This window comes from Thamnophis sirtalis, unplaced genomic scaffold, assembly GCF_051295495.1.
Source record: "Thamnophis sirtalis isolate CommonGarterSnake01/CBP01778 unplaced genomic scaffold, rThaSir2_p1.2 scaffold_2, whole genome shotgun sequence".
Lineage (NCBI taxonomy): Eukaryota > Metazoa > Chordata > Lepidosauria > Squamata > Natricidae > Thamnophis > Thamnophis sirtalis.
The window spans coordinates 58,393,940-58,466,028 of NW_028261382.1; the positions used below are offsets into that span (position 1 = coordinate 58,393,940).

The 72,089-nt window shown below is 43.6% G+C and overlaps 2 pseudogenes and 1 gene segment (V, D, J or C); all 3 read left to right on the forward strand.

The window, feature by feature from the left end:
• Nucleotides 1-10,479: 10,479 nt before the first annotated feature.
• On the forward strand, nt 10,480-11,944 carry LOC106552317 (immunoglobulin lambda variable 6-57 pseudogene; annotated as a pseudogene).
• A 10,574-nt stretch (nt 11,945-22,518) lies between these two features.
• Nucleotides 22,519-23,793, forward strand: LOC148048857 (immunoglobulin lambda variable 6-57 pseudogene; annotated as a pseudogene).
• A 19,543-nt stretch (nt 23,794-43,336) lies between these two features.
• LOC148048858 (immunoglobulin lambda variable 8-61-like) lies at nt 43,337-44,667 on the forward strand. The segment is given in 2 exon segments: nt 43,337-43,382; nt 44,351-44,667. Coding segments are annotated over 2 exon segments (363 nt in total).
• The last annotated feature ends 27,422 nt before the right edge of the window (nt 44,668-72,089 follow it).

The following is a 72,089-nucleotide window of genomic DNA, read 5'->3' on the forward strand; positions in this document are numbered from 1 at the left end:
TAACCTTTCTCTCCCCTTTGCAATTACACCTCTTTTACTGAAACTTTATCTCAGCTTCCTTTCATATCTTTTGGTCCAGGTTGTCCTTAATCATCCCTCTCCTCCTTCTGCATCCTACGGAGAAACAGTCAGGATTTGTTCTAACAAAATGAGTGGAAATATTTGAGATTGATAGAGCTCATGGGATCAGCCGGGTCCTCACCCGGAATATCAGCAAAATAAGACTCTTTAAAACCTCCACTCATTTTTCTGGTTCTGTCAATAGTTCGTCCAATTCTGTCTCCTTGAGCAAATTGCCTACAACTGGACTCTCCTTTCTTGATTTTTTTGGTCGTAACGTTGGGTGTAAAAAAATTATATTGTTTTATAGGGTTGTATAGGTGAGGTGGGTAAAATGAGGACCCGGATTGTTGTTGGGGGCAATATGCTGACTCTGTAAACCGCTTAGAGAGGGCTGAAAGCCCTATGAAGCGGTATATAAGTCTAACTGCTATTGCTATTTGTAGTTAGGGTTAAGTTCATAACTATGTTCTGCTCTATTCCCATTCTTCCTTCTCATCCACCTCCTTTAGGGTCATGAAAAATAGATTTGAACAAGCTATTTACTTTTGATGTAGGTCACCATGCAATGAATCTTGGCATCTGCTTTGCCCAACCCCCCCAAAAGTATCTTGAGGCCTGGGTGACCTAAGCAGTAGAGGTCAGGATTGCCATATTTTTGAAACTTAGTCTAAAATTTTAGTCCCCAGAGTTCTAGTTTAAAGCGGCTTCTAATTCAGGCTCTCAGTAGCAATGGGAAAATGTGTTAATTCCCTTCTCAAGGGGCACAAAGGGCAGAGAATGAATAAAAATCAAAGTATAACAGAATGCACGGGAAAGAGTTGGAATATTAATCAATTTAATGAAATAAATAAGTGAATCGAGCTTCCTTTTTATATTATGGTGGGACACCAGCTCCCATCTTAGCAGTTCATGTGGGTTCTAGACTTTTGTCTACTCTTGGAGATCCCTTTGGATGAGCACAACAGTTTTTCAGGAAAACATGAACTTGTGACCCAGCAAAGACTGTTTTCATTCCTAACATCCCCAGAAATAGGTAATAATGTCCCTGAAAGCTGAGAGGGATCTGTCCCAGCCCGAAAAAGGATGAAGGACATAAAATGAGGACAATTCTCATGCATGCTTTCTACCTCTCAGGTGAGCTGAAGACCTTCCCAAATGTTCTCCCTAAACCAAAAAAGCTGGAAAGCTGCATCAGGAAATCATGATTCTCAAAGAGAATAACAGAATGACAGAGTTGGAAGGGACCTTGGAGGTCTTCTAGTACAACCCCTGCTCAGGCAGGAAGGACCTGTCAGAACTGATGAAGCTTTCTGTCTACTGTTTTGTCTACTCTTGGAGATCCCCTCTGATAAACACAACAACCTTTCAGGAAAATATGAAGTTGTGACCCAACATATATGGTTTTCATTCCCAAGATCCCTGAAATACTTCATAATTTCCCTGAAAAACTGAGAGGGATCTGCCACAGGCTAAGCAAGGAATGATGTAGGAGATAAAAGGAGGACAATTCTCATGCATGCTTTCTACACCGCAGGTGAGCTGAGGTCCTTCACTAATGTTCTCGCTCAGCTAAACAGGATGGTCTCCTCAAAAGCTACATCAGCAAATCATGATCCTCAAAGAGGAGGAACCTTCAAAGGGTGGTTTTTCCTTTTATCTGAAACAGGTTGTCATATCTGAGGAAGTTTTGACGAGCAGTCAGAAGATTTGCATGAATTTGAATTCCCCACTTGCAAAAGACTTAAGAGCAGAGAGGACAGATAGATCTGCAGACAATTCAACCCTGACTCCATCTTCCACCATGGCATGGTTGCCTCTTCTCATCCTCTCAGCTTCCTTTTGGGGTAATTTATGTCTTGGGACTCTATTAAAAATTGCTGTGACTTTAGCCTTCCTCTGTCTACTGATAATTCAGGCATCCATCTCCTAATTTCTGTTCCTACCACACATTTCTTCTGATTGAAAGGTCTCCATTGCTTAAGTGGACATTGTTCTTATAGTCTTTTCTGTCTTCTTTATGATCTTTCAGGAACTTTTTCCCAAGTCGTCGTCACTCAACCAGAATCTGTGTCTGGATCTCCTGGAGGAACAATCCGAATCACTTGTATTAAAGACAGAGGAGTACTTGGTGAAAGAGGAGGATACTCCTGGTATCAACAGAAGCCTGGAAATGCCCCCAAACTCATTATATATCAAGATAGCAGCAGAGCCGATGGAATACCAGAACGATTCTCCGGGTCCCTTGCAAATTTTCAAACATCTGCCCTTTTAACTATCTCCAATCTTCAGGCAGAGGATGAAGCTGGTTATTATTGTCTGTGTTATGAAGTTGGAGGGAAGTGCACAGTGCTACAATCCCATTGAAGAGCTGAACAAAAACCTTGTAGCTGCTGATGTCTGATATGCATGACTTGCAAATGTGTGACATCTTGTTCTTGGTTCCTCAAAGTCTTCCCCAGCTGTCAGATGTTTCCTCACGCCTGTCAGTCCATTTTAGACTCTTGGGGAATATGATGGTATCTGAGTTTTAGGAGGATGCTCCAGCTGGACTGGGACTTTATAGTGAGTGGATGGAATGGGATCAGTTGACTTATACCTACATGATTTAGCATAGAGATTCACTCAGAACACTTCGCTTAATGGTCTATTTGGAGATATGAGACATATTATCCACCTTTATCCCATTTTCCAGCGTTGAGCTGGCTAAATCTCCTCTTGTTCTTATCAACCTTCTGATCTGGACACCCACTTTTCAGTTCTTATTGATTGTTTCTGTTCAGGGGATGTTTTTCTGAGTCTGTCATTCTCCCCTTTCCGATCTAGCGTTTCTCTCCCCTTTGAAATTGTACGTCCTTGGTGGAAAAAGTTCTTTACTCTTTGCTTTCTTTCAAGATTTTGGCCCTGGTAGTCTTGAATCAACCCCTTTCTCATTCAGCATCATTTGGAGAAATGGTGAGAATCTTTTATGACAAAAGAAGCAGAGAAAAACAAAAGTAATACGATGCCTTAGATATGATATACAAGCAAGCTAAGAGACCCTTTAGAATCTCACCTCAATTTCTGGCTCTGTAAACAGTTCTTCCAATTTTGTCCCCTTGAGATCCCCCAAACATTGTCACATTGCTTACAAGAGGACCAGTGGTGGGTTTCAAAATTGTTTGGAACCTACTCTGTGGGTGTGGTCTCCTTTGTGGGAGTGACTTGCCGGCCATGTGACCAGGTGGGAGTGGCTTGCCAGCCATGTGAAGGTAAGTAGCTTACTACTTACTACTTGTATTTCAAAGGGAATAAATGCATATTTAATTTTACACATGTTAACAGCTGTTGGAATTGTGTTTGCACAACAGTGGAAAAAACAAAGATATGAAAATGAATAAATATTAGAATGTGCAGGAATGAATAAATTGACTATTAAAATCACAAAGGCTTCGAATACTTTTTCACGTGGGCTTTGTTTTATCAATTGCTAACTAACAGAAACAGCAATTAGAAATCTAAAAGTATGAAAGAAAACACCAATTATGTAAGGAAAGGTCACTAAAATGTATAAGGAAATATTATTAGTACTTGATCATTATTAATGTGTAGATAACTGTGAGACATTACACACCCCTACACACCAACTATGACAGTGCCAGGAAAACACCAAAAAATAACAATTTCCCCCCAAAAGACTGCAGATGAAACCAGTTTTTTCCCCTAACCCTAAGAACAGGAAAGACAAAGCCACTGGAATAAAAACCATCAAGGCATTGTGGGAAATTATAAAGGACAGTGCCAGGAAGCTCACAGAACCAGCAACCACCTCACAATTACCTAAACTACCAGGTATCACACAGAAACACACAAAATCTGGCAAAGCTGCCTTGCACCAACCTGGCCTGCCCATAGAAAAGCAGCCACCTTGAGACACATAAACCATGCACTAACCTGTGCACTTAAAAGCAACATATTGCATCACAAATAAAACATTTGCAAAAAGGAATAACATTTCTTGTAACAAACATTCTATAAACAATAAATAAATAAAAATTCCTTAAAAATAATTAATAGCCACCAAGTTCAGCGAACACCAAAGGACCCCACAGTCCTCTCCCTCCTTATCTTTTCCCTTTTTGTCCTATCTTTCTCCTCCTTCTCCCCCCAACCCCACTCCCTTCTAGCACTGATGATGTTACCTAGTTTGGTAATGAAATGTCTGTAAGAAAACCACCGAGCTCAGAAAGCACCCACGATCCCTCATTACAACCTGGAGCTATCAAGAGTCTCTTCTGTTGGAGAGCCTTGATGCAAGGGAAAACTGAAAGATTTAATTTTAATTCAGTTTTAGCATTTTAATCATCTTTGCCTCTTTCGAATTTTATATGCTTTTTTTTAGGTTTTAATATTTTATTTGTACACTGCCCGGAGTCCCTTTGTGAGGGAGATGGTTGCTTTCAAAATTTGATCAAATAAATAAATCAAAGCAGGGGCTGAGAGAAAATATGGAGGGGTGGTGCTGTCCCTAAGAGACAAACATAAAAAGACCATCCCTGCAGTGTTTCATCCTCGTGGATTTTTAGCCTTCATTTAATTGTTAATTTTAATGCTTGTCTATTAGCTTTTATGGCATTGTAAGCTGTCCCGAATCAGTTAAGCTAGTGAGATGGGAGGTATATAAATTTAATAAATAGACAAACTCAGTTATGGACATGCAGAACAAATTGGAAGTCTCTCAATGATGGATTACAATTGGTGATTCTCACACAAGTCTTTACCCTTTCAAAAATATTTATTCTTAAAAAAAACTTTGGTGGGGATGTTGTCTTTGCATATAATCTGGCTTTTATTTTACTTGCAAGTACATCTAGGTTCCTTCTGATAAAGACCCTTTTAACATTCTGAATTTGCAAAAGACGCCGATCTCTTGCAGGAGCCCGAGTCACGCAAGAGCTAAACAATCTTGGCATTAGTCCTGGTTTTCCTGTGTCCCACTAAACCACAATAGGGTTGATTGGATTTCGGTTGAGTCATATAAACCCCAATTTGGGGTACCTGAAACACGATTTGCAATCTGTGGATTGACCTCAGGATCCCAAGTCCTGTAGCCCCCAAAGTTTATTTTTTAATTATTTACCTATTTGAATTTATTAGCCCGCCAACTCCAATGGACTTTCCTGTCCAGCATCCCTCCCCCTTACTCCTTTCACCCACTGCGTGTGCACTACAGGCCCCGATCAAGGCAAGGAGCGAACCGGCGAATCCATCCAGATAGAGAACGTGGGAACACGGTGGAGCCTTAAGGGGAAACTCCCTGTTTTGAAAAACCCTCTTTCCGTGATATTTTCCGCCAAACCCTGTGGGGAAAATCCTCTCAAGCCGCTTCCCCCTCCGCGTTAGTCCCGTGGAAACCAGTCAACTCTGCAGCCTTGAAAAGAGAAGGAGGGAGGCGGATTTATCGCCAAAAAGGAGCCTGGCGAAAGCCTAACGGGCGGGAAACGGTAGCACTGACTGCAGCCAAACTGACCTGGAACAAGGAGCAATTGCTTCATCCGCCCGCTTCTTTGAACGGCAGGCCTCGGTGGCGGTTAAGGCTCCTGTCTTTAAACGCGGCTCTTTCCTCGCCACTTTAAGAGGTTGGGCCCGGACTTGCTTTCTGAGCACGGGGCGACGGGCGGTAGTTTGCGTGGAAACCCGGGTAAGTCCTTTGCTAGCAGGCAGGTTCTAGGGCACCTGCCGCCACCAAAGGACCTTCCCAAAGTTGCTTTTCTGAGCACGGGGAACAGAAGGGACAAAATACCATCCGGCCGGGTATACAGGGCCGGGGGCGGGGCAGGCTTACTTCCCGGTCCGGTGACCAACCGGTTCGCGACCGGCAACAACCAACCACTGTGCCAAACCGTCCCAAATATCTTCTGTATTATAAATGTGGATCCAATCAAAGAAGGAAAACCGGAGTCTCGGATAGATTTGCGGCTAACAAAGATGCCAGCCTTAACGCCTGCTATCTAACCATCTCTGAGGTCCAAGCAGAATCCCACTGTGCTACACATTATGGAGTAATGAACACAAAAGCCCTACCCCTTGGGGAATTCATTCACGACAGCTGGTAAGAGAGGGCCACCTGGCTGAAGGATTCAACTTAAGATCTGAAGATGTTCTCTAGGTCTGATCAATCATGGAGTTCAATTGGGAAGACAGTTGGCAGAACTTGGGATTCAGGTGTGACATTTGCATTCTGAATCCTCCCCCTTCTTCTGTGAATGGACATTTAAAATGCGCAACCAAGAATGTTCTTTTTGCGCCAAATCAGAAAGCTCAAAGTATCCAAAGAGCTGCTGATTCTGTTCTATAGATGAATGATTGAGTCTGTCATCTGCACCTTTATAACTGTCTGTTTTGGCTCTGCAACCCAACAAGACAGACACAGACTTCAGAGGATAATCAGAACTTCAGAAAGAAACAATGGCTGTCAACCTGCCTTCCATTGAGGACCTGGGCACTGCACGAGTCAAAAAGAGGGCCATGAAAATATCTACAAACCCCTCGCACCCTGGACACAAATTGTTTCAACTTCTACCCTCAAAACGATGCTATAGGGCACTGCACACCAGAACGACTAGACACAAGGACAGTTTTCCCCCCGAACGCCATCACTCTGCTAAACAACTAATTCCCACAACATTGTCAATAATTTACTAAGACTGTAGTTATTCTTCTCTTCCTTCCTAATATCTATCTCTCCCACTTATGATTATAACCATGTTGCTTGTATCTTTCAATTTCTATTGTTTTTATTTGTTTCCTAGTACAATTTGATAGTCTATTAGTAAACTTGATTATCACTAAGTGTTGTATCGTTTTATTCTTGATGAATGCATTTTATTCTCCTTATGTACACTAAGAGCATATGCCCCAAAAACATTCCTTGTGTTTCCAATCACACTTGGCCAATAAAGAATTCTGTTCTGTTCTGTTCTGTTCTGTTCTATTCTAGTCTATTCTCCCCTCCCCTCCCCTCCCCTCCCCTTCCCTTCCCTTAATTCTATTCTATTCTATTCCATTCCAATGTTGTTCCTATGGAATTCTCGGTCTGTATCCAAACTAGGTTTAATTAAACAGGGTCCCTTTTGAAACGCACAGGGGTGGGTTGAGTTGATCAATTAGACCATCAATTTCCAGGGAGAGGAGCCTGAAAGAGAAAGTCATGTGGCCACTTTGAAGATGAGGATACATGCAAAAAGATAACTGCAAGTATCTCGACCAACTTCATCCAACAGGAAACTATTTGTGTGTGAGGGTTGCGTCTATCTCACCATACTTCTTATTTGTGGTTAACGGTCATTCAGATTCCGGAAACCACAGATATTTTTGCTGCATTTGTCACCACTTTCCATGGGAGGAAACTTTTTTGTTGGTCTGAACGTCTGTTTGATTCATTCAAGCTGAAGAACCTTCTCACCCAACTGAATCCAAGGTAGTGATTCAAAATCCTTGCCACCAGGAGGAGCTCTAAGATCAAAAAACAAATCCCTGCTCTTGAGGTTCTTAAGCTTTGAAAAGATCTCCAGGAAGGGTAGAAATGGATCCATTGTCCTTTTCCTGCTGGGGTAGGTGGTATCTGCTGAATATCATGGAACTATTATTAACATATCTATATCTATAAAAATGGCTGTATGTCAGCATAAGTCTGAAACGCCTCGAGCAATTTCAACCAAACTTGGTACACAGATGACTTACTCTCTGGAGACAAATACTGTGGGGGAAAGATACCCGTAATACCCCTCAGAGTGTGTGGTCTGTTAAGATACAGCCTGTTGTGCTTTAAAATGGCTTCTACTGTACTTCCCTAAAATGGCTTCTACTGTACAGCGCAATGGAGTTGCCATGCTAACGGCTTCACAGTACTCCACAAGGGGGCTCCCTCTGATAAGGGGGAAAATCCAACATTAGAAATTACATTTGGTCCCTATAAATTTTCCCCCTATAAATAAATACCCAGGCAACGCTGGATTATCTGCTTGTAAGATATAAAATATAACATATGATACTCTAAGTGGACTTTGGCTGCCTAATTATATTAGCAGCATCATGGAGATCTCAATAGGATTGGTTTCAACAGTCATGTGAAACCAGAACTTTCCCTTTTAGGACTGATAACGTTAGAAAAAAAATCCATGGGAGATTCATTTCAATCAATCTACGATTGCTGCAGTGAGATTTTTATATGCACTGAGATGGGAAAATTGGACACTAAACCCCTTGGAGGAATACTTGGTAAAATGGAGAGATCTTGCTGAGATGGTTAAACTCAAAGTCCTGGACAACCATTGAAATAGGAGCCAGCCGTGTGCAGCAGCTGCCAAAAAATCCAACACAGTTCTAGAGGGATAGAATCAAGATCACGTGAAGTGTTAATACCGCTTTATAAGGCCTAGGTAAGGCCACACTTGGGATATGGCATCCAGTTTTGGTCGCCATGATTTAAAAAAAGATGTGGAGACTCTAGAAAGAGTGCAGAGAAGAGCAACAAAGATGATTAGTGGACTGGAAGCTAAAACATGAAGAATGGTTACAGGAACTGAGTATGTCTAGTTTGATGAAAAGAAGGACTAGGGGAGACATGATAGCAGCCTTCCAATATCTCAGGATCTGCCACAAAGAAGAGGGAGTCAAGCTATTCTCCAAAGCCCCTGAAGGCAGGACAAGAAGCAATGATGGAAACTAATCAAGGAGAGAAGCAACTTAGAACTAAGGAGAAATTTCCTGATAATGAGAATAATTAATCAGTGGAACAACTTGCCTCCAGAAGTTGTGAATGCCCCAACACTGGAAGTTTTTAAGAAGATGTTGGATAACCATTCATCTGAAGTAGTGTAGGGTTTCCTGCCTAAGAGGGGGTTGGACTAGAAGACCTCCAAGATCCCTTCTGACTCTGTTATTCTATGTTCACTTCTTTGATTAGACAGTCTACATTTTCAGTACATGAAAAGATCAAGGAATATATCATTTCCATCGCAAATGGAGCTTGAGGGGAAGGGATTTACGTCCTGCAGTTTGTGCAATGGGGAGATTATAAAATGCTACGGAGACCAGAGATGATTTCCATTATTCGTGTACAATTTCAAATTAAATCCTCTCTTAAGATCCCCAAATATTTCTCCAGAGATCCGTATAATAATAAAATGAAGCCCACAAACCTGCAAACACTAGCTAATTACAAAAGGGATCATTGCCCAATGTTATTTCTTTTTATTGTTTACGTTTATTGATTATGTTTATCTGCCAATCACCTGTCCCATCAGAATGCAGGCAGGTGTACTTTTGAAAGTGAAACACGTTCGCTAAGAGAGAAAGGGAATGGAACTGAAGACTGAACTCAACTGAAAACAACAACAGTTAAATGCATTTCAATTACGTGTTGAGCAAAAATTGAGCCAAAATGGTTGGACCCGCAATCATTCCTCTCCAGGAAGGAAGCATATAGGACATCTGACCTCCCAAGACTTTAAATGAGAAGACGGGGAGAACTTTGCTAAGCTGCTCTGGCCTCCCTGCAGGCTCCTGGGAACAAAAACGGGCTGCGAGGGGGAGGGGAGACTCCCCTGTGCCCCATTTTGGGCCTAGAAGGCCTCCCTGAAGCCGCCTGGGAGCAAAAATGGGCCAATGGACGGGCAGACTCCCCTGTGCCCCGTTCTGGGCCTAATAGGCCTCCCTGAAGCCTCCTGGGAGCAAAAATGGGCCAATGGGCGGGCAGACTCCCCTGTGCCCCGTTCTGGGCCTAGTAGGCCTCCCTGAAGCCTCCTGGGAGCAAAAATGGGCCAAAGGGGGGGGCAGACTCCCTGTGCCCCATTTTGGGCCTAGTAGGCCTCCCTGAAGCCTCCTGGGAGCAAAAATGGGCCAATGGGCGGACAGACTCCCCTGTGCCCCGTTCTGGGCCTAGAAGGCCTCCCTGAAGCCTCCTGGGAGCAAAAATGGGCCAAAGGGGGGGCAGACTCCCTGTTCCCCATTTTGGGCCTAGTAGGCCTCCCTGAAGCCTCCTGGGAGCAAAAATGGGCCACAAAGGGGAGGGTGGGTGAGTCACCCTTCTGCCCCATTTTGGGCCTAGTAGTCCTCCCTGAAGCTGCCTGGGAGCAAAAAATGGGTCACAAGGAGGGGAGACAATCACATTCAGAAAGCACAGTAACTGATTCAGTAGGATTCAAAATAATAATAATGTACAATACAATACCAAAAGCAGGTTTTCCAAGGCAGCCGTAAATACAAGCAAAACACAAGCAGTTTCATTTTCAGTTCTCGGCTAAGCCAGGCTCCTTCCTGTCTCCTTGTTGCTCACACGGCAAGGACTGTTTCAGAGTCAAAATAGCTCTCCTTGGCTGACTTGGTTGCTATGCCTATTCACCTACTGACCTTGTTACCATGTGTCATGTGAATACCATGGATGCTAGTAAGCACAGGTAGAATTTTTCTTCTTATTATTTCCCTCCCCAAAAACCAAGCTGCGTCTTATACTCTGGAGTGTCTTATACTTCGAAAAATATGGTAGTTGAAAAGGTATCAGTAGCCCAGGTCACACCTTTGCCTCCTGAGCTACCCTAACTCCCAATATGCTTTTGGTGATGCTTTAATAGCTTTCATGGCATGGGGGCACCTTAACAGTGAGACCAGCTCTTTCCAGGGGTCTACCTGTCCATCCGCTCCTTTGCTTAGGTTCCAGCAACACTGAAATGTGAGAATACAAAAGGCAGATCAATTCCGGATGTTCTGGAAAGAGAAGTGGAGTTGGATCTTCAATCCATTCCCCAAGGAGGGAATGAAATCTCCTGCCAGCCACTTTAGTTGAAAAGTTGTCTGTTAATCCAGTTATACCTGTACTTCTGGAGCTGCACTGACTCCCAATACACTTCTGGGTGTCATTTAAGTTTCTAGTCCTCCTCCTAAAGCTTTTGTGGCATGGGGTGGGGTGGGGGCAACAGACTTTCCAATGGTCCACCTGCCCATCAGATCCTTTGCTTAGGTTCCCATGCTGAAATCTGGGAATCCTAAAGACAGATCAGTTCAGGAAGTTATGGGAAGAGAGATGGAGTTGGAATCTCTACCCTTCCTCCTTCCTCTTTCCTCCTTCAGTGAGACTCACCAATGAAATCTCTTGCCAATCACCTCCTGCCCTTGTCCTGGAAATAGATCTAGAGGGTTTAAAAGGGAGAAAAAGGAAGGGTATTTGCATGTCTTTGCAGCCTCTCTTCCTTGCAGCTCAACTTAAGCGTGAGGAGAAGAGGTCCACCTAGAAGGAACTTTGGTTTCAGAAGATCAGTCCTTGCCCATTTCTCTGCCATGGCCCAACCGTTTCTCTTCCTCCTCTTCCTCCTCACCTTCTTCACTGGTAAAGTATCCTGTTGGCTGGAAAAGATCAAACATCTTCTCCTCTTCCTTGGAACAGTTCTCCATTTCTGGAATTATTCCCTTCTCCTCGTCCCTTTTTTCCTTCCTTTCAGTTGAATTAAAACTTTTTCCTCTGGTTGTATGTCAGCTTCATTTTATCCCTTTTCTTCCCCATGCAGGTTCCTTGGCCCAGTTCACTCTGACTCAACCACCTTCTGTGTCGGTATCCTCAGGAGGAACAGTCAGGATCACCTGTACCAGGACAGGGGGTAGCTTTTCTGACCGCTATGTGAGCTGGTATCAGCAGAAACCTGGCACTAAACCCCTAGCAGTGATCTATAAAGATAGTGAGAGGCCGTCTGGAATCCCTGAGCGATTTTCGGGTTCTGTTGATGTTTCCTCTAACACAGCCACCTTGTCCATTTCCAACGTTCAACCAGAAGATGAGGCTGACTATTACTGTTTATCTAATGATGCCAATTCTCAGTGCACAGTGATTCCACCTTATGGGGAACTGTGACAAAAACCAGAAGGTGCCTCAGCCTTCCTTGAAGGCTTCGCCCAACACAGGTTGCAGGTGGTTTGACAGAAGAATTGCACACCGCAAGGGAATATATTTTCAACATTTTTGGCATCCTCTTTTCAAGTGGCCCCCCTCTATGACCTTCCCAGCCAGTTTCTGAGAAGCAAATTCAATAAGAGAAGTCGGATTGGCTTCAGAACTTGTTTCACAAAAGAATTGCACACAGCCACGGAATTCTAGTAGTCTAGCCTTTATTATCATTGAACAAAATAAATACAATGAAATTGGTTCGAATATATTTTTGATGGTTTGAGCATCCTCTTCTCACGTGACCCCCTTCTATGACCTTCACAGCTTGCAATCTACACACACAGACAATGTGGGGAATCAGATTCCCTTAACGACTGCATGATTCACTTAACAACTGTGGTGCTTTTCTTAATAACCGTGACGAAGACGTTGTAAAAGTGAATGTGACTCATGGAGGAACCTCCTTGCTTAGCCACAGAAAGTATGGCGTCAATGGTGGTCGTAAATTGAGGAGCCGCTGTACAGAAGGTGTATGTTCAGCTACCTGATTCATTTCCCTTAATGGCAATGACAATAGGCTGAACTGCATTTGGGGAGGGGTTAGTGTGTTTTGGGTGAAGCCCACCCCTTTGCTTTTAGCACACCCCACACCAAACTCAAAATCAGGCCACTTACCCTGCATTGGGAAAGTAAACTTTGGGTGGCCTCCCAAATGGACCACTGCAATGTTCATCCAATGGGGTTGCCCTTGAAGAGTATCCATAAGCTGGAAATAATCGAAAAGGTGCCTGTTAATCCAGGCCACCCCTCTGTTTCCTGAATTGCACTGGCTCCCAATACACTTGTGGGCATCATTTAAGTTTCTAGTCCTCCTTCTAAAGCTTCCATGTCATGGGAGTAGCTTACTGCATGGACGACCTCTTTGCCATGATCCATCTGCCCAGGAGATCCTTTGCTTAGGTTCTAGTAAACTGAAATCTGGGAATCCCAAAGACAGATCAATTCTGGATACTAAGGGAAGAGAGATGGAGTTGGATTCTCTACCCTTCCTTTTTCCTCCTTCAGTGGAGACTCATCAATGAAATCTCCTGCCAATCACTTCCTGCCCTTGTCCTGGAAATAGATCTAGAGGGTTTAAAAGGGAGAAAGAGGAAGGGTATTTGCATGCCTTTGCAGCCTCTCTTTCTTGCAGCTCAATTTAAGCATGACTAGAAGAGGTCCACCTAGGAGGAACGTTGGCTTCAGAAGATCAGTGCTTGCTCATTTCTCTGCCATGGCCCAACCTTTTTTCTTCCTCCTCTTCCTCCCCACCTGCTTCATTGGTAAAGTATCCTGTTGACTGGCAAAGATCAAGCATCTTCTCCTCTTCCTTGGAAGATTTCTACATTCCTGGAATTATTCCCTTCTCCTCACCCCTTTTCTCCTTTTTCTTTCATCTGAATTAAGACATTTCCCTTTGATTGCATTTCATCCCCTTTCTTCTCCCTGCAGGCACCTTGGCCCAGTTCACTATGACTCAACCAGCTTCTCTGTCGGTATCCTATGGAGGAACAGTCAGGATCCCCTGCACCAGGGCAGGTGGTAGTATTACCAGCTACACTTTGTGCTGGTATCAACAGAAACCTGGCTCTCAACCCTTACCAATAATCTATAAACATTCCATGAGACCTTCTGGAATCCCTCAGTGATTTTCGGGTTCTTATGATTCTCCCTCCAATTCGGCCACGTTGACCATCTCCAATGTTCCAGCAGAAGATGAGGCTGTTTATTACTCTACAACTCACGATGACAATGCTCAGTGCACAGTGACTGCATGTTATGGGGAACTGTGACAAAAAACAGAAGGTGTCTCAGCATTCCTTGAATGCTTCGCTCAACATTGGTAGCAGATGGTTTGACCAAAGAATGGCACACAGCCAAGGAAAGTATTTTTGACAGTTTCAACACTGTCTTTTCACGTGATACCCTTCTATGACTTTCCCAGCTAGCATTCTACAAATGAAGTCTATGGGGGAATCTGGATTCTCTTAACGACCGTGTCAGGCCTGCAGTTATATCCCTTTTAGGATCTTTGGCCTGCCACACTCTCTCTTATTTCATTATGCTGTTTCATTAGTGTAGTAGTCGGGAGGGGGGAATAGAAAGGAGTAGAATGGTGGAATGTGTTGTTGTCATTCTTTTCTAGTAGCCAAGGTCATCTTTTGTCTCTGCACCTCTGCTCCTGACCTGAACCAGCTGGGTAGAGATGCCAGCGTGGAAGAAGAAGATTGGACCATGTGATGGATTTGTGGGTTGGGGACAAGATTATGAACTTTCAACTGGGTGGGAATCCAATGTAACTTCCAGAATTGGTAGGATGCCAACATGTCTGTCTTATTAAATTGGAACTTTAAGGATAGCGCTGCCTTGGACTCTGATTTAATTCTGCATGATATTTGGAACGCTGACAGACTGCATGATTCACTTAACAACTGCAGTAATTTGCTTAACAACCGTGGCAAAGACCATCATAAAATTGAGTGTGCCTCATGTAAGAACCTCCTTGCTGGTTTCAGTTGTGTTGTCAAATGAGGACTACCTGAAGAGAAGGGGTACATTCAACACAAGGATTCCGGTCCCTCAATGCAGATGACCACAAGCTGAGCTGAATGTGGGGAGGGGTTAGTGTGTTTAGGGGAAGCCCACCCCTCTGCTTTCAGCAAACCCCGGACAACCTCAAAGTCAGGTCACTTCCTTGAATTGTGGGGAGCAGCTGTCACATTTCAACCCCCTACCCCACCCCATAGGGGAGTCTTAAAAATGTGATTCTATATGGAGCCCCTTTTCAGTTGGTGAGGGAAGGAATGAAGGGGACCCGAAAGAAACGGATGGATGGAGAATATATTTGCATTATTTTGCAACAACTCTTCTTGAAACTTAACATAAAAGGAGAGAAAGGGACAATTGAAATGAAATGTTGCTTTCAGAAATACCACAATTGCCCACTTCTCTGCCATGGCCCAAATGTTTCTCTTTGGGTTCTTACTCCTGCCCTACTCCACTAGTAAGATATTGCTTTCTATGAGGAGCTCAACGTTTACTTCTCCTCCTGGGAACATTTCTAGTTTTGTGGCAGTTTGGACCTCTCCTCTCCTCCTTTCTCCTCTCCTAACCTTCATAAACTGCATTTCTGTCTGATGGCATCTCGGTGTCTCTTTGTCGTCATATTCCAGACATACAATCCTCTACTGGAAAATATTCCTTTAATTTGCAAAGGTATTTTTCTCATCTGGAATCCCTGAGTGATTTTTCCTGTTCAGCTGACCCTTCGTCCAATTCAGCCCCTCGTTCGTCTCCATCTTCCGTGCAAAAGACGAGGCTGATTATTGCCCTTCATGTCCTGATGGGGGCCTCCAAATCACAGTGAAAAGAGAAATTGGTGATGAGCTGAGAAAGCATCCTATCCCTTCTCTGTAGTTTCACTTTGCATTGGGGCAGGTGACTACGACTGCTGATTTTTAGTAAAGAATAAAAATAACAGGTTTGATGTCAGTCTGTAAAAACGGCATTGAACCAGACTTGGAGAAAGGAAATGGAGAGTATATAAGTAGAGTAACGTGTGTTTTGTGTGATCGTGTGTGGCTGCCTGTTGTTTGATCCACCCTTTCATTGCCTTACAGTTCCCCTTTCTATCTTTCCTTCAGAGGAGAATTAATCCCCTACAAGACTTTAGTGCTTCCTTTCCCATCATTTCTCTTAGGATACTGGAAAAAGTCCAATTTCTTGGTTGTTTCTGTACTGCCCTTCATGCATCTATGCTGGGAAAGGGGCTGCTGAAGGCCCCTTTCAAGTCATCACTTGGTTGCTGGGGAGGTTCTGTCTGGAGGAAGTAGGGATGAATGCGATAGAACAAACTTCAATCCTCTTCCTTGGAATTGAAAGTGTTTGGAATTTTGCAATCTCTGAGTCTTGTGATTTTCCAGTAGAGGCAACATTACTGAAATGATGTCTGCTGTTTGAGGAGCAGCTAAACGGTCAGGACCAGAAGGAATTTTGCACAACTTTGTGTTGTGTACCAGTTGTGTGCCTTCCCAGATCAGATGTGGTGCTTATGGTCAAAAATATTTGAATTACCTCCCAAATGAAGAACTGCAATGTGCAGTCAACAGGGTTGCGGTTGAAGAGTCTCTAAAAGATGAAAATAGTTGAAACTGTGTCTATTAATCCAGGCATATCTGTACTTCTTGAGTTGCACTAGCTGAAGATACTCTTCTGGGTGCCATTCACGATTCTGGTCCTCCTCCTAAAGCTTTTGTGGCATGGGGGCAGCTTAATGCAGGGACCACCTCTTTCCAATGCTTTACCTGCCAATCAGATCCTTTGCTTAGGTTCCAACATGCTGAAATCTGGAAATCCCAAAGACAGATCAATTTGGGATGTTATAGGAAGAGAGATGGAGTTGGACTCTCTACCCTTCCTCCTTCCCTCTTCCTCCTTCAGTGGAGACTCACCAATGAAATCTCCTGCCAATCACCGCCTGCCCTTGTCCTGGAAATAGATGTAGAGGCTTTAAAAGGGAGAAAGAGGAAGGGTATTTGCATGCCTTTGCAGCCTCTCTTTCTTGCAGCTCAACTTAAGCGTGAGGAGAAGAGGTCCACCTAGAAGGAACTTTGGTTTCAGAAGATCAGTCCTTGCCTATTTCTCTGCCATGGCCCAATCGTTTTTCTTCCTCCTCTTCCTCCTTACCTGCTTCACTGGTAAAGTATCCTGTTGACAGCCAAAGATCAAGCATCTTCTCCTCTTCCTTGGAAGATTTCTACATTTCTGGAATTCCCTTTTTCTAGTTTCATTTTTTCCCACTTGAATTAAAAGGTTGCTCTCTGACTGAATCTCAGTTGCATTTCATTCCTTTTTCTGTCTCCTTCAGGTTCTTTGGCCGAGTTCACCATGACTCAACCAGCTTCTCTATCGGCATCCCCTGGAGGAACAGTCAGGATCACCTGTACCAGGGCTGGTGGTAACATTAATAGCTACTACGTGAGCTGGTATCAGCAGACACCTGGCACTAAACCAGTACTAGTGATTTATGAATTTTCTAAAAGACCTTCTGGAATCCCTCAGCGATTTTCAGGTTCTTATGATTCTCCCTCCAATTTGGCCACGTTGACCATCTCCAACATTCTACCAGAAGATGAGGCTGTTTATTACTGTACAACTTACGATGACAATGCTCAGTGCACAGTTACTGCATTTTATGGGGAACTGTGACAAAAACCAGAAGGTGTCTCAGCCTTCCTTGAATGCTTCGCTCAACATTGGTAGCAGATGGTTTGACCAAAGAATGGCACACAGCCAAGGAAAGTATTTTTGACAGTTTTAACACTGTCTTTTCATATGATACCCTTCTATCACTTTCCCAGCTAGCATACTACAAATGAAGTCTATGGGGGAATCTGGATTCTCTTAACGACCGTGTCAGGCCTGCAGTTATATCCCTTTTAGGATCTTTGGCCTGCCACACTCTCTCTTATTTCATTATGCTGTTTCATTAGTGTAGTAGTTGGGAGGGGGGAATAGAAAGGAGTAGAGTGGTGGAATGTGTTGTTGTCATTCTTTTCTAGTAGCCAAGGTCATCTTTTGTCTCCACACCTCTGCTCCTGACCGGAACCAGCTGGGTGGAGATGCCAGCGTGGAAGAAGAAGATTGGACCATGTGATGGATTTGTGGGTGTGGGGACACAATTATGAACTTTCAACTGGGTGGGAATCCGATGAAAATTCCAGAATTGGTAGGATGCCAACATGTCTGTCTTATTAAACTGGAACTTTAAGGATATCTCTGCCTTGGACTCTGATTTAATTCTGCATGATATTTGGAACGCTGACAGACTGCATGATTCACTTAACAACTGCAGTAATTTGCTTAACAACCGTGGTAAAGACCATCATAAAATTGGATGTGCCTCATGTAAGAACCTCCTTTCTGGTTTCAGTTGTGTTGTCAATTGAGGACTACCTGAAGAGAAAGTGTACATTCAACACAAGGATTCCTGTCTCTCAATGTAGGTGACCACAAGCTGAGCTGAATGTGGGGAGGGGTTAGTGTGTTTAGGGGAAGCCCACCCCTCTGCTTTCAGCAAACCCCGGACACCCTCAAAGTCAGGTCACTTCCTTGAATTGTGGGGAGCAGCTGACACATTTCAACCCCCTACCCCACCCCATAGGGGAGTCTTACAAATGAGGTTCTTTGTGGACCCCCTTTTCAGTTGGTGAAGGAAGGAATGAAGGGGACCTGAAAGAAACGGATAGACGGAGAAAATCTTAGCATTATTTTGCAACAATTTAAGAGGAGAGAAAAGGGACAATTGAAATGAAATGTTGCTTTCAGAAATACCACTATTGCTCACTTCTCTGCCATGGGCCAAATGTTTCTCTTTGGGTTCTTACTCTTCCCCTACTCCAGTAGTAAGATATTGCTTTCTATGAGGAGCTCAATGTTTACTTCTCCTCCTTGGAACATTTCTAGTTTCATGGCAGTTTGGACCTCTCCTCTCCTCCTTTTTCCTTTCCTAACCTTCCTAAACTGCATTTCTGTCTGATGGCATCTCGGTGTCTCTTTGTTGTCATATTCCAGACATGCAATCCTCTACTGGTAAATATCCCTTTAATTTGCAAATGTGTTTTTCTCATCTGGAATCCCTGAGTGATTTTTCCGGTTCAGCTGACCCTTCGTCCAATTCGGCCCCTCGTCCATCTCCAACTTCTGTGCAAGAGACGAGGCTGATTATTGCCCTTCATGTCCTGATGGGGGCCTCCAAATCACAGTGAAAAGAGAAATTGGTGATGAGCTGAGAAAGCATCGTAACCCTTCTCTGTAGTTTCACTTCGCATTGAGGCAGGTGGCTATGACTGCCGATTTTTAGTAAAGAATAAAATAACAGGTTTGATGTCGGTCTGTAAAAAAGGCATTGAACCAGACTTGGAGAACGGGAAATGGAGAGTATATAAGTAGAGTAACATGTGTGTTTTGTGTGATTGTGTGTGGTTGCCTGTTGTTTGATCCACCCTTTCATTGCCTTACAGTTCCCCTTTCTATCTTTCCTTCAGAGGAGAATTAATCCCCTACAAGACCTTAGTGCTTCCTTTCCCATCATTTCTCTTAGGATACTGGAAAAAGTCCAATTTCCAGGTTGTTTCTGCACTGCCCTTCATGCATCGATGCTGGGAAAGGGGCTGCTGAAGGCCCCATTCAAGTCATCACTTGGTTGCTGGGGAGGTTCTGTCTGGAGGAAGCAGGGATGAATGGGATAGAACAAACTTCAATTCTCTTTTTGGAATTGAAAGTGTTTGGAATTTTGCAATCTTTGAGTCTTGTAACTTTCCAGTACTGGCAACATTCCTGAAATGATGTCTGCTGTTTGAGGTGCAGTTAAACAGTCAGGAGCAGAAGGAATTTTGCACAACTTTGCATTGTATAGCAGTTGTGTGCCTTCCCAGATCCCATCTGATGCTTATGGTCACAAATATTGGATTTCCTCCCAAATGAAGTTCTGCAATGTGCAGTCAACAGGGTTGCGGTTGAAGAGTCTCTATAAGATGAAAATAGTTGAAACTTTTTCTATTAATCCAGGCATATCTGTACTTCCTGAGCTGAACTAGCTCCAGATACTCTTCTGGGTGCCATTCAAGATTCTAGTCCTCCTCCTAAAGCTTTCGTGGTATGGGGGCAGCTTAATGCAGGGACCACCTCTTTCCAATGCTCTACCTGCCAATCAGATCCTTTGCTTAGGTTCCAACATGCTGAAATCTGGAAATCCCAGACAGATCAATTTGGGATGTTATAGGAAGAGAGATGGAGTTGGACTCTCTACTCTTCCTCCTTCTCTCTTCCTCCTTCAGTGGAGACTCACCAATGAAATCTCCTGCCAATCACTGCCTGTCCTTGTCCTGGAAATAGATCTAGAGGCTTTAAAAGGGAGAAAGAGGAAGGGTATTTGCATGCCTCTGCAGCCTCTCTTTCTTGCAGCTCAACTTAAGCGTGAGGAGAAGAGGTCCACCTAGAAAGAACATTGGTTTCAGAAGATCAGTCCTTGCCCATTTCTCTGCCATGGCCCAATCGTTTTTCTTCCTCCTCTTCCTCCTTACCTGCTTCACTGGTAAAGTATCCTGTTGACAGCCAAAGATTAAGCATCTTCTCCTCTTCCTTGGAACAGTTCTTCATTTCTGGAATTTCCTTTTTCTAGTTTCATTTTTTTCCACTTGAATTAAAAGGTTGCTCTCTGACTGAATCTCAGTTGCATTTCATTCCTTTTTCTGTCTCCTTCAGGTTCTTTGGCCCAGTTCACCATGACTCAACCAGCTTCTCTATCGGCATCCCCTGGAGGAACAGTCAGGATCACCTGTACCAGGGCTGGTGGTAACATTAATAGCTACTATGTGAGCTGGTATCAGCAGACACCTGGCACTAAACCAGTACTAGTGATTTATGAATTTTCTAAAAGACCTTCTGGAATCCCCGAGCGATTTTCTGGTTCTTATGATTCTTCCGCCAATTCGGCCACTTTGACCATCACCAACGTTCAACCAGAAGATGAGGCTGACTATTACTGTTTGTCTTATGATAGCAGTAATCAGTGCACAGTGATTCCACCTTATGGGGAACTGTGACAAAAACCAGAAGGTGCCTCCGTCTTCCTTGAAGGCTTCTTGAAATAGGTTGCAGATGTTTTTACAAAAGAAGTCCATTCAACCGGGACATGCATCTTCTATTGTTTCAGTATCTTCTTTTCAAGTGATTCCCCCTCTTTGACCTTCTTAGCCGGCTTCTGAGAAGCAAATTCAATAAGAGAAGTCAGATTGGTTCCATAACTGTAATTCACTTTAAAAAAACAGTCATTGTTTAACAATCTTGGCAAAAAGATTGCAAAATGTGACTCATGTGAGGACAGCATTGCTAAGCAATGACAATTCTGGTTATAACTGTGGTCATAAATTGAGGACTACCTACCCAGATAGTTTTCATACGATCCACTGATTCAGGTCCTTGAACAGATATGACCAGATGCTGGATTGAGTTTGGTTTGGAAATTTGGGAAGGGATTAGTGATTTTTATTGGAAGAGCCATTTCTTTGTTTTTAGCAAATCTTACACAAACCTCGAAGTCTCTTCATTGAATTGTGGGGGATCAGCTTTGGATTACCCCCCCCAAATAGACTACTGCAATGCGCAGCTAATGGGGTTGCCTTTGAAAATAGTTGAAAAATGTGTTTTTAAATAAAAGTTACACCACTGTTTCCTGAGTTTCACTAGCTCCCAATACGTTTCTGGGTGTCATTTAAGTTTCTAGCCCTCTTTCTGAAGCTTTCATGGCATGGGAGCAGCTAAATGCAGGGATCACCTCTTTCCAATGGTCCACCTGCCCATCAGATCCTTTGCTTAGGTTCCAACATGCTGAAATCTGGGAATCCTAAAATCGAGATTCATTCTGGATGTTATGGGAAGAGAGATGGAGTTGGAGTCTCTACCCTTCCTCCTTCCTCCTTCCTCCTTCAGTGGAGACTCACCAATGAAATCTCCTGCCAATCACCTCTTGCTCTTGTTCTGGAAATAGATGTAGAGGTTTTAAAAGGGAGAAAGAGGAAGGGTATTTGCATGTCTTTGCAGCCTCTCTTTCTTCCAGCTCAACTTAAGCGTAAGGAGAAGAGGTCCACCTAGAAGGAACTTTGGTTTCAGAAGATCAGTCCTTGCCCATCTCTCTGCCATGGCCCAACCGTTTCTCTTCCTGCCCTTCCTCCTGACCTTCTTCACTGGTAAAGTATCCTGTTTACAGCCAAAGATGAAGCATCTTCTGATCCTTGGAAGATTTCTACATTTCTGGAATTATTCCCTTCTCTTAGTCCCTTTTTTCCTTTCGTTCATTTTATTTAAAATATTTCCCACCGGTTTCATCTAGCTGCATTTCATCCCTTTTCTCCCCCCTGCAGGTGCCTTGGCCCAGTTCACCATGACTCAACCAGCTTCTGAGTCGGTATCCCCTGGAGGAAAAGTCAGGATCACCTGTACCAGGGCAGGTGGTAGCATTACTAGCTACTATGTGAGCTGGTATCAACAGAAACCTGGCACTAAACCGGTACTAGTGATCTATAGTTATTCTAGCAGACCTTCTGGAATCCCCGAGCGATTTTCTGGTTCTTATGATTCTTCCGCCAATTCAGCCACTTTGACCATCTCCAACGTTCAACCAGAAGATGAGGCTGACTATTACTGTTTGTCTTATGATGGCAATTATCAGTGCACAGTGATTCCACCTTATGGGGAACTGTGACAAAAACCAGAAGGTGCCTCTGTCTTCCTTGAAGGCTTCGCTCAACACTGGTTGCAGGTGGTTTGACAGAAGAATTTCACGCATCAAGGAAATGTATTTTTGACAGTTTCAGCATCCTCTTTTCATGTCGTCATCACCTTCCATCACCTCCCCAGCTGGCATTCTACAAAGAATATCAATGGGGGGGACACAGATTCCCTTAACAACTGCAGGGATTTGCTTAACAACTGTGGGAAGGATGGTCATAGAATTGGATGTGACTCATGTAATGACCTCCTTGATGGTTTCAGGTGTGTCATAAATTGAGGACTACCTGTAGAGGTGGTGTACATTCAAGAAAAGGAATGACGTCCCTGGATGGAGATGGCCACATGCTTTGTTGAATTTGGGGAGGGGTTAATGTGTTTGGGCGGAGAAGCCCACCCCTTTGCTTTTAGCACACCCTGCATTAACCTCAAAGTTAGGTCACTTCCCTGAATTGAGGGGAGCAACTGCACTAGTTCCCCATATTCTTCTGAGTGACGTTTAAGTTTCTAGTCCTCTTTCTAAAGCTTTTATGGCATGGGGGGGCCAGCTTAATGCAGGGACCACCTCTTTCCAATGGTCCACCTGCCTATCTGACCCTTTGCTTAGTTTCTCAGGCTGAAATCTGGGAATCCTAAAGACAGATCAGTTCGGGATGTTATGGGAAGAGAGATGGAGTTGGACTCTCTACCCTTCCTCCTTCCTCTTTCAGTGGAGATTCACCAATGAAATCTCCTGCCAATCACCTCCTGCCCTTGTCCTAGAAATAGATGTAGAGGCTTTAAAAGGGAGAAAGAGGAAGGGTATTTGCATACCTTTGCAGCCTCTCTTTCTTGCAGCTCAACTTAAGGGTGAGGAGAAGAGGTCCACCTAGAAGGAACTTTGGTTTCAGAAGATCAGTCCTTGCCCATTTCTCTGCCATGGGTCAACCGTTTCTCTTCCTCCCCTTCCTCCTCACCTGCTTCACTGGTAAAGGATCCTGTTGCCAGGCAAAGATCAAGCATCTTCTCCTCTTCCTTGGAAGATTTCTACATTTCTAGAATTATTCCCTTCTCCTAGTCCTGTTTCTCTTTTCTTTCAGTTGAATTAAAAATGTTTCTCTCTTATGGCATCTTACATGCATTTCATCTCTTTTCTTCCCCCTGCAGGTGCCTTGGCCCAGTTCACCATGACTCAACCAGCTTCTCTGTCGGTGTCCCCAGGAGGAACAGTCAGGATCACCTGTACCAGGGAAGGGGGTAGCATTAGTGGTTACTATGTGCACTGGTATCAGCAGAAACCTGGCACTAAACCCCTAGCAGTGATCTATAAATATAGTGAGAGGCCGTCTGGAATCCCTGAACGGTTTTCGGGTTCTTACGATTCTTCCTCCAATTCGGCCTCTTTGACCATCTCCAACGTTCAACCAGAAGACGAGGCTGACTATTACTGTTTGACTAGTGGTGAAACTTCTCAGTGCACAGTGATTGCACTTGATGGGGAACTGTGACAAAAACCAGAAGGTGTCTCAGCCTTCCTTGAAGTCTTCACTCAACACAGGTTGCAGATGGTTTTACAAAAGAATTGCACAAAGTCAGACACTTATTTTGGATGGTTCTAGCATTCTGGAGTCATGTGATCAGCCCCTGGGTCCTTCCCCACTGTCTTCCAACAAACCAAGTCAATGGGGGGAAACTAGCTTCATTCTCACAACCATGAGATTAAAGCAACATCTGCAGAAATTCGTTTAACAACTATGGCACAGAAGGCCCAAAGATTCAGGGCAACCCACTTATCAATTCGCCTCTTAACAATTGCAATTGTTAAATGAGTTGCATTGGAACCACTAAGGCTGAGAAGGACAAGCGCACAGAAGCAGATTATTCCAGATGTGTAGATAATTCCTACCTAAACTTCTTTTTTTCAAACCGAAGTATTAAAATCAGCAGGCGATTCTTGGTGTCATCCTCTGTAGGAGAAGTAATAAAGAAGGCACATTTGTCCCCTCCTTGTCCTTTTTTTCATCTCATTCTTTTCTTTTTTTAAAAATAGAATTTATTTTTATTTTCAAAACAAACACAACACATAAAATCTTCCTTCTTTACATACGGTAGAAAGTCTATAAGTTGGTTACAAAAGGTTTTTGTACATCTCTTCCATAGTCATAAAACATAATTCATATTAACTCAAGTATTTTAACTCAAATATTTATACATGTTACCCTTATACCTCCATTTATATTTGACTATAATTATTTAAACATCCTTCATCATAAAATATACCAAAGTTTAATACATAACCACATACTGGCATTTCATTTAATATTTCTAAAATCCTCAAATAACACTGAATCCTTATGTCCTATTCTAGCTAAACATCCTTAATGTTTAATAACAAACTTTTCTAATCCTCCTTTCCAAATCACTGTTGGCAATTTTCATCTAGTTTCCTTATATTATACTCATACATATATATAGGTTGTCATCATTATCCCTCCTTTATTTGACTATATCCTGTATCATAACATTTCCCCCCTAATAATCAAAACTTAACTGTATCTAACTTAATTCTTTTTTATTAACCTTTGTATATAATCCAAAAGGATTTCTAATCTTCCTTTCATGGGTACCATTCAATATTCATATCCAACTATTATTTATCACAACACTACATCATTCTTTTCTTTTGTCTGCCCTACCTCTGATGTTTGAAGAGGATGACATGATGGTTCTTGAAGGACCATAAATGCTGCATTTCTTCAGCCCAGATGGGGATATTGCAGATGTTGCAACATCAGTGGCCAGTAGGGGCTGCTGGTGCCCTTTCATGTTTTTTCCAAAACAACAACAATAACTTAAGCAAAAGGATAACAGATGTGGCTCCTTCAAAGTCCAGACTTTTCCTCTAGAGTAAGGGAGGGAGGAGGGCATGATCGGTCACAGAATTGGAGCTGGCAACAAAGTTGGACAGTGAGGAGGTTGGGGAGGAACATGGGCCAGTCGGGGAGTCTGGGGAAGGCTTGGATGAGGGCTCTGTGTGAGAGGCAGAGAGGGGGCTGGGGAAGAGAGGGGGCTGGGGCCATCTGTGAGTTATGTGCCTCCAGAGCTCCAAGTCAGACAGCAACAAGGCAGAGGAACAGGGGGAACCTGTTCCCAGTGCATACATGCACAGAGCTGCCAGAAGGCAAGAACAGTTAAAACAAAAGGGACGACTTGGGAGTAAGGCTTGGAGGTGATTGGCCCCTCCCATAGGACATAAAGGAGGAGCAAAGGCACATGAGCCTTTGCAGGAAGCAACTTTGTTCATGCTGGTTTAATTCTGAAGCTCTGTTTTGACTCTTTGCTCCGTGTGGCCTCGCCAAGCAAATTGCCAGTTAGGTCTTTGGCAGCGTTTCAAGGAAGATAAAGGTTGGTGCTTATCAGCCTCGTCCTCCGCTCCTTACTACCAGAAATATTGCTTTTCAACAAGTCATATCTTAGCAGCTTCTTCCTTTACTCTCTAATCAGCCTCCCAAAGGGTTGGGTTGGTAGTTGAAGAGCAAAGAGATTTGCATGAGGAGGTCTTATCTTGTCCTTTGGGGATTTAGGAGAGGTGGAGAGGAGGGGAGTGGGAAATCCACTTGGTTTAGAGAAGGGCTTTGTCCATTGAGTTCTCCCACCATGATCCAGGCACTTCTCTCCATCGTCCTAATCTCTGTTGGTAAGAGAAATCCTTTTGGAAGTAGGATCAACCTTTTCTAGAACTAAACTTGGAAGAACCTCCTTGCTGGACAGTTGAGTTGGCCATTCTTGACCTTCCATTGAACAAGCAACATCTTGCTCTCTTTCAGGTCCTAGCCTTCAACAACTGCAGACCCTGAAGGACGCAGAATTTGGTGCAGCTGGGGGCACAGTCACCATATCTTGTCGATACGATGGTGGGAATCTTGGAGATGGCCACTACCCTTTGTGGACCCAGGAGATAGCTGGGCACCAACATCGAGGAGTGATCTCTTATACCACTTCCAGACCACCAGGAGTTCCAGAACGTTTCTCCGGGTCCAGATCAAGAAACATGATGTCCTTGACTATCACTGGAGCTCAAGTTGAAGATGAAGCCACCTATTATTGTTGTGTCTGGTCAGGCGATCAGTTCCACAGTGGTTTGTTCAGAAGAGGAAGTGAGACAAAAACCCTTCACCCTCCCCCCCTTTTTTTTGTTCTGCCTGCCTCAGTGACATGTAGAATTGTGGTGGATATAAGGCAAGAGGAGAAGACCATCCTATCCAAACGATCTTCCCTCAGAAAGTCCCGCTCCACTTACATTTTGGCTTTTATTCTTTGCTTGTTCGTTACTGAAATCTTAGGGCAGTTTGATAATGACAGTGTGCGCACAGTGTGACTATATGAGACAACCCAGGATCAAATACAGTAACCAGAGGTTTGTATTTAAATAATGGTTTTATCAAAGAATATATACATACATATACTGGGCAAAGTTCAAACAATCAATCAGCAGCTACAGCAGGGAAGAATACATGAAGAGAGAGATATGCCCCAATAGGGCCTTTCTTATAATACAGACTCTTACAGTGGTAAGAGTCAAATAACCCTGCTGTTTTATTCCTACCATTGCATCATCATTACAGCATCTGGTCAGCTATTAAATCATAATTACCCTGACATTCCTCCCATTTAAAGCTGAACAGCTGTTAATCCTCTCCAATATTCATGATGCTTTCTATCTCTATTGTGTCCTCACCTCCTGCTTCGGCTTCTACTCTCACTGCTACAAACGCTACTAGTACTGTTACTACTACTACTGCTGGAACTGCTCCTAATTTCATTTTATAATAACTCTGCACACTGTCTCCTTCTCCTCCTCCTCCTCCTCCTTCTCTTTCTTCTTGGAAAAACAGTCCAGTTGCCTTTTGAAAAAACACCTTTGAGACAACTGACCCAGATGACTTAGAATCCCCACAGACATTTTCCCCCTCCCTGGCTCCAAATCTGACATATGCAAATCTCTCTGTTGTTCATTGACTTAACTACAAAACAACACCATGCTTTTGGGGAATAACTAATGAATGAAAATTTCATTTGCATGAAAGGCGAAAGCAAGGGGCATTTAAGGAAAGGAAAGGAGAAGCTCTGAAGAAGGTTATACTTTTCTTTCCTAAAAGGACATTCCTTGCCAACTGTTGACCATCAGTTGGGCTGTGGTCTTCCTTGCATTCCTCACTTACAGCACAGGTAAAGTTTTCCTGGTCTGAGAGAGAATTTGGTTGTAATTTTCAGGACTTGGTCCTTTGGAAATGATCAAGGCAAAGGAAGATGCATCAGTTTAGCAGTAGCCCTTCCTTGTTCTCCCCTCTCTCTCCCCCTTTAAAGGCATTAATGGTCAAATAGGTTGGACTCAACCTCTGACAACTTCCGTATCTCCAGGTGAAACGGTTACACTCTCCTGCACAGCTGAGCAGAGTTCTTACTGCATTGGCTGCTACCAACAGAAACCAGGAGAAGCACCTCGCTATTTCCAATGTAGTGGAAGCAGCAGCAATAGCAATAGCAATAGCAGTGGACTTATATACCGCTTCATAGGCCTTTCAGGCCTCTCTAAGCGGTTTACAGAGAGTCAGCATATTGCCCCCAATAATCTGGGTCCTCATTTTACCCACCTCGGAAGGATGGAAGGCTGAGTCAACCCTGAGCCGGTGAGATTTGAACCGCTGACCTGCTGATCTAGCAGTAGCCTGCAGTGCTGCATTTAACCACTGCGCCACCTTGGCTCCTCTTAGCAGGGGAGAAGGGATCCCAGATCGGTTCACTGCCACCAAATCTGGGACTACAGGAACTTTGACCATCACCAATGCGCAGGCTGGAGACAAGGCAGATTATTTCTGTGGTCGCTGGGACAGTGCTGGTACTCCTCTTCAGCCTGAAACAAGAAGCAACAATCCTTGACTTGTGACCAGGGCCATTCGAATTGAGGAAAAGACACAAGCCAAACTCTTGCAGGTTCATCTCCATCTGCAGAGAAGTCTCTCAATGGACAGCAAGAAGGATGATGGAGACAGCAGTGTGGATGAGAAGGGTGCGGGGAAGCCCATAGATCCATGGTCTCAACCCTCCACAAATTGTGAATGAAGAAGAAGTGAACTTGCAGGAGTTAGAAGTGACTATTAACTGGGTCAAGCTAGATTGGAAATGGAGTAAAAGAGATTGTTGTCTGAGGTCAGAGGACTAAGTAGTAATTCCTGGGTCAGGTTTGCACCATAGATTGTGGATATACAGATGAACTCTTAATAAAGATTGGAATAATCATGCGTGGTTCTCCCACATTAGATGTTGAACTGAGAAGACCATACGCCAAAGCTTTGCTTCTTAGGAGAAATGAATAAGCCACTAAAAACATGAAACTCTTCTGATGGAAGCTGCTATGGAATAGATCCTTTACCTCAACCTCAAACATACCACTAAAGTGAAGGAAAAGCACAGAGAAGCATGATGACAAAACATAGATATAATATTGAGTGTCATTTTTGGTATTATAGCATTAAAATGTTCCATTCTTATTTTCTTTCAGCTCCTCCTTATTTTTCTGTCTAAAAAGAAAAAGGGGGAGAAGGATGGAAGAAGGATGATGATGTTTGAAGAAACATTGAAGATTCCCTGATCCCCAATCATGTGCTCAGGTTTAACTGGGAGCTTTTAGGTCTCCCCAATATTCAGATCTTTATGCAAATCTGTCCTCTGCTCATTGGCTAAGCTAGAAGACCTCAGAATGCTTTGGGGGAATAAAATATTCTAGTAGAACCAATTGGTGCAGATCTCATTTGCATGAAGAGGCCAAGCAGAGGCATTTAAGGAAAGGAAAGGAGGAGAAGAAGGTTAGAATTGTCTTCCCTAGAAGGACATTCCTTGCCAAAGGTGACCATGGGTTGGGCTGTGGTCTTCCTTGTGCTTCTCACTTACTGCACAGGTAAAGTTTTCCTGGGCCAAGAGAGAATTTGGCTGATTCTTGTAAGAACTTGGTTCCTTGGAAATGTCTAAGAGCAAAGGAATCAGAGTCAGAATATTTCTGTCTTTTTCTCTCCTAAAGGCATTGATGGTCAATTAAGTTGGACTCAGCCTCCTTCGAGCTCTGTGTCCCCAGGTGGAACCATTGCGGTTTCCTGTATAACCCCAAGTACTAACAGTGTTAGATGGTTTCAACAGAAAGCAGGAAAAGGCCCTCGGTATGTCCACTGTAAAGGCTGCAATAGGGGAGAAGGGATCCCTGATCAGTTCACTGCCACCCAGTCTGGGACCACAGGAACTTTGACCATCACCAAAGCAGAGGCTGGAGACGAGGCCAATTATTACTGTGGCAGCTGGAACACTGGTGGCACTCTGTTCCATGGTGGTGAATTCATAGGGGGAAGGGTGACAAAAAACCTCCTCTCTTCCTCTTCAGCCTGAAACAAGAAGCAACAGACCATGTCCTGTGACCGGGGACATTTGAATTGAGGAGAAGACCAGGTGGGGAGGATGTAGATCTTGCAATATCAGTGGCTAGCAGGGGGTGCTGGTGCCCTTTCATGTTTGAGCAAAAGCATGGCCAGATGTGGCTCCTGAAATGTCTCATCTCCTTCTTGAGGGTAAGGGAGGGAGGAGGACACTGAGCATTCACAGAATAAGTGTGGTAGTGCCGGATGAAAGGAAATGGTTAGGTCCAACCATTCTGCTTCCAAGGGTATGTTTCGGAAATGAAATAAAATGAATGCATGGATTACTGATGACCTGCCCTAGTCCACATGCCCAAATGGATTAAACCCTCCTCTTTGTTAGAAATGATAGACAGGTTTGCCACGATGTGATATATTCATGCGCTATCATATGCTACAAATGTAAATTCACTGAAGCTTGGTATTCAACCAACATATCTATTTGCAGACACATTGATTTAGAACCAGGCTACAAACCCAAAGGGGACTGTATCAATCAAGTGGGCTGGGGGTTGGACTAGATGACCCACAAGGCCCCTTCCAACTCTGTTAATTTGGAACTGGAGAAATGCCCATCCAACAATGGCACCAGCCAACTTTTTAGTGGGTGACCATCTTACACAATGATCAACTCATCATACAACAGGTCACACGACACAAGAGATCACATCTAATGATGGTCAGCCAATCTTACCACCCACGGACCACCTGAGATCAGTAGAAGCAATGTGAAGAACTGAAACAAGGCCCTTCAACCAAAGTCCCGCAGAAGGTGTCACCTAGCCTGATGATGGAATGTCAATGTCAATATGTCAATAGCTCTTCTTTTGCCTTAGACTGCTGATCTCGAAGGGACAGGTTCTCTCCTTGAACCATGTGAATTAATCAACGAATGTGGGATAAATTCCCTCAACCCATCCAATGTTTTGTCCAAAGGAAAATACTTTTTTTTGGTAATATGGCTATGTAGATTCCAGCAGATCAAAACAGGTTCTTGGAATGACCCCAGATAGACTTCAGTCTACTAAACCACTAATTCTTGTTTCTTCCTTTTCTCCCAATGCAGGAAAATAATAGTTTTGGACCAGACACATCTTAGCAGTTGCTCATCCCTCTCTAATCTGACACCCAGAGGGCTGGGTTGGTAGTTGAAGAGGAAAATATTTGCATGAGGGGATCCTCTCTTGTCCTTTGGGGGTTTAAGAGAGGAGGAGTGGAGACAAGGAGGAAATCCTTTGGCTTGAGAGAAGAGATTGGCCCATTGAATTGTTCCACTATGTCCTGGGCATTTCTTCTCTCCCTCGTCCTGATCTCTGTTGGTAAGAGAAATCCATTTAGAAGGAGAAACAATTCTTTCTAGAACTAATCCGAGAAAACCTTCCTTGCTCTATTGTTGAGTTTTCCATTTGTGGTGCTCCTCTTGACCCACCGTTAAACAAGCAACATCTTGCTCTCTTTCAGGCTCCAGCCTTCAACAACTGCAGAACCTGAAGGACCCAGAATTTGTGACCCCTGGGGGCACAGTCACCATATCTTGTCGATACGATGGTGGGAATCTTGGGGATGGCAACTACCCTTCGTGGTACCAGCAGTTCCCTGGGGATAAACCTCGAGCTTTGATCTATACAACCAGTTCCAGACCATCGGAGGTTCCAGCCCGTTTCTCCGGGTCCAGATCAGGGAATGTGATGTCCTTGACTATCACCGGGGCTCTGGTTGAAGACGAAGCCACCTACTATTGTTGTGTCTGGACGGGTAGTCAGTTCCACAGTGATTGATTCAAGTAGGGAAGTGAGACAAAAATCTCCTCTTGGGTTCATTTCAATTTCTCTTTTTAAAAATTGCTCTGTTTTCAGAAGTGACATTTGACAGAGAGAAAGAAATATGGACTTTGGGTTGATAGAAGACCAGCTGACAAGAGCATCCCATCCAGGTGATCTCCATTTAGAAAGTCCAGCTGCTGTTCATGTCTTTTCTTTCTATTTTTCTTACACTCCTCAATTGGAGTCTACAGGTGATTTCTTGGCCTCGTGTCACTCTGGGAGTCCAGAAAACTCCTGGCATTTGAAGGGTGTCGTCATTGCATTTAGAGAAATGACATTAGGGCTCAAACCCAGTGTTGGTTTTGGTCCTTCTACATCATCCAATCCAAGAACCATCCAATTTTGGTTGATTTAAGACCAATTTTGGTTGATTTAAGACAAATGCATCTATCACATCCATTTGTCCTTCATTGAGAAGGACTAGCTCTACCCGGTGTTTATGCTTTCATCCTTTCCCTCTTCCTCCTTTATAACTTAGGCATGTTTGATATGAATCCACGTTTGTGCAGATACTATGAAATTCCTGAAATCTGTCCTTTACATAATGCTGTGTGCTAGTATTTGGAAAAACAATTATCATATCTATTGGTCATTCAAGACTGTCCCTTATCATCCAAAATATCACTTGTAATTTTGTGTTTTCTGCATGATGTCTTCTTTATTTCTTGCTTTTTGAATATCTATCCATCTATCCCTCCTTCCATCCCTCCATCCATCCCTCCATCCCTCCATCCATCCCTCCCTCCCTCCCTCCCTCCATCCATCCATCCATCCATCTTTCCATTCATCCATCCATCTAGTTAGTTAGCTAGCTAGCTAGCTATCCCCAGATGCTATAGTAATTGTGTTTTAGCCCTTACATGTTATGCAGATGAATAGAATTTCATAATCACATTTCTATATAAACATTTGCATTTCCCGTTCATGTAAGAAGTAGGATGTTTGAATAAACATGGAAGGTTCCCTGATCCCCAATAATGTGGTCACGTTTAACTGGAAGCTTTTAAGTAACCCCAATTTTCAGATCTTTATGCAAATCTGTCCTCTGGTCATTGGCTAAGCTAGAGGACCTCAGAATGCTTTGGGGGAATAAAATATTCTAGTAGGACCAATTGGGCAGATCTCATTTGCATGAAGAGGCCAAGCAGAGGTATTTAAGGAAAGGAAAGAAGAAGAAGAAGGTTAGAATTGTCTTCCCTAGAAGGACATTTGTTGCCAAAGGTGACCATGAGTTGGGCTGTGGTCTTCCTTGCGCTTCTCACTTACTGCACAGGTAAAGTTTTCCTGGGCCAAGAGAGGATTTGGTTATCATTCTCATAAGAATTTGGTCCCCTGGAAATGTCTAAGAGCAAAGGAATCAGAGTCAGAGTATTTCTGTCATTTTCTCTCCTAAAGGCATTGATGGTCAATTAAGTTGGACTCAGCCTCCTTCGAGCTCCGTGTCCCCAGGTGGAACGATTCCGATTTCCTGCACAACTCCGAATACTAACAGTGTTAGATGGTTTCAACAGAAAGCAGGAAAAGGCCCTCAGTATGTCCACTGTAAAGGCTGCAATAGGGGAGAAGGGATCCCCGATCGGTTCACTGCCACCCAGTCTGGGACCACAGGAACTTTGACCATCACCAATGCAGAGGTTGGAGATGAGGCCGATTATTACTGTGGCAGCTGGAACACTGGTGGCACTCTGTTCCACGGGGGTGAATTCATAGGGGGAAGGGTGACAAAATCATCCTCTCTTCCCCTTCAGCCTGAAACAAGAAGCAACAGACCATGTCCTGTGACCGGGGACTTTCGAATTGAGAAGAAGACCAGGTGGGGAGGATACAGATGTTGCAATATCAGTGTCCAGCAGGGGGTGCTGGTGCCCTTTCATGTTTGAGCCAAAGCATGGCCAGATGTGGCTCCTGAAATGTCTCATCTCCTCCTTGAGGGTAAGGGAGGGAGGAGGACACTGAGCATTCACTGAATAAGTGTGGTAGTGCCGGATGAAAGGAAATGGTTAGGTCAAACCGTTCTGCTTCCAAGGGTATGTTCCAGAAATTATGAAAAATGAATGCATGGATTACTGATGACCTGCCCTAGTCCACATGCCCAAATGGATTAAACCCTCCTCTTTGTTAGAAATGATAGACAGGTTTGCCACGATGTGATATATTCATGTGCTATCATTTGCTACAAATGTAAATTTACTGAAGCTTGGTATTCAACCAACATATCTACCTACAGATACATTGATTTTGAACCAGGCTACAAACCCATAGGGGACCCTATCAATCAAGTGGGCTGGGCGTTGGACTAGATGACCCACAAGGCCCCTTCCAACTCTGTTAATTTGAAACTAGAGAAATGACCAACCAACAATGGCACCGGCCAACTCTTTAGTTGGTGACCTTCTCACACAATGACCAACTGAACATACAACAGGTCACACGGCACATGAGATCACATCTAATGATGATCAGCCAATCTTATCACCCATGGACCACATGAGATCAGTAGAAGCGATGTGAAGAACTGAAACAAGGCCCTTCAACCAAAGTCCCACAGAAGGTGTCACCTAGCCTGATAATGGAATGTCAATGTCAATATGTCATCAACTCTTCTTTTGCTTTAGACTGCTGGTCTCGAAGGGACATTTCCTCTCCATGAATCATGTGAATTAATCAACGAAGATGGGATACATTCCATCAATCCATCCAATGTTTGTCCAAAGGCAAATACATTTTTTTTCCTGTAATATGGCTTTGTAGATTCCAGCAGATCAAAACAGGTTCTTGGAATGAGCCCCAGATAGACTTCAGTCTACTAAATCGCTATTTTTTTTCCTTTTATCCCAGTGCAGGGAAATAATAGTTTTCGACAAGATACATCTTAGCAGTTGCTCATCCCTTCTCTAATCTGACACTCAGAGGGCTGGGTTGGTAGTTGAAGAGGAAAATATTTGCATGAGGGGATCCTCTCTTGTCCTTTGGGGGTTTAAGAGAGGAGGAGTGGAGGCAAGGGGGAAATCCATTGGCTTGAGAGAAGAGATTGGCCCATTGAATTGTCCCACCATGTCCCAGGCATTTCTTCTCTCCATCGTCCTGATCTCCGTTGGTAAGAGAAATCCATTTGGAAACAGGGACAATTCTGTCTAGAACTAATCCCAGAAAACCTTCCTTGCTCCATTGTTGAGTTTTCCATTTGTGGTGCTCCTCTTGAATCTCTGTTAAACAAGCAACATCTTGCTCTCTTTCAGGCCCCAGCCTTCAACAACTGCAGAACCTGAAGGACCCAGAATTTGTGACCCCTGGGGGCACAGTCACCATATCTTGTCGATACGATGGTGGGAATCTTGGGGATGGCAACTACCCTTCGTGGTACCAGCAGTTCCCTGGGGATAAACCTCGAGCTTTGATCTATACAACCAGTTCCAGACCATCGGGGGTCCAGCCCGTTTCTCCGGGTCCAGATCAGGGAATGTGATGTCCTTGACTATCACCGGGGCTCTGGTTGAAGACGAAGCCACCTATTATTGTTGTGTCTGGACGGGTAGTCAGTTCCACAGTGATTGATTCAGGTGGGGAAGTGAGACAAAAACCTTCTCCAGGGTTCATTTCAATTTCTCTTTTTTAAAATTGCTCTGTTTTCAGAAGTGACATTTGACATTGAGAAAGAAATGTGGACTTTGAGTTGATAGAAGACCAGCGGACAAGAGCAACCCATCCAGGTGATCTTCATTTAGAAAGTCCCGCTGTTCTTCATGTCTTTTCTTTCTATTTTTCTTAACACTCCTCAATTGGAGTCTACAGGTGATTTCTTGGCCTCGTGTCTCTCTGGGAGTCCAGAAAACTCCTTCCATTTGAAGGGTGTTGTCATTGCATTTAGAGAAATGGCATTAGGGCTCAAACCCAGTGTTCCTTTTGGTCCTTCTACATCATGCAATCGAAGAACTACCCAATTTTGGTTGATTTAAGACAAATGGATACGTCTATCACATCCATTTGTCCTTGATTAAGAAGGACCAGCTCTACCCGGTGTTTATGCTTTCACCCTTTCCCTCTTCCTCCTTTATAACATAGGGATGTTTGATATGAATCCATGTTTGTGCAGATACTATAAAATTCCTGAAATCTGTCCTTTACATAATGCTGTCTGCTAGTATTTGGAAAAATAATTATCATATCTATTGGTCATTCAAGAGTGTCCCTTATCATCCAAAATATCGCTTGTAATTTGGTGTGTTTTGCACAACAACTTTTTAGTTTTTTGAATATCCGTCCGTCCGTCCGTCCGTCCATCCGTCCGTCCGTCTGTCTAGTCAGTCAGTTATCTAGCTAGCTAGCTATCCCCAGATGCTATAGTAATTGTGTTTTAGCCCTTACATGTTATGCAGATGAATAGAATTTCATAATCACATTTCTATATAAACATTTGCATTTCCCATTCATGTAAAAAGTAGGATATTTGAAGAAACATGGAAGGTTCCCTGATCCCCAATAATGCAGTCAGGTTTAACTGGGAGCTTTAAAGTCTCGCCAATTTTCAAATGTTTTATGCAAATGTGTTTTCTGGTCATTGGCTAAATTAAACGACCTCAGAATGCTTTGGGGGAATAAAATATTGTAGCGGAACCAATGAGTGCAGACCTCATTTGCATGAAGCAGCCAAGGACAGACATTTAAGGAAAGGAAAGGAGAAGAAGAAGGTTAGAATTGTCTCCCCTAGAAGGACATTCCTTGACAAAGGTGACCATGGGTTGGGCTGTGGTCTTCCTTGCACTTCTCACTTACTGAGCCAAGGTGGCGCAGTGGTTAAATGCAGCACTGCAGGCTACTGCTAGATCAGCAGGTCAGCGGTTCAAATCTCACCGGCTCAGGGTTGACTCAGCCTTCCATCCTTCCGAAGTGGGTAAAATGAGGACCCAGATTGTTGGGGGCAATATGCTGACTCTCTGTAAACCGCTTAGAGAGGCCTGAAAGGCCTATGAAGCGGTATATAAGTCTACTGCTATTGCTATTGCTATTGCTACTGCACAGGTAAAGTTTTCCTGGGCCAAGAGAGGACTTGGCTGTAATTCTCATAAGAAGTTGGAAATGGCTCCTAGTGAATGAAGATGCATCAGTTTAACAGTTTTTCTTTATTTTTCTCTCCCTCCATCCCCTCTTTATTTAAAGGCATTAATGGTCAATCCGCTTGGACTCAGCCTCCTTCCAGCTCCGTGTCCCCAGGTGGAACCATAACAATCTCCTGCACAACCCAGAGTACTAGAACCATTGCCTGGAACCAACAGAAAGCAGGAGAAGCTCCCCATTTTGTCCACTGTGATGGCTGCAGTAGCGGGGGAGAAGGAATCCCAAATCGATTCACTGCCACCCAGTCTGGGACTACAGGATCCTTGACCATCAGCAATGCAGAGGCTGGAGACGAGGCAGATTATTACTGCTGTAACTGGAACAGTGCTGGTACTAGGCTGCACTGTGGTAAATTCTTATGGGGAAGTGTGACAAAAGCCTCGTCTCTGCCTCTTCAGCCTGAAACAAGAAACAAAATACCTTGACTGGTGACCAAGGAAACTAGAGCCGAAAAGACACGAGAGAAACCTTTGCAGGTTCATTTCCCTCTGCAAATAAGTCTCTCTGCCCTTATGAAGAGGGATGAGGAATACAGGAATTGGAAAGAGAAAGCCCACAGATCCACAATCTCAGTCCCCCATGGTTTGAATAACATGTATCAAAAGATAAGAGGTAAAATTGGAGAGAAGCTACAGGGAATTTTCAGGTGCATCAACACTTGACTGGAGATGGGATAAAAGGGACTTTAGGAAGACACAGGCTAAAATGTGCCCACTGGGGAAAGTTTGGGTCAAGATAGAGGATGTAAGGATGAACACTCAGTAAGGATTGGCACCCTCACATCTTCTGTAAGAGAATGAATAAAGATGACCTGCTTTGTCCCATTCTTGTTTTCTTCCAACACATTCTTTTTTTGGTCCTTCCTCTAATACCGTATTTAAGGAGAACTATAACAATTAATCATTGTGTTTGGGTACAATCCACCAATCCAATCTAAATTTGTCAGAGCGAATAATAAAATAAAATGACCAAATGCAACATTTCGGTTTGTTTGGTACAACGTCTTCTTGGATTTTATTTCTTGCTTTTTGAACAATATACTGTACATATATTAGGCCTTAGATTCTGTAGGAATTGCATATTAATCCTAGAAGGACATTCCTTGCCAAAGGTGACCATGGGTTGGGCTGTGATCTTCCTTGCACTCCTCACTTACTGCACAGGTAAAATTTTCCTGGGCCAAGAGAGGATTTGACTGTGATTCTCATAATAACTTGGTCCCTTGGAAATATCTAAGAGCACGAAACAAATTCCACCAGTCTAACAGTCTTCCTTCCTTCTTCTCCCCTCCCTCTCCCCCTTTAAGGTGTTGATGGTCAATTAAGTTGGACTCAACCTCCGACAAGTTCCATATCCCCAGGTGGAACTATTAGGATCTCTTGCACAACTACTCAGAGCTCTAACTGTATTGTTTGGTATCAACAGAAAGCAGGAGGAGCACCTCGCTATGTCCAATGTAGCGGATATGGCAGGGGAGAAGGGATCCCAGATCGGTTCACTGCTACCAGATCTTGGAGTACAGGAACTTTGACCATCACCAATCACAGGCTGGAGACGAGGCAGATTATTTCTGTGGTAGCTGGGACAGTGCTGGTACTGCATTGCACGGTGGTGAATTCTTACGGGAAAGTTTAACAAAAACCTGTGTCCCTTCTGCCTGAAACCAGATGCAATGTACCTTGACTTGTGACTGGGGACATTCGACTTGAGGAGATGACACAAGCAAAACTCCTGCAGGTTCATCTCCATCTGCAGAGAAGTCTCTCAATAGACAGCAAGAGGGATGATGGAGGCAGGACTGTGGATGAGTGCAGGGTTTTTACAGTGAATCATCTGGATGGTCCTTGGAACTGAGGTTACACGTGTAAGTAAAAACTGCAGCAATCTGCAGAAAATATTTGCCTGTCAGCTATTCTTTGCTTTCAGTGTGTTCCCAGGCATCAAGGGCACGGGATGAAACAACGTAATGAACCTGCAACATTTTATTCACTCATTTGATAACACTTGTATTCATTCAGCTATAACAACATGCACATTCTCACGTATACCAATGATGTAAGGACTAACCAATTATTGTGCCTTGGAGACTTGTTAGCCAATGATGATATAACACGTAAAGTAGGTAGAACTAAAGAAGCTGAAAACGCTACACGTATGATGTTTCATCTGATGTTCCATCTGCAGAGAAGTCTCTCAATGGACAGCAAGAGGGATGATGGAGGCAGGAGTGTGGATGAGGAAGGTGCAGGGAAGCCAATAGACCCATGGTTTCAACCCTCAACCCTTCAGAAATTGTGAATGGAGAAGAAATGAAGGTAGAGGTGATTTTTATCTGGTTCAACACTAGAGTGGAAATGGGATTGATTGATTGATTGATTGATTGATTGATTGATTTGTATGCCGCCCTTCTCCGGGAGGGACTCAGGGCGGCGAACAACTCGAAAGGGGAAAAGGGGATACAAACACAATACACGTAATTAAAATACACAAAAGTCATACAGCCATACAAGTCGAGAGGGGAGGGGAACTCATCAACCCCAGGCCTGCCGGCACAGCCAGGTTTTGATGGCTTTCTGGAAGGCCTGGAGAGAGGTGAGGGTCCGAATCTCCGCGGGGGGTTCATTCCAAAGGGCCGGAGCTGCTACAGAGAAGGCCCTCCCCCGGGTGGTAGCCAGATGGCATTGGCTGGTAGACGGAACCTGAAGGAGGCCGACCCTGTGCGATCTAATGGGTCTATGGGAGGTAATTGACAGCAGGCGGTCTCTCAAGTACCCAGGTCCAATACCATGAAGGGCTTTATAAGTTACGACTAGCACTTTGAAGCGTATCCAGAGACCAATCGGTAGCCAGTGCAGCTCGCGGAGGATAGATGTAACGTGGGTGTACCGGGGTGCACCCACAATCGCTCGCACGGCTGCATTCTGGACGCGTTGTAGTCTCCGAATACTCTTCAAAGGCTGCCTTTGAAGGGATAAAGGGGATTCTATGAAAACAGAAAACTAAAAAGTAACTCTTGGGTTAAATTGGTGCCATGAATTGTGGAAGTAGTGATGTACTCTTAATAAAGATTGGAACAGTCCTCTAATCATCTAGTCATCTAATGTTCTCCCACATTAGAAGTTGAACCAGGGAGACCAGTTGCTAAAGCTTTGCTTCTTAAGAGAAATGAATCAGCCACTAAGAACATGAAACACTTCTGATGGAAGATGCTGTAGATCCTTCACCTCAACATCAAGCATACCACTAAGTCCAGAAGGAGAAGCCCAGGGAAGCATGACGAAAAATCAAAGATATAATGTTGTCCTAGAATGTCTTTTTTTAGTATCATAGTATAAAAATGCTCCATTCTTGTTCTCTTTCAGCTCCTCCAATTTTTTTATTTCTATCTTCTGGGAATAGACAGAAGAAAGGGGAGAAGGACGGAAGAAGGAAGACGATGATGCACAAAGGATGGCAAAAGCTGCATTTCTTCTGCCCAGGTGGGGATAACACAGATGCTGCCATATTAGTGGCCAATAGGGGTTGCTGCTGCCCTTTCATGTTTGTGCAACAAATGACTTCAGCAAAAGGATGGGCAGATGTTGGCTCCTGCAAAGTTTCATCTTTTCTTCTAGAGTAAGGGAGGGAGGAGGGCACTGAATCCTCACCCAGCAAATGAAATAAGGAAGGATAAAAGTAAAAGGTTTAGGATCACAAACTCTGTTCCCAGTGGCTTTTCAAAATATATATATATATTAAAGGGTATAAAAATTGCTTATGACCTGCTCTAGTATGTAGGTCCAGTTGGAAGATGCTTCTCTTTCTTTTCCCTAGACTGTTATTCTGGCAGGGAGATATACTTTCCTTCAACAATTAATGAGTTTGGGGTACAATCCACCAATCTATCTTACATTTGTCAAAGGACATAATCAAATGACCAAACGCAAAATTCTGGTTTGTTTTGTATAACGGCTTCTTGTATTTTATTTCTTGCTTTTTGAACAATGTACTGCATATCTGTTAGGCCTCAGATTCTATAGGAATTGCATATGAGTCCTTACGTGCCATGGAGATAAATAGAATTTCATAATTACATTTACAGATAGACATTTCCATGTTCCATTCATTTGAATGCAGGATGTTTGAAGAAATATTGAAAGTTCCCTGATCCCCAATAATGCAGTCAGGTTTATCTGCGTGCTTTTAAGTCTCCCCAATTTTTAAATCTCAATGCAAATGTGTTTTCTGGTCATTGTCTAAATTAGATGACTTTAGAATGCTTTGGGGGAATAAAATATTGTAGCGGAACCAATGAGTGCAGACCTCATTTGCATGAAGCGGCCAAGCAGAGGCATTTAAGGAAAGGAAAGAAGGAGAAGGAGGTTAGAATTGTCTTCCCTAGAAGGACATTCCTTGCCAAGGGTGACCATGAGTTGGGCTGTGGTCTTCTTTGCATTCCTCACTTACTGCACAGGTAAAGTTTTCCTGGGCCAAGAGAGGATTTGGCTGTGATTCTCATAAGAAGTTGGAAATGGCTCAGAGTGAATGAAGATGCATCAGTTTAACAGTTTTTCTTTATTTTTCTCTCCCTCCATCCCCTCTTTATTTAAAGGCATTGATGGTCAGTCCACTTGGATTCAGCCCCCGTCCAGCTCCGTGTCCCCAGGTGGAACCGTTACAATCTCCTGCACAACTCAGGTTACTAGAAACATTTACTGGTATCAACAGAAACCAGGAAAAGCCCCCCATTTTGTCCACTGTGATGGCTGCAGTAGCAGGGGAGAAGGGATCCCAAATCGGTTCACTGCCACGAGATCTGGAAGTACAGGAACTTTGACCATCACCAATGCAGAGGTTGGAGACGAGGCAGATTATTATTGCGGTACCTGGGACAGTGCTGGTACTGCGTTGCACGTTGGTGAATTCTTATGGGGAAGTGTGACAAAAACCTCCTCTCTTCTTCTTCAACCTGAAACAAGAAGCAACAGACCTTGACTTACGACCGGGGACATTCAAATTGAGGCGAAGACACAAGCCAAACTCCCGCACGTTCATCTCCATCTGTAGAGAACTCTCTCAATGGACAGCAAGTGGGGTGATGGAGTGTGGATGAGAAGGGTGCAGAGAAGCCAACAGACCCATTGTCTAAAGCCCCTGGGTATATGTACTAATTGTGAATGTAAAGAAGTAAACTTGGAGAAGCTAGAGGTGATTTTTAACTGGGTCAACCTGAGTTTGGAAATGGGATAAGAGCGATTGTATGTCAACAGAGCCCGAAAAAGTAATTCCTGGGTTAGATTTGGTCCATGGATTGTGGAAATACGGATGAACTCTTAGTAAAGATTGGGATAATCATGTGTGGTTCTCCCACATTAGATGTTGAACCGAGGAGACCATGTGCTAAAGCTTTGCTTCTTAGGAGAAATGAATCAGCCACTATAGAAATGAAACTCTTCTGATGGAAGATGCTGTAGATCCTTCACCTCAAACTCAAGCATGCCATGAAGGTGAAGAAGGACAAGCACAGAGAAGCATGATGACAAAACAAAGATATAATGTTGACCTAAAATGTCATTTTTGTGTCATAGTATTAAAATGTTCCATTCTTGTTCTCTTTCAGCTCCTCCTAATTTTTCTGTCTATCTTCTGGGAACAGACAAAAAAGGGAGTGGGGAGCAGGATGGAAGAAGGATGAGGATGGAGCACAAAGGATGGCAAAAGCTGCATTTCTTCGGCCCAGGTGGGGATAACACAGATGCTGCCATATTAGTGGCCAATAGGGGTTGCTGTTGTCCTTTCATGTTTGTGCAACAAATGACTTTGGCAAAAGGATGGGCAGATGTTGGCGCCTGCAAAGTTTCATCTCTTCTTCTAGTGTAAGAGAGGGAGGAGGGCACTGAGTCCTCACCCAGCAGGTGAAATAAGGAAGGATAAAAGGAAAAAGTATAGGACCCCCAACTCTACTTCCAGTCGCTTTTTGAAACAATTAAAAAGAATCTGAAAATTGCTTATGACCTGCTCTAGTATAAAAGTCCAGTTGGAAGATACTTCTCTTTCTTTTCCCTAGACTGGTATTCTGGCAAGGAGACATACTTTCCTTGAACTCTAACAATTAATCAGTGAGTTTGGGGCACAATCCACCAATCCATCCTACATTTGTCAAAGTGAATAATAAAAGGACCAAATGCAAATTTCTGGTTTGTTTTGCACAACTGCTACTTTTATTTTATTTCTTGCTTTTTGAACAATATTCTGCACATCTATTAGGCTTCAGATTCTATAGGAATTGCATATGAGTCCTTACGTGCCATGGAGATAAATAGGATTTCAAAATTACATTTACATATAAACATTTCCATGTTCCATTCATTTAAATGCAGGTTGTTTGAAGAAATATTGAAGGTTCCCTGATCCCCAATAATGCAGTCAGGTTTATCTGGGTGCTTTTAAGTCTCCCCAATTTTCAAATCTTGATGCAAATGTGGCCTCTCATCATTGGCTAAACTAGAAGACCTTAGAATGCTTTGGGGGAATAAAATATTCTAGTGGAACCAATCAGTGGAGACCACATTTGCATGAAGCGGCCAATCAGAGGCATTTAAGGAAAGGAAAGAAGGAGAAGAAGGTTAGAATTGTCTTCCCTAGAAGGACATTCATTGTCAAAGGTGACCATGGGTTGGGCTGTGGTCTTCCTTCCACTCCTCACTTACTGCACAGGTAAAGTTTTCCTGGGGCAAGAAAGGATTTGGCTGTGATTCTCATACAAGTATACAAATGGCTCCGAGTGAACAAAGATGCATCAGTTTAACAGTATTTCTTTCTTTTTCTCTCCTCACTCTTTCTCTCCCTCCATCCCTCCTTTATTAAAAGGCATCAATGGTGAGTCCACTTGGACTCAGCCACCCTCCAGCTCCGTGTCCCATGTTACAATCTCCTGCACAGCCCAGAGTTTTGCTGCCATTGCCTGGAACCAACAGAAAGCAGGAGAAGCCCCCCATTTTGTCCACTGTAGCACCTGTGGTAGTAGGGGAGAAGGGATCCCAAATCGGTTCACTTCCACCCAGTCTGGGAGTACAGGATCTTTGACCATCGCCAATGCAGAGGCTGGAGACGAGGGAGATTATTATTGTGTTAGCTGGTGCGGTACAGTCAACGGGTTGCACGGTGGTGAATTCTTTTGGGGAAGTGAGACAAAAGCCTCCTCTCTGCCTCTTCAGCCTGAAACCAGAAGCAACTACTTTGACCAGTGACCGTGGAAACTAGAGTTGAAGAAACAGGAGAGAAACTTCTGCAGGTTCATTTCCCTCTGCAAAGAAGTCTCTCTGTCCCTATGAAGAGGGATGAGGAATACAGGAATTGGAAAGAGAAAGCCCACAGACCCACAATTCCAGTCTCCCATGGTTTGAGTAAAAACTATCAAAAGATAAGAGGTAAAATTGGAGAGAAGCTACGGGTGATTTGCAGGTCCATCAACACTTGACTGGAGATGGGATAAAAGGGACTTTAGGAAGACAGAGACTAAAAATTGGCCACAGGGGCAAGTTTGAGTGAAATCCATTTGGAAAGAGGCACAATTGTGTCTAGAGCTAATCCCAGAAAAGCTTCCTTGCTCCATTATTGAGTTTTCCATTTGTGGTGCTCCTCTTGACCCTCTGTTGAACAAGCAACGTCTTGCTCTCTTTCAGGCCCCAGCCTTCAACAACTGCAGACCCTGAAGGACCCAGAATTTGTAGCCCCTGGAGGCACAGTCACCATCTCTTGTCGATATGATGGTGGAACCCTTGGGGATGGCAACTACCCTTGGTGGTCCCAGAAGGTACCTGGGAAGAAACCTCAAACTTTGATCTTTGCAACCAGTACCAGAGCATCGGGGGTTCCAGCCCGTATCTCTGGTTCCAGATCAGGGAATGTGTTGTCCTTGACTATCACTGGGGCTCTGATTGAAGATGAAGCAACCTACTATTGTTGCATCTGGACGGGTAGTCAGTTACACAGCGATTGATTCCGTTGGGGAAGTGAGACAAAAACATTTCCTTTCACAGGCAGGAAACCCTACATCTTGTTAAAAACATCCAGTGTTGGAGCCTTCACAACATCTGGAGGCAAGTCGTTCCATTGACTAATCGTTCTTCCTGCCAGGAAATTTCTCCTTAGTTTTAGGTTGCTTCTCTCCTTGATTAGTTTCCACCCATTGCTTCTTGTTCTGCCCTCAGGTGCTTTGGAGAATTAATAAAGAAGGCACATTTTGCCCCACTCTTGTTTCCTTCCAACACATCCTTTTCTTCTGCCCCTCTGATATTTCAGGAGAAAGAAAATGATGATCCTAAAAAGGTAGCAAATGCTGCATTTCTTCAGCCCAGGTGGGGATGACACAGATGTTGCAATATCAGTGGCCAGTAGGGGCTGCTGATGCCCTTTGGGTGTTTGTGCAAAAAATGACATCAGGAAAAACATGGCCAAATGTGGCTCCTGAAATGCCTCCTCTCCTTCTTGAGAGTAAGGGAGGGAGGCGAGAGATCACTGTCAAAACAGGTGAGTAGTGCAGGATAAAAGGAAATGGTTATATTCAATAATTCTGCCTCCAGGAATATGTTCCAAATGTTAGCAAAAATGAATATGAGATTACTAATCACCTGTTCTAGCCCATATGTTCAAGTGGAGTACGACCGTCCCCCCCTTAGACTAGTGGTTTTAAGGGGAGATTTCCTCTTCTTGAACTATGTGAATTAATCAGTGAGTATAGGATAAAGGTAAAGGTTCCCCTACACATGCATGCTAGTCGTTCCTGACTCTAGGGGGCGGTGCTCATCTCAGTTTCAAAGCCGAGGAGCCATCACTGTCCGAAGACGTCTCCGTGGTCATGTGGCCGACATGACTCAATGCCGAAGATGCAGGGAACACTGTTCCCTTCCCACCTAAGTTGGTTCCTATTTTTCTACTTGCATTTTTTAACATGCTTTCCAACTGCTAGGTTCGCAGAAGCTGGGAGAAGTCACGGGAGCTCACTCCGTTACGCAGCGCTAGGGATTCGAACTGCTGAACTGTCAACCCTTCTGGTGAACAAGCTCAGCATTTTAGCCACTGAGCCACCCGTCCCATGATTATGGGATACATTCCATCAATACATTCCACATTTTGTCCAAATGCAAATGCATTTTTGGTAATATGGCTTTGTAAACTCAAGCAGATAAAATAAGCAGATCTTGGAATGAACCCCAGAGAGTCTTCTGACTATTAAACAGCTAATTCTTGCCTCTTCCTTTCCTCCCACTGCAGGGAAATATTAGTTTCAGACAAAACACAACTTAGCAGTTGCCTATCACCTGTCTAATCAAACACCGAGAGGGCTGGCTTGGTCATTGAAGTGGAAAATATTTGCATCCTGTCTTGTCCTTTGGGGATTTAAGAGAGGTGGAGAGGAGTCAAGGGGGAAATCCATTCACTTGAGAGAAGAGTTTGGCCCATTGAGTTGTCCCACCATGACCCAAGCACTTCTTCTCACCATAGCCCTACTCTCTGTTGGTAAGAGAAATCCCTTTGGAAAGAGGCATAACCCTTTCTAGAACTAACCTTAGATAATCTCCCTTCCAGGTAACTTAGTTTGTCATTCTTGATGGTCCTCTTGACCTTCCGTTGAACAAGCAACATCTTGCTCTCTTTCAGGCCCCAGCCTTCAACAGCTGCAGACCCTGAAGGACCCAGAATTTGTGGCCTCTGGAGGCACAGTCACCATATCTTGTCGATACGATGGTGGAAGTCTTGGGGATGGAAACGAACCTTCTTGGTCCCAGCAGGTCCCTGGGAATAAACCTCGAGCTCTGATCTATGCAACCAGTTCCAGACCATCGGGGGTTCCAGCCCGTTTCTCTGGGTCCAGATCAGGGAATGTGATGTCCTTGACTATCACTGGGGCTCTGGTTGAAGATGAAGCCACCTACTATTGTTGTATCTGGACGGGGAGTCAGTTCCACAGTGATTGATTCAAGTGGGGAAGTGAGACAAAATCCTTCTCTTGGGTTCATTTCAGTTGAGTTCACTCCCTCCCCCTCCCCGTATATCCTCAGTGATATTTGACATAAAGAGACAAATGTTCAGTTTTGTTTAAGACAAGAATAGAGGAGAATCCTATTCAAATGATCTTCATTCACTAAATCCAGTTATTTATCATGTATATAGATTTATTTCTCTTGCATTCCTCAATTAGACCCCAGGGATGTTTGCTAGGGACATCATTAAAACTGGTACAAAGGAAAGGAGGTCAATTTATATTTTAGAGCACTTGAAGACAGGACAAGAAGCAATGGGTGGAAACTAATCAAGGAGAGAAGCAACCTAGAACTAAGGACTGTGAGAACAATTAATCAATGGGAAAACCTGACTCCAGAAGTTGTCGGTGGTCCAAAACTGGAGGTTTTCAAGAAGAGATTGGAGAGCCATTTGTCTGCAATGGCAGAGAGTTTCCTGCCTAGAAGACCTCCAAGGTCTTTCCAATTCTACTATTCTGTTGTATCATGTTCATATATAAAGTAGAAACCAGCCATCCTGGGCCCAACGTTGGGAAGCCAGGCTCTGCCTGTCACAAGCCAGGACAAAGGGTGAGTGATGAAGGAGTAACACCTCCTTAAAAAACCTTGGTCCAGCTGGCAGGCTGGGAGCACCTTGTAAAGCCCCCTTTCCAGGGTTACAGGAGAAGACGGTCAATGGTTTAGAAGGCGGAAGAGGGCTCTACACCCCAATGGCAGATAAAGCAGCAGGACCATCTTCTAGGAGAAGGGAAACTCTGATTACAAACCTCCACTGCCTTGTGGCTCTATCCACTACTGGAAAAAGCTTCAGGAGTCAACCTCGAGGCAAAATCCGGAGCTGGAGTCCCGGAAGCATTTCGTGACTGTGTACAACCACGTTCTGGTAACTCCTGCAACACAGCTGGAACCAATTGTATTGGGTCTGCCGTTCCATTGGACTACTTCAGTGAGGTGGAGAGGTGGGATCTGCTGCTTGGGTAACAGTCTATCCTCCATATTAATCTACCCAGGCCTGGTGCTCTGGAGAGGACACTCCAGCTTTGACCACTTCCCAGAGCACGATACCACAGTCTTTTGAGACTGAAGGATGTCAATGCAATATAAAGTAGGATGTTGGAAGAAATATAGAAGGCTCCATCAGAAACAACAGGGTGGTTAGGATTTCATTGGGAGCTTTTAAGTCTCCTCCATTTTTCAAAATCTCCTGTATGCAAATGTGCCCTGGTACATGGCGAGGCTTCGTGGGAATAAAAAATTCTGGTAGAACCAATGGGTGCAGATCTCATTTGCATGAAGGGGCACTTAAGGAGGATATTTAAGGAAAAGAATGGAGAAGATCCGAAGAAGGTTGTTATTTTTCTCCCTAGAAGGATAATCCTTGCCAAAGTTGACCATGGGCTGGACTTTAATTTTCTTAGGAGTTCTCACTTACTGCACAGGTAAAGTAATTGGCCAAGAGAGAATCTCCTAAGAACAGGGTCCCTGGGGAATGGCGGAGAGCCAAGGAAAGTGCATTAGATTCACAGTATTTCTTTCTTTTTCTCTCCCCACTCTTTCTCTCCCTGTCCCACTTCCTGAAAGGCATCGATGGACAGTCCGCTTGGACTCAACCTCCCTCCAGATCCGTGTCCCCAGGTGGAACTGTTACACTCTCCTGCCCAACGACTCAGAGTTCCTACAGCATTGACTGGTATCAACAGAAAGCAGGAGAAGGCCCCCATTTTGTCCACTGTGACGGCTGCAGCAGGGGAGAAGGGATCCCAAATCGGTTCACTGCCACCAGATCTGGGAATTCAGGATCTTTGACGATCACCAATGCAGAGACTGGAGACGAGGCAGATTATTACTGTGGTAGATGGAACAGTGGAGCTACCCTGTTGCACGGTGGTGAATTCTTATGGGGAAGTGTGACAAAAACCTTCACTCTTCCTCTTGAGACTGAAACCACACCCAACAGATCTTAACATCTGATTGGAGAGACTTGAGCTGATGATGCAGGAGAGAAATTCCTGCAAGTATATCTCCTTACTCAAAAAAAGTCTCTCGATGCCCAGGAAGGGGAATGATGGGTACAGATGTGTGGAGGAGAAGAGTGCGAGGAAGCTCATAGATCCTTGGCCTCAGTCCCTCTGTGCTGTGAGTACAAACGTAACATTGGAGAAGCGAGGGGTGATTTGCAGGTGCTTCAACACAAGATTAGAGATGGCATAAAAGATGGAGAGATGGAGACACAGGCTAAAAAGTGGCCACTGGGGCAAGTTTGAGCCAAGGCTAGAGGATGTTAGGATGCGCACTCATGCATGGTCCTGCTAGATTAGATGTTGAGCTGAACTGACCATGTGTTAAATGTTCTTACCAGGGGAAAGGAATCAGCCACAAAGCTCTTCTGATGAACACGGTACCTCTCAACCTGAAGCCCACCATGTAAGTGGAGACCGACAAGGAGAGATACCACAAATGTATATGAAATCTCTACCTAAAATGTCTCTCTTCACAGCAAAGTGTTTAAAAAAAACCAAGGGAGTCTTTGGGACATCATCTGATGGAGAATTAATAAAGAGGACACTTTTTTGATGCTTTCTTGCTCTCTTTCCACTCATTTTTTCTGTCCTTCTTCTGAATATATGAGGAAAAGGGAAGTGATGGTCCTCAAAGGGTGGCAAATGCTGAATTTCTTCAGCCCAGGTGGAGATAACTCAGATGTTGCAAAATCAGTGGCCAGTAGGGGCTGCTGATGCACTTTCATGCTTCTCCCAAAAATGACTTCAGCAGAAGCATGGCGAGATGTGGCTCCTGAAATGTCTCGTCTCTTCCTGTCCAAAAGAAGTATGGTCTTCTGCCCCCACCACCACCACTAAACTACTGATTTGTCTTTTTTCTCTTTTTGGAAAAAAAAGAGTATTATGCTCTTGATTCTCTTGCAATTGCAAATTTGATTTTGCACGCTATGGTGATCAAGTACAGTCGCACAATTACACGTATCCTTTCCGTGTTAAATTCAAGTGTCAATAAATGTGTTTGAAGAAATCCACATGTTTTCCTGTTCTACAAGCAGCACAGTTTTATTTTTAATTGAGATCTTATAATTCCTCCCGCTTTCCAAATCTCCTCCTTGCAAATGTGTCCTCTGGTCATTGACTAAATTAGAAAACCTCATTATGCTTTTAAGGGAATAAAATATACTAGCAGAACCAATGAGGGCAGATCTCATTTGCATGAAAGGAGGAAACAGGGGCATTTTAAGGAAAGGAAAGGAGAAGATCTGAAGAAGGTTATAATTTTCCTCCCTAGAAGGACATTCCTTGCCAAAGTTGACCATGGGTTGGGCTGTGGTCTTCCTTGCACTCTTCACTTACTGCACAGGTAAAGTTTTTCTGGACTGAGAAAGAATTTGGTTGTAATTCTCAGGACCTGGTCCCTTGGAAATGATCAAAGCAAAGGAAGATGCATCCATTTAATGGTATTTCTTTCTTTTTCTCCCCTCACTCTTTCTCTCCCTACCTCCCATCCTTCTGGAAGGCATCAATGGTCAGTCCCCTTGGATTCAGCCTACCTCTAGCTCTGTGTCCCCAGGTGGAACTGTTACGCTCTCCTGCACAACAACTGGAGGTTACAACCAGATTGACTGGTATCAACAGAAAGCAGGAGAAGCCCCCCGTTTTGTCCACTGTAGCGACGGCTGCAGTAGCAGGGGAGAAGGGATCCCAAATCGGTTCACTGCCACCAGATCTGGGAATACAGGATCTTTGACCATCACCAATGCAGAGGTTGGAGACGAGGCAGATTACTACTGTGGTAGATGGAACAGTGCTGGTACTCTGTTGCACGGTGGTGGATTCTTATGGGGAAGTGTGTCAAAAACCTCCTCTCTTCCTCTTCAGCCTGAAACACCAAACAACATACCTTGATCTGTGACTTGAGACTCTTGAGCTTAAGAGACACGAGAGAAAGTTTTGCTAGTTCATCTCCATCTACAAAGAAGTCTTGTAGTGCCCAGAGCAGGGGATGATGGGCACGGGAGTATGGATGATTAGTGTGGATATGTGTGTGGATATTTAAACCCCTGGAAATCAATTGTTTCAACTCCTACCCTCAAAACGACCCTATAGGGGTCAACTAGGCACAGGGACAGTTTTCCCCCCAAATGCCATCACTCTGCTAAACATCTAATCCTCACAAAGACTATTCTTCTTCTCATCCTTCCTAGTACCTCACTGATCACTAGAACCAGTTTGTGCCAAGGCTAGGGGATGTAAGGACGAACACTTCACAAAGATTTCCACACTTAGGTGTGGTTCTCCTACATTAGAAGTTATCCTGAATAGATCATGTGCTAAATGTTTTCTCATCGGGAGAAATGAATCATCCACTGAAAACATGAAACTTTCTTGATGGCAATAGCAATAGACTCACATACAGCTTTCACGGTGCTTAACAGCCCTCTCTGAGTAGTTTAGAGTCAGCCTATGGCCCCCAACAATCTGGAACCTCATTTTACCGACCTCGGAAGGATGAAAGGCTGAGTCCACCTTGAGCTGGTCAGGATCGAACTCCTGGCAGTTGGCAGAGTTAGTCTGCAATACTTTCTGATAGATCAATAGACTAGATAAAGAGATGAGAAGAAAAAGAGAGGGAGGGAAGGAGGGAGGGTCCTCGTTTTACCAACTTTGGAAGGATGGAAAGCTGAGTCAACCTTGAGCCTGGTGAAAATTGAACTGCTGGCAGTTGGCCAATTTATCCTGCAATATTGCTTTCTAACTACTGTGCACCATGGATGGATGGATGGATGGATGGATGGATGGAAGGAAGGAAGGAAGGAAGGAAGAAAGGAGGGAAGGAGACAAGGAAGAGTAATAGCTATCACACGTCACAGTGCTTCACAACCCTCTGTAAGTGGTATAGAGAATCAGCCTCTTGCCCCCAACATTCTGAATCCTTGTTGTACCAATCTCGGGAGGATGGAAGGCTGAGTCAACCTTGAGCCGGTCAGATCGAACTCCTGGCAGTGGGAATGCCAGTAGTGGTTGCTGCTGCTTTTTCACGGTTCTCCAAAAAACAACTTAAACCAAAGGACAGTCAGATGTGATTCCTGCAAAGTCCAGTCTCTTCCTCTACTGTAAAGGAGAGAGGAGGGCACCGATCCTTCACATAAGAGGTGAAGTAGGGAAAGATAAAAGGAAATAGTTCAGTCCCAAAAATCTGCTTCTGGTGATCTGTTCCAAAAATTTAAAAACTAAATAAAAGAATATGAGGCTATCTTACACTCCTTGTAAGCCCATGTATCCAACTGGACTATGTGGTCCACCTCCTTTTCCCTAGATGGGTGGTTTTACATGCTATGGAGGTTGAGTTAAATAATTACACTTTCTCATGTCCAAGTCAAATTCACATAGACGAAATTGACAAGTTTTCCTGTTCCACAAGCAGCAGGGTTTTTAATTGAGACCTAATAATTCCTCCCGGTTCCCAAATCTCCTCGACGCAAATGTTTCCTCTGGTCATTGGTTAAACCAGAAGACCTTATAATGCTTTTGGGGAAGAAAGTTTTCTAGTAAAACCAATGAGTGCAGATCTCATTTGCATGAAAGGAGAAAACGGGGCATTTAAGGAAAGGAAAAGGAGAAGATCTGAAGAAGGGGATAATTTTCTTTCCTAAAAGGACATTCCTTGCCAAAGTTGACCATGGGTTGGGCTATGATTTACTTAGCACTCCTGTCCACCTTCTCAGGTAAAGTTTTCCTGGGCCAAGAGAGGATTTGGCTGTGATTCTCATAAGAAGTTGGAAATGGCTCAGAGAGAATGAAGGTGCATCAGTTTAACAGTATTTCTTTCTTTTTCTCCCCATGCTCTTTCTCTCCCTCCCTTCCTCCCACCATTATTTAAAGGGATTGATGGCCAGTCTGCTTGGACTCAGCCTTCCTCCAGCTCCGTCTCCCTGGGGGGAACCATTTCGCTCTCCTGTTTAACAACTGGCAATCCCTCTGGTCTTGGCTGGTATCAACAGAAGGCAGGAAATGGCCCTCGTTTTGTCCACTGTGATGGCTGCAGTAGCAGGGGAGAAGGGATCCCAGATCGATTCAGTGCCACCAGTTCTGGGACTACAGGATCTTTGGCCATCACCAATGCAGAGGCTGAGGATGTGGCTGTTTATTACTGTGGTAGCTGGAACAGTGGAAGCGACAGGCTGCACAGTGGTACATTCAAATGGGGAAGTGTGACAAAAACCTCCTCACTGCCTCTTCAGCCTGAAACCACAAGCCACAACCCTTGATCTGTGACTGGGGACACTTGAACGGAAGATGCCGGAGAGAAAGACTTGTGAGTTTATTTTCTCCCCCACTTTTCTTTGATATATATATATAATATACATTTTTATTGTTAAAAAAGAAAAGGTCGGACATTGGGAAACTGTCTTGGTGACTTCTCCACCATACAGAGCATAACACAGGTCTCTTGCATATCCAATACACATTACTACCTACTAATTATATATGCACATTGAACCTCTTCTACACAATTGCAATTGCCCAGATGGTTCAACACTTGATGGGAGATGGGGAAAAAGGGAATTGTAGGAAGACACAAGCTAAAAAAAATGGTCCATGGGACAAGGGTGCCCCATGCCTGTAGGATGTAAGGATGAAGAGTTCATATAGATTGACAGTTATGTGTGGGTCTCCTATGTTAGTTGTGGAGTTGAACCAACTGCATACTAAATGAAACGAATCAGCCACCCAAAACATGAAATTCATCTGAGCAGCATGGACCTCCCTTTCCTCAAACTCAAGGACACCACTATAATCAAGAAGGAGAAGCCCAGAGAAGGACAATGCCACAGATGTATCTATAATGTCTACAGAAAATGTCTTTCTTCAAATCAAAGTATGAAAAACAAGGGAGGCTTTGTGAAATATTGTGTAAGACAATTAGGGAAGAAGGCAGGTTCTTGTTTTCCTTCCCCTTATCTTTTCTCTCTCTTCTTTTTCTGATATTTAAACAGAAGGAAGAGATGGTCCTCTAGGGACAGAAAACAGCTGCATTTCTTCAGCCCAGGTGGGGATAACACAGATGTTACAATATCAGCGGCCAGTAGGGGCTGCTGATGCCCTTTCGTAGATCTCCAAAGAAGGACTTCAGCCAAAACCTGGTCAGATGTGGCTCCTGAAATGTCTCCTCTCTTCTTTTCAGTGAGAAAGGCGCTGATCCCTCCCAGAATACCTGAAATAGGCAGGATAAAAGGAAAAGGATGGAATCATCAACTCTGCTTCTGGCGGCTTCTTCCAAATATTAATAAAAAACAGAATATGGGGATTTCTTCTGACCATCTTAGCCCATATGTCCAAGTGGAGGATGGTGCTCCTCTTTTTCCCTAGTCTGGTAGTTCTACACACTGTTGAGATTAAGTAGAGTTGCCGAATTCCATGTATCCTTTCCATGTCACTTTCACATGTAAAGAAGCATGTTTGAAGAAATTCACAGATTTTCCTGTGCTACACGCAGCACACTTTCATTTTTAATTGAGACCTTTAAATTCCTCCCAGTTTCCAAATCTCTTCTATGCAAATGTTTCCTCTGCTGATTGGTTAAACCAGAGGACCTCAAAATGCTTTTTGGGAAGGAAGTTTTCTAGGAGGACCAATGAGGGCAGATCTCATTTGCATGGAAGGAGAAAGCAAGGGGCATTTAAGGAAAGGAAAGGAGAAGATCTGAAGAAGCACATAATTCTCTTTCCTAAAAGGACATTCCTTGCCAAAGTTGACCATGGGTTGGGCTGTGATTTTCTTAGCTTTGCTCACTTACTGCACAGGTAAAGTTTTCCTGGGCCAAGAGAGGATTTGGCTGTGATTCTCCTAAGAAAAGGGTCACATGGAAATGGTTCAGAGGGAATGAATGTGCATCAGTTTAACACTATTTCTTCCTTTTTCTCCCCTCACTCTTTCCCTCCCTCCACCCCTCCTTTATTTAAAGGGATCAATGGTCAGTCTGCTTGGACTCAGCCTCCCTCCAGCTCTGTGTCCCCTGGTGGGACCATCACACTCTCCTGCACAACTCAGAGTACCTACTGGATTGGCTGGTATCAACAGAAAGCAGGAGAAGCCCCCCATTTTGTCCACTGTAGCGGCTGCAGTAGCAGGGGAGAAGGGATCCCAAATAGGTTCACTGCCACCAAATCTGGGACTACAGGAACTTTGACCATCACCAATGCAGAGGCTGGAGACGAGGCAGTTTATTACTGTGGTAGTTGGAACAGTGCTGATACTGCGTTGCACGGTGGTGAATTCTTATGGGGAAGTGTGACAAAAACCTCCTCTCATCCTCTTCAGCCCGAAACCAAAAGCAACATACTTTGATCTTTGACTGGGGACACTTGATGCAGCTCCTCTTGATTCTTTTCCATCTCCATAAAAGTCTCTCTGCCCCCATCAGGGAGGGATTAGGGCACAGGGCAGAAGAGTGCAGGGGAAGCAACCAGCCCCACGGTCTCAGGCTCTAGAGGTCTGAGTAAAAACTATAAAAGAAGATTCTGGACAATTGGAGCATCTAAGAGTTGATTTTCTGGTAGTTCAACAGTGGTTTTGAGGTGGGGTAAAGGGGATTGTATGCGTGCTGAAAGGTAATCCCTGGAGCAGGTTTGTGGCCGGAGGATGGAGAGATAAACCAAGATTGCACATCTAACAGAGCAGAATAAGGGAGGTGAAGGTCTTCTAGTCCAACCCATTGCACAAGCAGAAGACCACAAGCTGTTCCAGACAAATGGATGTCCAATATCTTCTTGGAAACCTGTAGTGGTGGAACTTCTGGACGCAAGCCCTTCCACTAGTTCATTGTTCTCACTGTTAGGAAATTCCTCCTTAGTTCTAGATTGCTTCTCTTCTTGATTAATTCCCATCTGTTGTTTCTTCTCTTGCCATTCATGTCTGGTTCTTCTACGTTAGATCTGGAACTGAGCAGTTAATGTGCTAAACATTCTCTTTCAAGGAGAAATGACTTGGCCAATGAAAACATGAAACTCTTTTGATCAACAGAAACATCCTTCAACTCAAACTCAGCACTAAAATGAAGAAGGACAGAGAAGGATCTATATTTTTAAAATCAAGTGTTAAAAACAAGTAAAACTTTGAGACATCTTAAATGGAAGAATTTATAAGGAAGACACGTCTTATTCCTTTCTTCTCCTCTTTCATCTCATCTGATATTTGAAGGGAAGGAAGATGATGGCCATCAAAGTACAACAGATATTGCATTTCTTCAGCCCAGGTGAGGATAGTAGATGCTGCCATATCGGTGGCCAGTAGGAGCTGCTGCTGCCTTTTTATATTTCTCCAGAAAATGATATTGTATAAGCAAAAGGCTAGCCAGATGTGGCTCCTGCAAAGTCTAGTCTCTTCTTCTAGAATAAGGAAGGAAGGAGGGCACAGAAGGTGGAGGAGAAGCCTACAGACCAATAGCCTCAACTGCAAGACCCATGCCCAGAAATGGAACACCCACCTGACCTAGTAAAGCAAGAAGGATTTAATTGAGATGGGTGTGGTGCAAACTGGACAATTAACATCGACTGGATATAGACATTGTCTACAATCTGCATTTACCTGACTTTGGGTGTTTGTTATAGCACTGCAGAGAATTTTGCCAAGCAGATGTACAGTAAAGAACTTTAGGAATAAATATCCAGGAGTTACTCCACTTAAGACTTTGCAAAATTTGAGGGGGAAGAGAGTAAAAACTATATGAATCTATGGCAATCATTAGCATTAACATTCATTAAGTTCCTTTACATTAATGAAACTATATATACAGAGAAATGTGTTCAACCAGGAAGTGCAAACAATAATTCACTTTCATTCTTATCCCTTTTTCTTAAGGCAAATGAGGTTGAAATACATTGAATAAATTTATTGAATAAATCAATTTGAATGGAAATAAATCCAATTCAAATCCAAATCCAATCCAGTTCTACTCATCCATAACATGGTGTTCAGGTGATTACTAAAAGATGGCGGATCCAAGTATTTAATGCTTTGGTTTCAAAACCTCCTTTATGAAAATATCCCCTACCGTCAATGGCTAAGCAAGAAGCCCTTATTATGCTTTGTGGAAATAAAAAAAAAAGTAGTGAAACCAATTGGTGCAGCTCTCATTTGCACGAAGTGGCCAAGCAGAGGCATTTAAGGAAAGAAAAGGAACAGAGGAGGAGAACAAGGTTAGAATTGTCTCCCCTAGAAGGACATTCCTTGCCAAAGGTGACCATGCGTTGGGCTGTGGTCTTCCTTGCACTCCTCACTTATTGCACAGGTAAAGTTTTCCTGGGCCAAGAGAGAATTTGGCTGTGATTCTCATAAGAAGTTGGAAATATCTAAGAGCAAAGGGAGGTGCATCACATTTACAATATTTCTTTCTTTTTCTCCCCCACCTCTTGAAAGGCATTGAGGGCCAGTCCCCTTGGACTCAGCCTCCCTCCAGCTCCGTGGCCCTAGGTGGAACCATTACACTCTCCTGCACAACAACTCAGAGTCGCCACTACATCTTGTGGATGCAAGAGAAATCCGGACAAGCCCCTCGTTTTGTCCACTGTGATGGCTGCAACAGGGGAGAAGGGATCCCAAATCGATTCACTGCCACCAGATCTGGAAATATAGGATCTTTGACCATTACTAACATGCAGGCTGAAGATGAGGCAGATTATTTCTCTGGTAGTTGGAACACAGAAGTAACCCAGTTGCACAGTGATCAATTCTTATGGGGAAGTGGGACAAAAAGGTCTTTTCGGCCTGAAGCCCAAGCAACATACCTTGAGCCGTGACCGAGGATGTTTCAACTGAAAAAGATATGAGAGAACCTCACACAGTTTCACTTTCATCTGCTACATGGTCTCTTTGAAAATAACAAAGGGTGATGGGTGAAGGGAGAGCCCAGAGCCCTGAGGCTTCAGGTTACAAATCTGATGGGAAGAGCTGGGTTGCAAATAAAATATATTTGAAAAGGTTTCACTGCTGTATTTGTGATGAAAAGGATGATTTTATGGAAATCTCATCACCATATTGCCTACTTTGCTATCCTAAAAATATATATATTGAAAATGCTTCACTGGCACATCTATTTCCTAAGGTAAGAATGGACCATCAGAAGCAAGAAGGTTTTAGCTGGGATGGATGTGGTGCAAATTGACCAATTAATTTGACATCAGTAGAAGTTTAAACTTGATATAAATATTGGTTATAATCTCTACTTTGCTGACTTTGGAGCTGAGCCCATGGCACAGAACAGTATTTTTCAAAGAAGGTTTATAGTAAGGAAACCTCTGAAGAATTATCCACGAATCAGTCCATAAAAGGATACAATAGAGAAAGGTTTTGGGGATGAGACATCCACCCTCCCACTCACCCATCCATCTAATCATCCACCCATCTAATCATCCAGCCAGCCCGCCAGCCAACCACCCACCCACCCAGGAAATCAACCAACCAATCAACCATCCACCCACCCATCCATCCAATAATCCACCCACCCAGCCAGCCAGCCAATCAATCAACCAACCAACCAGTCAACCAGCCACCCATTCACCCACCCATCCAATCATCCATCCATCCATCCTACCAACCAACTAAGCAACCAAGCAATCAACCATCTGTGAACTATTGAATAATGACTAGCCTTAACTTTTTGTTCTTTGCTTAGCACACATATATTTATGGGAATATAGAACACAGAATAATAAAAAGAAGGGAACTTGGAGGTCTCCTAGTCCAGCCCTTTCCCACGGCAGGGGATCCTATACCATTCTGAACTTTCTTTGGGCTTCATGGGATGGAGACACATGGTCATAGAAAGAATAACAGAATGATGAAACAGAATAATAGAGTTTTTCTTAAGGTGATACAAGGTTGAAATAAATCCAGCAATTCTCCTCATCCATGACATGGTGGTCAGATCTTTACTAGATGTTGGTGAATGCAAGCATTTAACTCTTCCTCAGTTTCTGAGCCCCCTCTATGCAAATGTGTCCACCCGTCATTGGCTAAAATAGAAGACCTGATTATAAAAAAATTCTAGTAGAACCAATGAGTTCAGATCTCATTTGCATGAAAGGAAAAATCTGGGGCATTTAAGTAAAGGAAGGGAGAAGATCTGGAGAAGGTTATAATTTTCCTCCTTAAAAGATTATTCCTTGCCAAAGTTGACCATGGGTTGGGCTGTGGTCTTCCTTGCACTCCTCACTTACTGCACAGGTAAAGTTTTCCTGGGCCAAAAGAGCATTTGGCTGTGATTTTCATAAGAAGAGAATCCCATGGAAATGTCAAAGCAAAGGGAGGTGCATCACATTTACAATATTTCTTCCTTTTTCTTCCCCACCTCTTGAAAGGCATTGAGGGTCAGTCCCCTTGGACTCAACCTCCCTCCAGCTCCGTGGCCCCAGGTGGAACCGTGATGCTCTCCTGCACAACAACTCAGACTTCCCACAGTATCTTCTGGTATCAGCAGAAAGCAGGAAAATCCCCTCGTTTTGTCCACTGTGATGGCTGCAGTAGCAGGGGAGAAGGGATCCCAAATCGGTTCACTGCCACCAGATCTGGGACTACAGGAACTTTGACCATCACCAATGCAGAGGCTGGAGACGAGGCAGATTATTACTGTGCTAGCTGGAGCACTACTGTCACTGGGTTGCACGGTGTTAAATTCTTATGGGGAAGCCTGACAAATACCTCCTCACTGCCTCTTCAGCCTGAAACCACAGGCAACATGCCTTGACCTGACACTGGGGACCCTTCAGCTGAACAGAAATGAGAGAACCTCATGCAATTTCATTTCCATCTGCTACAAGCTCTGTTGCACAGCTTAGGAGGGTGATGGGTGTAGGGGAAGCCCAGAGCCCTGAGACTTCAGGTTGCTAATCCGATGGAAAGAGCTGGTTTTGCAAATAAATGATATTTGACAAAGTTTCATGGCTGTGTTTGTGATGAAAAGTATGATTTTATGAGAATCCCGTAGCCAAATTCTCTCACGTCTCTCTTTTAATTGAAAACTAAAAAATGAAAGTGGTTCACCGCCACATTTATTTCCCAAAGTGTGACATCCAAAGCAAGAAGGTTTTAGCTGGGAAGAGCTTGGCACAATCTGATTGGTTAATTCTGCCCCAGTAGAAATCTAAATTGTAGATAAATATTTGTTATAATCCCTATTTTTCTGACTTTGTAGTCCAGCCAATGGCACCATCCATCCATCCATCCATCCATCCATCCACCCACCCACTCATCGATCCATCTACCCACTCATCCATTGATCGATCGATCGATCGATCCATTCATCCACCCACTCATCAATCCATCCATCCACCCATCCATCCACCCACTCATCTATATATCCATCCATTCACCCACCCACCCATCCACCCATCCATCCATCCATCCACCCATCCATCCACCCATCCATCCACCCATCCATCCATCCATCCATCCATCCATCCATCCATCCATTGATCCATCAACCATTGAAGAATGACTAGCTTTAATTTGTTGTTCTCAGTTTAGAAAGCAGAATCCGATATGTCAATGAAAGTGGCAACGGGGAAGAGCAAACAACGATTACTTTTCATTCTTATCTCTTTTTGTAAAGGTGAAATAAGTTCAAAATAAATCCAACCGTTCCCCTCGTCCATGACAAGGTTGTTAGACTTTTTCTAAGTGGTGGTGAATCCAAGCATTTAATTCTTCTCATTCTAGAAACTTAGTGATTCTCAAGGTTACTAATAAGCTATCAAATCATACTAGGAAACAAATAAAAGCAATATAAATTGTAAAGATAAAAGCAACATGGCTATAGTCATAAGTGGGAAGAGATAGGTACTAGGAAGGAGGAGATGAACAATAGTAATGCAGTCTTAATAGGGGAGCATCCACAACTTCTGGAGGCAAGCAGTTCCACTGATGAATTATTCTCACTGTTCTCTTCTCATATCCCCATTTTAGGTGAGCTTCTACATCTCTGCAACCCATATAGATGTAGATCTTTGGAACTCCCGATGCCTCTAATGTTCTTTCCACCTTACTTGCTCTCTTCTGCCACCAAGAGGAGAGCATGTGAAGTAGGTCCCCCTTGCTATTTCCCACCTGGGCCTGAAACGGTATCTTACCTGCCTTACTTGTCTTTGGACACTAGATGGCACTGTTGGTCTTTCGTAGTTTCCATCCTAAACCTTACTCAAAAGAGAGAACTTTAATTGGGGACAGATAGTTCTGGAGAAGGTAGGTCTAAATCAGGGGTGTCAAACTCAAGGCCCACGGGGGTCGCCCTGGAACAAGCAAAGGATCCTCCTGTGGTATCTCTGCTGGTGAAAACGGAGCTTGGGCTTCTTTTTTGCTGGCGGAGGGCTAGCAAGACAAATTAAAAAGAAAACAAAAGGAGAAATATTTTCCCTTTTGCATTTAGAATTCTTTATTGGCCAAGTGTGATTGGACACACAAGGAGTTTGTCTTTGGTGCAGATGCTCTCAGTGTGCATAAGGAGAATAAAATACATTCATCCAGAATAAAAAGACACCACACTTAGTGATAGTCAAGGTTACTAATAAGCTATCAAATCGTACTAGGAAACAAACAAAGCAATATAAATTGAAAGATACAAGCAACATGGTTATAGTCATAAGTGGGGAGAGATAGATATTAGGAAGGAAGAGAAAAATAATAGTAATATAGACTTAGGAGGTAATATGACAGTGTTGTGGGAATTAGTTGTTTAGCGGAGTGATGGGTTCGGGGAAAAACTGTCCTTGTGTCTTGTTGTTATATGTATGTGTGTATGTGTGTATGTATGTGTGTATGTATGTATGTATGTATGTATGTATGTGTATGAATATGTGTGTCTGTGTGTGTTTGTTACTTTGGTTGTATACCAGCCAAACTTGCTACACAGATGACTTACTCTCTGGAAACAAACACTGTGGGAGTAAGACACCCCTAACACCCCTTAAGGTATGTGTTCTGCTAAGATACAGCCTGTTGTGCTTTAAAATGGCTTCCACTGTACTGCCTTATTGTACTGCCTCTCTGGAAACAAATACTATGGGAGTAAAACACCCCTAACATACCTCGAGGTATGTGTTCTGTTAAGATACAGCCTGTTGTGCTTTAAAATGGCTTCTACTGTACTGCATTAAAAATGGATTCTACTGTACAGCCCAGTTGAGTTGCCATGGTAACGGCTTCACAGTACTCTACAAGGGGGTTCCCTCTAGTAAGTGGGGAAATCCAACATTAGAAATTATGTTTGGTCCAGACATAATTCTGGACCAAACATAACAAATGTTCACAAATGTCTAATAACAAGATTGGGATAAACAAATACTCAGGCAATCCTGGGTTAACAGCTAGTAGTAGATAAAGAAATATAGATCTGGAATAATTGTACTCTACTCCTGACAATGTGACAATTTAAAGTCTCACTTTTCCCTTTCGTTGCTCCTTTTAGTCATTTTATTTGGCACCCTGTAAACCAAGCTGAAAGTACCACATACGGCTTGTCACTTCCTCCCTTCTTCCCAGGGGAATTGATTCAATGTACTCAAGCTGAACCACAAACCACTGTCAACTTTCGGTATAAGGCAAGAAGTGGTTTATGCATCTCCTGAAGGTCCTATTGCCCAACAACGGATGCTTTTGGCTGGTAACCACAGTAACACAGTACGACCATTTACATAGGAAGAGCTAGGAAGATTTCATGATTGACAATCAAGATGTTTCATCTTTTCAGTCTGCCCAGATACCCCCCCCCCAAAAGAATGGTACCCCAACTATTTTTTTTCCTCCATCATGGGTAGATTAACTGGATGTTGTTTTGAGTACTCTGTAATGCGGACAGAAGATAAATTGTCCTGAAAACAAAGCAGAGACGCCATGACATGATTTAACAGAATAACAGAGTTGGAAGGGACCTTTGAGGTCTTCTAGTCCAAACCCTACCCCACTTCAGACAAACGGTGGTCCAATCTCTTCTTAAAAACTCCCAGTGTTGGAGCCTTCACATCTTCTGGAGGCAAGGCATTCCTCTGATTGACTGTTCTAACTGCCAGGACATTTTTCAAATTATGCACTTGCATAACTATGTCATGGCACATAATTATATGATTTATGTGCAATAACATCATGGCGCAGGTCATCCTAATGTTGAGGTCATTGGAGTTTATAGGAAGATCCCTGGTGGTGCAGTGGTTAGAATGTAGTACTGCAGTCTCTTGATCTATCTGAATGCATTATTGCAGACTAACTCTGCCCACTGCCAGGAATTCGATCCTGACCAGCTCAATGCTGAGTCAGCCTTCCATCCTTCCGAGGTTGGTAAAATGAGGACCCAGATTGTTGGGGGATAATATGTTGACTCTGTAAACTGCTTTGAGAGGGCTAGAAGCAGTGGTGGGATTCAAATAATTTAACAACAGGTTCTCTGCCCTAATGACCAGCAGGGTAGGTGGGGCTTGGTGGTCATGTTACTGGGTGGGCATGGCCAACTCAACATCACTGACGTTGATGGGCACTTCATCTTAGCTGTTACAATGTAATAAGGGTTAACCAGAGAGGCAGTTTCTGTAAGCAGGGCAATAAAGATTAGGCTAGAAATAAAACCAGAATGTTTCCTTCCTGCCTTCCTTGCAGGATTAGCCCTTTAAAGTGGGGAAAAAACAAAATGAGATTTCTTCCAACAACCGGTTCTCCGAACTGCTTGGAAAGTTACCAACCGGTTCTCCCGAATAGGTGCGAACTGGCTGAATCCCACAACTGGCTAGAAGCCACTATAAAGCAGTATATAAGTCTAAGTGCTCTTGCTCTTGTTATTATCAAGGACTCCATCTTCATCTCCACCTCCATCCAAAAGGGGGCAGCAAAAAGCCATTGGCTGATTTTATGCACCTCCTCACCCACAGCCTGGACTTAAAAATCTATTGATTAGCGTGAAGTAAATCATTTCCACAGAAAAAGAAAGATAAGTTGCCATTTGAAAAGCACCTTTGGGACCTGTACAGAACATTTTTTTCCCAATTAAAAAAAAATCACTCCAGTATCCTGGTTGTGGATTCTTATGCAAATATCACCCAGTAGCCTGGAACATGAATCTAAGTCCTCCCAGGCACCATAAGGGTGCAGCAGAGAGCCAAACATAGTTCAACTGATGATATTTGCATAAACAATGGAGGATTTGCCTCCATGGATTTAATATAAGGCGTTTGGAAGGACAGACAGAGGCAGGAGAAGCCAGCGGTGTGCACATCCTTCTTCACAATGTTGTGGGCCTACTCTCTTCTCTTCCTGGGATGGCTCTTCTCAGGTGAGTCCAGACAAGGGGTTAGCAACCCGCATGTGGCTCTTTCATCCCTCTGCTGTGGCTCCCTGTCGCCGGTCGGCTCCACAATTTTGACAGGAGCATCCGGTTGTGGGGCGTGGGGGGAGGGAGCACAGCATGCCAGGAGGAGACACTCTGGCAAGGAGAGGGTTTTCTGGTCAGCTCCACAGTGGGTAGGGCTTTCGGTTAGGACAGGTAGAGGAAAAAGGACCCTGTGCTAGGAGGAGACTCTATGGTGGAGGGGGGGGGGGGGACTTCTGGTTGGCTCCAGAATTGAATGAGGGGTTTCCGGTTAGGACCTTTGTGACCCTTTCAGTGTTTCAGGTTGATGAACCGTGATCCAGACAATGGTTTGAAGGTTTTTTCCAAGGGACGCAGGAGATGTTTGTCTGTTCCATCAAGATACATCCAGAAGAAACGCTAACATAGTTCCTCATTTTTATTTGTTGTAGGTTTGGAGTCCCAGATGATATTAACTCAACCAGCCTCCCTGACTGCGTCTCCAGGGTTAACATTTAACATCCCTTGTCAAATGAACAGTGGCTACTCTATTAACAGTGAGAGAGCCAGGTGGCTCCAGCAGAAACCAGGTGGCATCCCACGTTTTCTGTACCACTATTATACCAGTACCGATCAAGGCAGGGGAACTGGGGTCCCGGAGAGGTTCAGCGTTTCCCCCGATGCCTCCAAGAACCTCTGGAATCTGGTGATCAGTGGAGTTCAAGTGGAAGGGAGTTGGAAGGGACCTTATAGGTCATCTAGTCCAACCCCCCACTCAAGCAGGAGACCCTACACCATTCCTGACAAATGGCAGTCCAGACTCTTCTTGAAAGTCTCAAGTGATGAAGCTCCCACAACTTCCGAAAGCAACTTCTGTTCCATCGGTTGATTGTTCTCACTGTCAGAAAGTTCCTCCTTGTTTTTAGGTTGAATCTCTCCTTGGTCCGTTTCCATCCATTATTATTCCTTGTCTGGCCTTCAGGTGCTTTGGAAAATAGCTCGACCCCCTTCCTCTCTGTGACAGTCTCTCAAATATTGTAAGACTGCTCTCCTGTCTCCACTGGTCCTTCTCTTCACTAGACTAACCATGCCCAGTTCCTGCAACCATTCATTGTATGTTTCAGCATCCAGTCCCCTAATTATCCTGGTTGCTCTCCTCTGCAATTTTTCTAGATTCTCGATTTTCTAAATTCTCTTGCAATTTGGAGCCCCCAATTGCAAAGCACTGGACTTAATTGCCAAAATATATCACTTCCATTTCTACAACCGTTCGTTCCTAGTTATTGAGCAAAGCCACACCATCAATGCTTTAGGTGCTTTGAACAATTTCCAGTCTCCTTTAAAGGACCTGAGATTGTTCACCAACCTTTGCCACGATTGGATGTTGCGGTCCCAAAACTGAACAGAACATCCCCTTATCCAATGGGCCAGATGGCTCATGTCAATAAAGTATAAGGTAAAGGTTCCCCTCACACATATGTGCTAGTTGTTCCCGACTCTAGGGGGCGGTGCTCATCTCTGTTTCAAAACCAAAGAGCCAGTGCTGTCCGAAGACCTCTCTTTGGTCATGTGGTCAGCATGACTCAATGCCGAAGGCGCATGAAATGCTGTTCCCTTCCCACCAAAGGTGGTTCCTATTTTTCTACTTGCATTTTTACATGCTTTCAAACTGTTAAGTTGGTAGAAGCTGGGACAAGTAACGGGAGCTCACTACATTACGCAGTGCTAGGGATTCAAACCACCGAACTGCTGACCTTTTTGATTGACAAGCTCAGCGTCTTAGCCCCTGAGTCATTTTGCCCCGATATAATAAAGTATATAATAGAGTATAGAACAAAATAAAGATGTAGGAAAAATTGCTATCTTCCACTTGGATTTTTACTTGGTGCAGAATTAGGAATTGTTGTGGCCCAGTGGTTAGAATACAGTATTGCAGGCTGACTCTTGCCCTTTGCCAGCAGTTCAATCCTGACCGCCTCAAAATTGCCTCAACCTTCCATCCTTTTGAGGTCGATAAAATGAGGACCCAGATTGTTGGGGGCAAGAGGCTGGCTCGGTAAACCATTTAGAGAGGGCTGTAAAGCACTGTGAAGTGGTATATAAGTCTAAGTGTTATTGTTATTGCTCTTGTTATTATAAAGGACTCCATCTCCACCTTCATCCAAAAGGGGGCAGCAAAAAGCCATTTGCTGATTTTATGCACCTCCTCACCCACAGCCTGGACTTAAAAAGCAAATGATTTGCATGAAATATTTGGAGACACGACCTCAGAGGGGTTTAAGAAGGTCTTGGAGAAGGCCAGGTAGTGTTTCCTGTCCTTCCAGACGATTAGCTGCCTTTCCATCATGGCTTGGGTCCTTCTGCTCTTCACCATCCTCTCCTCCTTCAGTGAGGGATTTCTAATTACTCCAGGGGAGGGATGAAACTCACAGGCATCTAATGATTTGCTCTGGTGTCAAGCATACAATCATTCGATATTTTTTTTGCTCTCTGATCTAGTCCCATTCTTTCCGCCCCTTTCATAATCTCTTTCAGATCTCAGCGTCCAGCAGCTAAAGAACCTGAGAGATCCAGAGTTGGTAGCTCCAGGGGAGACAGTTGTTCTGTCATGTAGCTACAGTGCTGGGGCCATCACAGACAACAATTACCCTCTATGGATCCAGCAGAAGTCCGAAGAAGTTCCACGGCTCTTAATCTATTCCACCAGTACCAGGGCCAGCGGCGTCCCAGCCCGTTTTTCCGGTTCAAAGTCGGACAACACCATGTCCCTCATCATCAAGGAAAGCCAGTTGGAAGATGATGCGACTTATTATTGTGTGGTTTGGAGTGGCAGCGTGTCGCACAGCTGTTCATCGGGATGGGGAACTGAGATAAAAACCTCACGGCAGGAACTGAACCAAGTTCAGAGGTTTGGCCTATTCTTACACCAAGGAAGAACCGTAATGAATGATGCAGGGGTGGGTTCCTGCCAGTTCTAAGCTCTTCTATAGAAGAGGTTCCACAAATGTACAGTGCCGTTTGAAATAGAGGCTTGCTGGACCTTACACGAATCATGGTGATTCCACACAAGTCTTACAATTTCTTGCAAGGTGTAATTATTGCAAGGACATTCTTGCAAAATTATATGGAGAACCGTCAAGGGCCAAAGCACTTGAGTGAGAGCCATCTATCCAGATGTTCATTTTCACCTTCTCCTCCCAAATTTCCTGGAGCTTCCTACAGTGTCCGGATTCTCAATTATTTCAGCTCTTATTCATTGGAAGCCTCTCTGTTCCAATTTCTTTGAAGTCAACCATGTGTAGCAGATACAGCTGAGAAGACCCTTCAGAGACACAATCTGTCTAGCAGGGGCAAGAGGCCTACAAATTTTATTTATTTGTTTATTCAAGCATGTATTAGATAACATATATAAGTATAAAATTGATTTTGAATACATAAAATGGATACAAATAAAAGGGAACATTAGAACAGTACCAATCAAGGCAGGGAGGAAACAGAGCACTATTTAATTTGGGGAAAATGGTATAAGTGGTTAGAGGATAGAAATAGGAAATAAGAGCTTGGAAAATGTAGTTTGTATTATAGAAGAAGTAGGAATTAGTGATAAGAATGTAGGAAAAGCAGGATTTATAAAAGTAGGAAAAGTTATATATTAGTAGAAAAACAACGAAGACTGTCTGATACAAATAACCAAACGTAGACTGATAAGCAAAAGATTAAGAAATAATAGGATTTATAAATATAAAATTACTTAGATATGTATTGAGAGGGAAATGGTGTTCTCTGAGCATGCGAGAGAACTCAAGTTTTTGGAGAAGAACTGAAGAAGCTTCTTGGATGAAAAATGAAACATTTTGATTTTCAAGACAGTCAAGTTGTCTTTTGAAAAGCACTTCTGGTTGTGGATCAGTTTAAGTAGGCTGGAAAACCTCTTTTTAAATCTAAATCCTCCCAGAGTCCTTCTGTGACATCACAAGGATGATGATATTTGCATTAAAAAAACAGAGATTTTGCCTCCATGGTTTCAATATAAGGCATTTGAAAGGATCGAGAGGGGCAGAATTCATTGGTGTGCTCATCCCTCTTACAATGTTGTGGGCCTACTCTGTTCTATTCCTGGGATGGCTCTTTCCAGGTGAGTCCAGACCATGGGTTGAAGGTTCTTTTCAAGGAGAATATGTCTGTCTGTTCCATCAAGATACAACCAGTAGACACACTAACATAGTTCCTCGTTTTTATTTGGTTGCAGGTTTGGAGTCCCAGCTGATACTAACTCAACCAGCCTCCCTGACTGTGTCTCCAGGGTTAACATTAAACATCCCTTGTCAAATGAACAGTGGCTACTCCATTGACCGCGAGAGAGCCAGGTGGTACCAGCAGAAACCAGGTGGCATCCCACGTTTTCTGTACCACTATTATACCAGTACCGATCAAGGCAGGGGAACTGGGGTCCCAGAGAGGTTCAGCGTTTCTCCCGATGCCTCCAAGAACCTCTGGAATCTGGTGATCAGTGGAGTTCAAGTGGAAGATGATGCTGTTTATTACTGTAACACATGGGACTACAAACTTACTGGGCACACAGTGGTTGAGTTTTATGGGGAACTGAGACAAAAACCTTTTGCTTGTCACACCACGTCAGGCATCTGCAGATGAAAGTTGTGGAACTACAAAGCATTGAACGCTGTTCCCAAAACGTATATACCTGCAATACAATTGGGACCAGAACTTCCCTTGTTAAACAAGAGAGTTATGAAAAGAGTTTTGCCCACATTTTGTGACCTTTCTTTAGTAGAGGTGTTGAGTGAATTGCCACAGTTGTTAAGTTAGTAACACAGTAGTTAGGTGAATCTGGCTTCCCCATTTATTTTGCTTGTCAGAAAGTCGCAAAAGGGACCAGAACTGTGAAAAACACATGCCAGCTGCCCGGCGTTCAAATTTTGACCATGGGAATGCTGCAATGGTCATGAAGTGGGAAAAACAGTCATAAGCAGGGGTGAAATTCAGCAGGTTCTGGAGAACTCATAGTGGAAACCTTGAGTAGTTTGGAGAACCAGCAAATGCCACCTCTGTCTAGCCCCAGAGTGGGGTGAGAGTGGAGATTTTGTAGTATCCTTCCCCCAGGAGTGGGGAAGGACCGGTAATAAAAAAATTGAATTTCACCACTGGTCATAAGTCACTTTTTTCAGTGCTCTTCTAACTTCAAATGGTCATTAAATGGATGGCTGTAAGCCGAGAACGATCTGCATTTTACTATTTCTCCTAATTCTACTGTAATTAGGAGCCACCTTTTCAAAGGGTTAGGGTCTTTATCACAAACACAAAACATAGCTTTACCTAAACTTTCTCTGGCAAAAGCTGCCAGTAGAGGGAGATTCCTGTGAAATAGGCATGCAACAATAAAATAGCTAGTTTAAACTCTACACCTGGAGTCTCATCATTTGTGCCTGCCAATGGGTCTATTACTGCCACTCTTATATAGAATAGAATAGAATAGAATAGAATAGAATAGAATAGAATAGAATAGAATAAGAGTTGGAAGGGACATTGGAGGTCTTCTAGTCCAACCTTCTGCTCAGGCAGGAAATCCTACACCACTTCAGAAAAATGGTTGTCCAATCTCTTCTTAAAAACCTCCAGTGTTGGAGTGCCCACAACTTCTTGAGGCAAGTTGTTCCACTGGCCAATTGTTCTGTCAGGAAATTTATCCTTACTTCTAAGCTGCTTCTCTGCTCGATAGGTTTCCACCCACTGCTTCTTGTCCTGCCCTCAGGTGCTTTGGAGACTCCCTCTTCTTTGTGGCAGCCCCCGAGATATTGGAAGGCTGCTATCATGTCTCCCCTAGTCCTTCTTTTCACTACATTAGACATACTCAGTTCCTGCAACTGTTCTTCATATGTTTTAGCCTCCAGTCCCCTAATCCTCTTGATTGCTCTTCTCTGCACTCTTTCTAGAGTCTCTACCTCTTTTTTACATATGTTCTGTTCTCCGTGTCATGTGCAAGAAACCAGAACACAAGAGCTAAGTTCAAAATATATTTATTACAGGCTACCTATAAATAAAAATCTGATCTACTAATGGCCATGCCTAAGTGGAACTACAGTAGATAGGAATCAACAGAATTCATGGGGAAGCTGGTCTTAGATTTCTTGCATGAATGTAAGGATTCCAAACTGATGGCGCATTTAACCCCACCCTCAGTCTCATCCTGCTCATCTCCTTTACTTCATAACTTTATATGAATATTATTCCTCCCTTAATGTGCAGTTTTCCATTTGTGTATTTGTGTGTGTGTTTGTGTGTTGCTGGGAAGGGAGGGAGGAGAAGAAGGAGAATGAACTAGGACAGGGGTTTGCAACCTGCAACTCTGGAGCAATTCATGTGGCTCTTTCATCCCTCTTCTCTGGCTCTCTGTCGCTCAAAATATGTGTCACAACTGCCAATGTGTGACACTCAGCAACATGCAAGCTTCATTTGAGCTTTTTGACCCATCTTTTTTTTCCGGAGTTCAAAATATTTTTGTTGCATGCAGAAATAAAACATTATGTTCTCTGTAGCAGTTCATTGATTTCATAAATGCAACACCCTATATTTTTTTTTATACATAGCATAAAGATTTTAAAAAATGATATAAGCAGTTTTATCTTCATTTTAGATGTCAAAACGGTTTTGTGGCTCCCGGTGGAGAGATGTATAAAACCAGCAGGTGATGCTGTGGTACTTCTTATGAAACCAAACCCCCAATTCAAGTTTCTTATCCTCAATTGTCTTGAGGATTGCATCTATTTCCGATCTGGGAACTGCAGAGAGAAGGAATGAAAAAGAATGATCTCAAAGAGGTGCCTTATGTAGACAAAGGGAAGAATGAAAGATGCAGTAGAAGAAAACATGGTATGGAATCTGTTTTATGTCAAACCAGGTTTGGAACTTAACCTGGGATCATTGACAATGTTAGTCAACAAATATTTCCAGGTAGTCCAAATATTTTCATGTAGTGGTTAATATCTGGAAGAAGAGAGAAAGATGAAGCTTGAAATAAAGGCTTGCTGGCCCTTACATGAATCATGGTGATTCCACACAAGTCTTACAATTTCTTGCAAGGTGTAATTATTGCCAGGACATTCTTGCAAAATTATAAGTGCTTTGGCCCTTGATGAGTGAGAGCCGTCTATCCAGATGTTCATTTTCACATTCTCCTCCCAAATTTCCTGGAGCTTCATAGAGTGTCTGAATTCTCAAATATTTCAGCTCTTTCTTATTCATTGGAAGCCTCTCTGTTCCAATTTCTTTGAAGTCAACGATGTGTAGCAAATACAGTTGAGGAGACCCTTCAGAGACACAATCTGTCTAGCAGGTGCAAGAGGTTCTCTTGTGGTTGTTCCACCACAGCGATGGAAGATAAAGTTGAAAACGATTTGCATGAAGGAACTGATTTTTTTTGGCCTCTGGGGATTTAAGAACAACTGGGTTGACCTCAAGAGAAGATCCATTTGCTTCAAAAGAAGATGAACATGTCATATCTACCCCGAATAAGCAGAATGTTCTTTCTGGTCATATTCCTTGCTACCATTGGTGAGCTACATGGAGTTGGTGGAAGAGAGAAGCTGGGTCTTCTCCCAAATGGTGGCCATGGTCCCTTAAATAAGCAGTTCTTTGCTGTGTTTCCTTGCAGATCTCAGCCTTCAGCAGCTGCAAAGCTTGAAGGACCAAGAATCGGTGCCTCTTGGTGGGACTGTCAACATATCTTGCAGATACTCTACTGGAGTCATCGCCGATGGCAATAACCCTTGGTGGGCCCAGAAACTTCCAGGCAAACCACCCCGGCTCTTGGTTTATCAGACCAGTGTCAAACCTTCTGATGTTCCAGCCAGATTCTCTGGGTCCAAGTCAGGGAATGTCATGTCCCTGACCATCACGGGGGCCTTGGCTGAAGATGAAGCCCTCTATTACTGCTGTTTGAACCCAGGGGGCTTGTGACACAGTGGTTCAGTGCAATGGGGAAGGAGGACAAAAACTCTGTCCTTCTTGACTCTCTTCAAGCATCATTAACGGTTGCATCAACTCTTGAGCTTCC